Below are 72,089 nucleotides of genomic sequence, written 5' to 3' on the forward strand. Positions count from 1 at the left end.
GGGTCATTCTTACCCGCCGGTATGTTACATTATTGTGTGATTTTTGTCAGTTGCTTATCCATGTATATTTAATTTATTTCTTATTACAGATATGCCTGTGACATCAGGGTGATACGCCTCCTACGGGAACGTGGTCTGGGGAATGGCCCTGTCCGACTGATTGGCCAATTGAAAGAGAACCACAGTGAAGAGTGGCTGAAAAGGGTTGCGCGGTATACCAGCGAGTGTGCTTCTTTTACCAGCAAAAGTTGTCTGATGCCACCAACATTTGAAGAGCCTCCCCAACCTGTGGCAATTCCCAGCTATAAGTGGCTTTCAGTGGTGTACAGCCAAGACATCCTGTTCAGGCTGGAGGATATCAAGGCTAGTATCACCTCCACTTATGGATCCATCTTAAAACTGGATTCCACCAGAAAGGTACATCTTTAATTATTATTGTATTGAGGTTATGCAAATTCTATTTATATTTAAATCTAAATAGAAATGGAACCTCAAATGAATGAACAACTTAAACAATAACATAATATGGAATGTCAAATTGAGGGACAATTCAAAGATTAAAACAAGAATAACATTGCAGAGATAACCACTAAATTTTGTTTATGACATTACACGCATAAGCTCTATATTAATGCAATAGAACCATTGAAGGTGTTGCTACTATTGGTTTAATATATATGTTTGTTTTAGATCACCAAAAAGCTCTCAGGACCGGCAAAAGGCACTGCACAGTGGCTGACATCCGTTGGTAACGAGATGGGTCAAGTGCTCATCAGTGTCTTGACTGCTGGTGAGGGACCAGGTTTGGATCTTATGGCAGCTGGCTTGGTAGACAGGTATGTTACCTGTAATACATTTTCACTTACATGTAATTTAACTTGTCCTTAGTTTAGAATTTGCTATTTACAATTTGCATTTGTAATTTACTGTTGTTTGATGATGAAATTCTTTAATTATTTTTGATAATTATTTCTCGCAGGTATATAGCTGCAGGTGTAGACCCTCCTGTTGCTCTCTATGTGGACTGTGGCTGCTGCAAGGATGTGGGTGAGACCAAGCTGAAGGCCAGATTTGCTGGATGGCCTAACTTGATTGTTCGCCTCGACATCTGGCACTATATGCGACGCCTGGCTGTGGGATGCACCACTGATGCACACCAGCTCTATCCCACTTTCATGGCTCGCATATCAGCATGTATTTTTGAGTGGGATGCTGCTGATGTCAACAATTTGAGAGAGGCAAAAAGAGCACAGCTAAAAGAGCAAGGCCTGATGGCTCTGACGGAGAAGCAGCTAGATCGGCACATAAAAAAAGAAGAGTTAGAGCTGCACTGCAGGAGGACGACTCGTGGAGAAGACCAAACCATCCGGCTGTTGGATCAGCTCATCAGTGAGCTCATCAGTGACAAGGGTAAGGATGCCCTTGGTGTTCCTCTTCTGGACCCCATCAGAATGCAGCACATCTGGCGTGTTCAGAAGAGACATGTTAAGTGCATTCAGGACCCACCTGGTGTGGCGCTGTACACACAGACTGGCACCATCACCAAGGGAGGAGTGCAACTGCAGACACTGCGCTGTGCCAGAGGTTCTACATCTTTGGAGTCATTCCACTGTCACTTAAACCGGTTCATTCAAGGTACGTGCAACTCAATAATGTTTATGTTTAACAGAAATACTTGACCTTATTCCTTTTGCCGTTTTTTTGTATTTACTTTAGGAAACAGTGCAAACTCGCTCAACTTCCAGATCTACCTAGTAGATGGGCTACATCGCTGGAACCACAACAGGGCAGCAGCTGCTCTGGAGGCAGAGACCTCGGGCCTGCGCACATACTCGGGCGAGCTGGTTCACAGCGTTAATAAAGATTATGAGAAGGTTTTTGGCAGGAAGCTGATTCCTTCTTTTATACCACCCGCGAAGTACACAGGTATTCATATTTAATATTGTATGTTTATGCTCATAGTTCTTTCTCTGTTTCTATGTAGTTTTTTTTTTTTTCAATATTGGTTTTGCATTTTCAGGTGAACTGATTGGAGTGCAGTACCTGTTGAGGCAGAACAATGAACCTCTACAGTGTATGGCACCAGACTCCGAAGAGGCAAATACATTGCTGGAGCAGTTGGAAGAGCCAGTAGAGACTGATGAGGGCTTTGAAGAACTTGAACATATTGAGGTTACTCTTGCGGATTTACTTTTGGACACATCTGATATGATCTCAGTGCTACCTGCTTCTTGTGCTCCTGAGCTTTCTGGTCAGTCCGCTCCTCCTGTCCAGTCCACTCACCTGCTGGGGGTCCCATCTGCACCCGCTCCTCCTGTCCAGTCCACTCACCTACTGGGGGTCCAACACGCGTCTGCTCCTCCTGTCCAGTCCACTCACCTGCTGGGGGTCCAACATGCGTCTGCTCCTCCTGCCCAGTCCACTCACCTGCTGGGGGTCCAACATGCGTCTGCTCCTCCTGTCCAGTCCACTCACCTGCTGGGGGTCCAACATGCGTCTGCTCCTCCTGTCCAGTCCACTCACCTGCTGGGGGTCCAACATGCGTCTGCTCCTCCTGTCCAGTCCACTCACCTGCTGGGGGTCCAACATGCATCTGCTCCTCCTGTCCAGTCCACTCACCTGCTGGGGGTCCAACATGCGTCTGCTCCTCCTGTCCAGTCCACTCACCTGCTGGGGGTCCAACATGCATCTGCTCCTCCTGTCCAGTCCACTCACCTGCTGGGGGTCCAACATGCGTCTGCTCCTCCTGTCCAGTCCACTCACCTGCTGGGGGTCAAACATGCATCTGCTCCTCCTGTCCAGTCCACTCACCTGCTGGGGGTCCAACATGCGTCTGCTCCTCCTGTCCAGTCCACTCACCTGCTGGGGGTCCAACATGCGTCTGCTCCTCCTGTCCAGTCCACTCACCTGCTGGGGGTCCAACATGCGTCTGCTCCTCCTGTCCAGTCCACTCACCTGCTGGGGGTCCAACATGCGTCTGCTCCTCCTGTCCAGTCCACTCACCTGCTGGGGGTCCAACATCTATCTGCTCCTCCTGTCCAGTCCACTCACCTGCTGGGGGTCCAACATGCGTCTGCTCCTCCTGTCCAGTCCACTCACCTGCTGGGGGTCCAACATGCGTCTGCTCCTCCTGTCCAGTCCACTCACCTGCTGGGGGTCCCATCTGCACCCGCTCCTCCTGTCCAGTCCACTCACCTGCTGGGGGTCCAACATGCGTCTGCTCCTCCTGTCCAGTCCACTCACCTGCTGGGGGTCCCATCTGCACCCGCTCCTCCTGTCCAGTCCACTCACCTGCTGGGGGTCCTGTCTGCACCCGCTCCTCCTGTCCAGTCCACTCACCTGCTGGGGGTCCAACATGCGTCTGCTCCTCCTGTCCAGTCCGCTCACCTGCTGGGGGTCCAACATGCGTCTGCTCCTCCTGTCCAGTCCACTCACCTGCTGGGGGTCCCGTCTGGGTTACCTGGACAATCTACATCTTCAGAGCAAGTTGTAAGAGAAATACCAGTATGCTTTATATTTATTGATGTTTGACCTTCTTGAAATACTTCAAATCTAATGTAATACTTCCTCCTAGGCCGTGGATGAACAGAGTTTGGCAGGAATGGATCGTGTTGATGAGCTTGCGGAATACTTGGTGGAGCTAAGAAATGAAAAATGCCTCACTCTTACCAATCAGCAGGCCAGTACCATTGTGGGTCTTTGGCAGAACTTGGAGCAACACGATAAGGACCGGATTTCTTACGCTGCTCGACATCAGGAGAGACTGCTCACTGGTCGGTTTAGGTCTCCGAAAAAGAAGGCTGTATTTGCAGGAGTTGAAAGCACAAAAAGGTGTATACTTGGTTCTACTGGTTCAGCTGCTCAGTGGCCAAACTGCAGCCATCTTGTAGAAACAATATTTATCAGATTGTGCAACATTCATAATAGCCCCAAGAAAATTGGACACCAAACCCTTTCAAGATGGTCACTAATTCTAAATGATTATAAAAAGATTCGACAGCTCATTTTAATCAACGGCATTATTATGAAAGATACAACTCTGCAACTTGTTACTGTAAATCAGACCACGTTGATACAGTGGCATAACAAAAGATTCAAGGCACAAGAAGTTGCAATTCTGATGCAAGGGTTGGTACTGCCTGATGAACGCCCTGTTGCCAGTGAACCACTACTCCCAGTAAACACTAGGCCCACTCAAGTCACACCACACATGCATGAACACACTTACAACATGCCACCTGACACGGCTGGGTTGGCAAAAACCAAGCTAGTTGTCAAAGATAGAGCTGAGCTGAGAACCATACAGCCAAAACAACATACAGCTCAGCCAGGAGTTTTTTACATGCCACTAATAGTGCCACCAACCACCACAGCAAGTAGCATTCTGCTTCTGCCGCCACCCCAGACCACTGCACGCAGGAGAGTTTGCACACCACATTCTGAGAGCACAACTGGCCCTTGTCAAATGCAAGACACTCCACAAAAAGAAAAGCGTAAATACACTAGAACAGTCACATCCAACAGAATCCATCCAGCACTAAATGTGGAGAGCCACGCACCACAGACACTGGCCATAGCCAGTTCAAAGGCAGAATTTACTGCCCAAACAGGGAGACCCTAACCAAAGAGCAGTGGCTTAGAATGATGAGAAAATAGTACATCATTGTATTTTATGTTGTGAAGATTTTGTTTTTATTATAGTAAAATATTTAGTTGTTTTGCAAAACTAATACCGAAATAATTGCACTATTTTTTATTTGATTTTTTTATTTTTTATAAATTTTTTTTATTCAATTTGATTGTGATTAAATATTTTATTGATCTGTTTTATGTTTATTGTTTTGTTACTGGCTGATAGTGACAGTGATGTGATATAGCAGGCTTAGGTGGAGTGTTCGAAGTCAAATTACATAAAAGAAGAGATACATGCAGAATGCCCATACTGTTTATTTATATTTTAAATCAAGGTTACAGTAATAGGTGGTAGTTTACTATTAATCATTATTAGATACTCCTGCAATATATCAGTACACTAAATGTTCTTCCATTCTACCATTTGATAATACTGGGTCATCAATGCAGAGTGTTTATAAAGTTAGATCATTGGGAAGTCCCTAAAAATGTGGTTCAGTACCTCCTTTTGATCAAAAGAAGAAAAAATTTAAATGCAATGTGTTAATAATTAAATACATGGTTAATTGCCTGCAAGCTGAACTGCATCCCTTATATTGCACTAAATAAATCTTGAAATGAATAAAAAAGACATTAGACCCAGCAAGAAAACTCATGTTCTCATGTTCATGTTCAAAAATCTATGTGATTTTTCTCCTCCCCTCGCGCCCCTCCCCCTCAATTCTTCCCCATCTTATACAGACTATTGTTCCCCAGCTTTAGCTCAGTTGGGAGAGCGTTAGACTGAAGATCTAAAGGTCTAAAGTTCAAATCTCGGTGGGACCTGCTTTTGCCAGGAATGTGTGCAGTACCTCGTTCGAAAAAACTTTTTCGGCAGCACTGAGCCGCAAGAGCTCATCTAGGTAGTGCCCCTTGAAGGGGGGCGTTAAAAGGATGGACAGCACAGGAGAATGCAGGCATCGATCCCACTACCTCTCGCTTGCGCCTACTGCTTCCTACCGATTGAGCCAAAGTAAGCCAAAAGTAAGCTCACGTGAGCCAATCGTGTTTCTCTGCTGTGGCTTACTTTTGACCAATCGCGTTCTCTCCTGTGGCTTACTTTTGACCAATCGTGTTTCTCTCCTCTGGCTTACTTTTGACCAATCGCCTTTCTCTCCTGTGGCTTACTTTTGACCAATCGCGTTTCTCTCCTGGCTCTGCTCCTGTGGCTTACTTTTGACCAATCGGCGACCGCTATTATTATCGTCATCTTTGCAATCTTTGCAACAGGTAAGTCTATTCTTCACGACTGTATAATCGATCATTATTTATTCATAAACAGTGTTTGTTTTTAGACAGTTAAACATGCCAATAAAGCTAGCTAGCGTGTAATAGCACACGTTTTCTTCTGTACATGTGAACCTGCAACTTTACCATGATATACAGTAAAAAACATGTCACTACTGTCAAGGTAATTAGCCGACCACTAATTAAGCTATATCCTCCTTAAACCATTTTTTTTGTTGATGTTAATTTAGTATTTTTTTGTGTCATTCATTACATTATTTTGAGCACAAGAAGATTTTTACTAAAACCTTTAAAAAAAAAGTTTAATTCATATATGTTATACTATACTATGTTATACACCAGTATACATATTTATGTTATCTTTTTAAATACTATGTTATACATATTTAAAAAGACATGAATAGGCAAAAACAAGTGTTTTTTTGTTTCAACAAATGATTCAAAACTATGTTATAAAAGATATACCAAAACGATTTGATATACCATTTTAAATTTTAGATCTGTTTGATGATCATATTATTATGAATTGTCATAAACGCCTTTATGTTATATTTGGTGTTTCTTAGTAATCTCTGCCACAAAAGCTAAACAAAACAAAACGATTTAAGCATGGCATGATACCAGCAAGATTGTACCAAGAAGTGTTATTTATTTTCTTATTAATAAGTTCATCACACTATTTAAAATTTGTACACAAGCCAATTCAAAGTGATTCACAGTTGTATAAAAAACAATAATGCTTATGCTCATAATAATAATAATCATTAATTATTTTAATATTATAATAATTAATTACATAAAAAACAAATGCTGTAGTAAAATACTTTCAGTTGGAATATGACAGCTATGTAACGTTCTGTTTATGCCTGTGTCCTTTCAGATTATGTATGCATACCCGGTTTTACGAAGAACCTCTGAGGGTCGACTCCTTATGGGGCCAACTGAGGAGGCCAATAGGAGGAAGATCGTGTTGGCAGGGAGGGCCAGGTGTAAGGAGGAGGTCCTGGCTGAGGCCACTGCCTTTGTGAGGCAGAATGGAGGGAATCCTGGAGACCAGTTCCTGGTTCTGGCTCACTGCAAGATCCAGTTTGGGAAACACCAGGGTCAGAGGTTCCTGTGGCTGCTGGAGAACTCACTGGGGTATGCCTGCTATCTGGTCAGCAGCATTTTGGGGGAGGAGGAGAGGGACAACCTGCTGTCGGACAACAAACACCTGTTCCTCAGATACACCTCGCAGATCAGGGAGGTAGGCGAGGCTGTGGAGGTGTATCAGAAAAAACAGGCCATGCTGCAGGAGGCCCAGAGGACAGGAGACTCTGGATGTCTGATGGTGGAGTTTGGGGATTTTAAGGGTAGGTCAATGAAGAAGGTGTATGAGGACCCAAGCAAGGAGGCCCAGGCTCTCATCACCTACCTGAAGAAGGCAAAGGCCAGGCCTAACACCAATATGGCCCTTTTCAAAGCATACGTGCTGAAGAGGCAGGCTCCAGCCCACGTGCCCACCACCACTGTGCCCACTGCATCTGTCCTCACTGCTGCTATGCCCACTGCCACTGTGTCTGTTCCTCCTCCACCTACTGCCACTAAGAGCAGGCCACTGCTGGCGACCAATGTGAAGGCCCTGTTGGAGCGGGGGAAGCATTTATTTGCTTCACAGCTGGCACAAAAGATTTTGTCTCCAGCCAAACCCTGTAAGTGATTTGCAAGCTTTAAAATCATTACAGTATATATTATGCAGTATATATGTCTAACGAAAATAAGTGTTCAACAGCTGCAGGACCACGTGTACCTCCTGCGTCTGAGTCCGCAGCCCGGAGACAGCTCTTTACATGTGGTGAGACATGTAAAGACACCACAAAAAAAGAGGCCGCATTTCCTCTGTGCTGGTGTCTTTGCACTGGCTACCTTTTAATTGTAGATTTAATCAAAAAATTGCGCTTTGAGCCATGCAAGCTGAAATGTTTGCGGCCCGGCAGCAGCAGGGAGGACGTATGTTTCGGCTCGTTAAGTATCACTTAACGCATACAAGTGTGTTGGTGACATGTGCTTAGTGTTTTATTTTATTTTACAGACTCTGCTGCTACAGATTTTTTTGAGGAGGAAGATGACCTGGAGATGGCAACTGTAGCCTCGCAAGCTGAGGAACAACTTCCTCAAGGTATGTAAATCTTAAACAATATTTTACAAACAATTACAAATAAAACAAAACAGTATTTTTTAAATGACATATTATTTTATTTCACAACACAGAGGAATGGCACTTCTCAGGTGTCAATCTACATTCACTCTTTGAGTGAACATCCTCAAAGGAAAAAAGATAATTTAAAGGTGTATGTAAAAGGTTTTATTTCATTTTTTATCGTAATCACTGACTAAAGCTCATTCTTGTCATCTCACACTTCCCCCACTCCCCTTGGAATAAGTGGCTGTTGTAGTGTTTGGTCTGCTTCGCTTCACACTTGGCTGATCCCATCTTTTTTTCTTCTTGTATTTCTTCTAATGGTGTTTGGATGAAATCCAGGATGATTTTCACTGCTTCCTTCCATCTTTTCATCATCATGTCGTCTCTCTACTAAGCATACATGCTTTGCAGTAAACCTTGTAATCGCAGTAGCTGTCCAGCAGAGCTGAGAAAGTCATGCAGTGAAAGTCTAAAATAATAAGATAATTTTGTTGTGTTTTTTTACGCTCCAGCCACTGCAGGCTCGAGAGGCCCTGCTCCTGCCCCGGCTCGTGCTACTGCCCCTGCTCCTGCCCCTTATCCTGGTCCTCCAGCATTGTGGACCCTTGGCCAGGTGTCCCAGTCGCCTGCAGAGCTTCCTATCCACTGGAAAGAGCAACTCCCATCTTTCCAGCAGGACTGGATCAGGAAGACTCTGTTCAGGGCCAACATAAAAACAGGGAAGCCTGAGCTAACGCCACATCCCAACTTCTGGTGGTATCCTTGTGGCAAATAAGATAATCTGTCCCACAACATTGATTACTTTAACTTTCATTTTAGCGTGATTTTGGGTGGAGCGTGTCAATTAACAAACGGAAGGAAGTTGTATTTAAAGGGATTGTGAAGTACCTGAATTTGGAGCGTCATCCGTTTGTTTGCACATGAGGTTTGCCAGTATGAGTGATGATTTGGTGGAAAGACGGCGTGCGTGTCAATCAGCTGTTTCATGTGAAACGTAATATGTCTGGTGCGTGACTGAAGCAGTGCGCTTCCAGACCGACCGTCGTGAGCTGTTCTGAAGGCAACGCGGAAAACTGCTTGTCCAGCTATCTTGGTGTCTGATGACCCGCGATACTCATTGGTGCCTACAATATCTGCAAACTTTACCCCTGCACCGCCATTACACGCACTTCTATCCATGCACACACCCACTCGCATAGCTTTCATATTCGCACATTCTGTGTGCTTATTTAAAATGATTGTGCTGTTGATTTAATGTTGGTAATTTACCACGAATTTAATGAGATGTTTATCCAATGTTTTCTTTTTTTTTCTCTCTCTCTTTTTTTCCTTATGGACATTTCGTTTTTTTAATGAATGTTGACACGAATCTGCAAACGTGGATAGCGTGACGCGGTCGGTTCCCGGCACAGATCTCGACGACCAGAGAACGCTAGTATGAATTTCACTTCTGATTGTTTTTTTTTTCCTCCTTCTTTTTTTGTGGGGCCATTTCGTTTTTTTGAGTGATTTATGATTATGAACATGTGTGGAAAAATAAATATCCCTTGCGAACTGACCTTTTTTCTGGGATTATTATTATAATTTGTTGTGTAACAGGTGGTTACCTTTTCTGCTATCCTGTGTTAAGTTAATTGTTTGACAGGTTTAATCCTGTCTGGCGCCCGAACTTTTCTTTAAAGTAATTTATTTGTATTAGGGCGGCCAAACAGGGACTTGAAACCAAACACTTGGACACTTGAAACTTGAGCATTTGATTTTGAAAATCCCTGTGAACTATTGAACATTTGTTCACGAGTTCACATCTACATATAATTATTATGGTAAAGGTTATGCGTACTTGGCGTGCTGTCCGGGTGGAAGGCTCCGAGCTCGGAATTTCAGAAGCACTGAAATGATCGGAATGATCGGAATGATCGGAATGATCTTTCATTCGATTCCTCCATCCTCATTTTTGTCATTCATTACATTATTTTGAGCACAAGAAGATATTTTAAAAAGCAAATCAGTTATTTTTCCCTTTACTGTTTACCAGCCTCTCTTAGCGAAAGACCGTGGTTGATTACATGGTCAATGATAGTGGCACGAATTTAGCTTCATAGCAAGCTAATTAAGCTATATCCTCCTTAAACCAGACACAGACCTTTGTACAGAGAGTCAAGACAGTTCCAAGCCAGCAGAGGGCAGCACAACCGCAATGGTGCTCGTCCGAAGCACCAGAGCGGGCGCTCTGAAAGATTCTGGGACCGGCAACACCCATCCAACAACCCAAGGGGTGGAGCCACCTGGGAAGCCAGCCAGCCGGCGACCCAGAAATAGCCGATCCCCATTGTCCGGAGCATCAAGCCCAGAAAGCCGGCATCGGAACCCCTCTCAACGTGCCACTGGTAAGCCCAAGTCTGAGCCAACATCAGATCAAAACAGTGCAGCCACGTAAGAGAGGGCAGAGATCCTGAAGGTGCTGAAAGAGCTTCTTTACAGAAAACTCGCAAGAAAGACAAACCACACATCTTATGTCTAAGCATAAGAACTGAAACCAACGCCCGGTCTGACTACCAACTGACTGAGCCAAGCACCCCGAACACTGCTCGTCAGCCAAAGACCACAGAGCTAACTGTCACATCACAAGGTGACAGCATCACCCAAGCTCCACAGCTGACAGCTGCACACCCTGAATGAGACAGCACACTTCCTCATATCAGGTACCACTATCCCAAGGTACCAGAAAATGCTGTTTTGGCTACCTGCACCCGCAGACAGCCACACAAACCCGGTCCTAACCACCCATTGATCGTCACACCTGCCCCAATGACAACATTCCTGGGCAACCTGGTCGAAAAGGGGGTGGGCCGGTAACTCCTCCTGAACATCACGTTGGAAAAGGAAGTGAGCAGGGAACACACAGCATCACATCTTACGGTGATCTCATCTCACCTTTTCAAAAAGACTCCAATTTCAAGCTAAGAGACAAGATCGAACTCTTACACCTCAAACTTGTGAACTGAGCGTGCAGTCATACAGCCAAAATGACATCAGGCTTGAACAGTTAGCTCACATTCACCTGACAATTGATTCTATGAGTCTGATCCACCCAGTGCACACAAAAAAATTAACACTTACCCACTTCTAATTGGCAAAGACCTGCTAGATCGCTTTGAACCTTTACAGGACTTCAAACAACTGAAAGTTTGGGCTCAAGTGCGGGAACCCCTCCCCCTCCAGTCACACAGGCCAACCGAGCCAGACTGTCAGGTCACAGAGTTCACGGAAACTCTCACAGCCAGCCACGGGGACACCGTTCCAGCACCAGACCAAGATTCAAGTTCACCAATCTGCACATTTCAGCTCACCTAAGACTCTGATTCCTTCTGCCCCAAGGTCACAACTGACCTGCAGTTGAATGATGTAACCACTACTGACATTGTACTTGCACTATGGGCAGACAACTCAGCCATCAGTGTCGCACTATTCAATGCTCTCATTAAGACACACCAGACCTTCCTTCTGCCAGCAAGCGCACCCGTTTTCATTTAAACACGTACCCATCAACCATGGTTACGGCCAAAGGTGTCTGCGCTTTGAACCTGAACTGGAACCACCGGTGTCTGACCCATTACTTCCTGGTCCTTCCGGACCCGCCCCATGATGTCTACATTGGAGTAGACATCCTGACTCACCTCAAGGCTCATGTGGACATCATTAATGAGGTAGTGTGGGCCCCATTGACTTTACAGCCCCCTGTTGTTCCAACCAACACTGAGAACCTCCTGTCAGGTCAGACCATTCCTGAGGTTGGCACCCTAATCAACGAACAGGAAACTGTGATACCAGCTTACACCAAAGGGGTCGCCGTCCGGCTCAACATGCGTTGTGGTCAAACCCTAAACCACACGCTGGGCTTCTTTCAACCTTCACCCGAATGTGTTGAACTTGGACTCACGTTGGAAGCCACACCCCTTACTGAAGTGTCATCGCGTGTAGTCTACATCCTTTTCAACAACTGCTTGCCAATGGACAAAGACCAGGTATGCAGAACAGCACCAAGAGTGGAGCCGTACCCAGGATTTGAGTCTCAAGTTCAGCAAATTCTAAAAGACGCTTACGCAATTAAAAATGATGCAGATCTACAAAGACTCAGACAAGTCCTTTACAAGGTCAAAGCATCCTTTGCCAAAGACTCTTTAGATTGTGGTCTCACCGAACTCCACACTGTGCGCATCCCAACGCACCCTAATGCTCCTCCCACTTTTGTCAGGCAGTACAAGATCCCCATCGCTAAACACGAACCGGTGCGAGAGATCATCGGATCCAGGCTTGAAAAAGGTGTCATCCGTCCATGCAACAGCGCCCATTCTGCCCCCATCTGGCCCGTCCTCAAACCAAACGGCAAGTAGCGACCCACCATTGACTGCAGGAAACTGAATCAACAGGTGCCACTGTCCCGATGGCCCATCACCCAGCTGGAGCAAGAAATACCCAGAATCAGAGGAGCCACAATATTCTCAACACTTGATGTGGCCTCTGGATTCTGGACCATACCTGTGCATCCAGAAGACCAGCACAAGCTAGCATTCACGTTCGGCAACAGACAATTCACTTTCACCAGGTACCCGTTAGGCTATGCCACCTCACCTGCTGAGTTCAACATCTTCCTGAACAAAGCATGCCCAGATGCCAGAATGAGAGGTAACCTTATCTACGTTGATGATGCTCTCATGAAAAGCACAACAGTGGCTGACCACCTGAAAGAGATAGACTATGTTTTGAACCAATTATCCACTGCCGGCGCCAAGAACGCCCTCCACAGAGGACAGTGGTGTCGAACCAAAGTCAACTATGTGGCCCCACTCATCGGATCACAAGGCATCGAACCGCAGTCCAGCCGTATTCAAGCTGTTCAAAACATCAAGCCACCCACCAACATCTCAAGCTACAAGCTTTCTATGGGTGCGCAATTACTCACGGCAGTTCAGCGAAAGCAACTCAGACATTGCGAAACCTCTAACTGCCCTTCTGAAAAAAGACTGCCCATTTGTATGGACAGAAGTTAAAGAAAATGCCATCAATGAGCTAAAACGACACTTATGCACAGCTCCATGTCTGGCTTACTCTGACCCACAAAAAGAGTTCTATCTAGAAGCTGGGTTCTCCAACCACTGTCTCAGTGCTGGCCTGTACCAAAGGCATGATCAAGACAAAGGAGTCGTTACATATGCCAGCAGGACACTTCTCCCACCAGAGACTAAAATTCTCAGACTGTGAAAAAGCCCTGCTCTGCACTGTATGGGCCATCCAGAGATTCTCCAACTACATTGGAGCCCATTGGAGCCAGTGCATCCGAGATGGCGTGATCACCAATTCACGCATAGCCACATGGTTAATGGCCCTCCAGGGGCACAATGTTGAGGCACGTTATGTTCAAAATCACAAGTCTGCGCTAGTCCATGGCCTGGCGGCCTGCCAAAACTGCTCTGATAACACACCAGCTGCGACGGTGGATGTAGAAGAACCCCAACAACAACAACTGACCTGTCACAGGTACTTTAAAGAGAATGCGTGTCAAGGTATGCCCACAGCCTACATCGATGGATGTTCCTACCACCATGAGGGCACCCGTCAATCAGGTGCGGGCATGCTGTAGGTAAATTACATACCGTGCCAACCACAATACTTCAAGTTGGGCCCGCAGTCATCACAATATGCTGAGGTAGCAGCCATTCTCATAACGCTGCACACCGCGTTGACGCATAACATCAAAGAACTCCTTATGTGCACAGACTTTAACTATGCCTGACTCAGTTTCCCATACCAACTTCCAGGCTGGAAACAAAATGGCTGTAAGACTTCAAACCACAAGCCTGTCACATACCAACACCGGTTCCAGGCATGCGATGACATCACAAGAACAAACAACATGATTGTCTACTGGAAAAAGGTGAAATGACACTCAAGGCAACCGGGCCTTGACAAAGACTTGAATGACCAAACCCATACCCTCACCAAGCCTGGCGCACTTAACGACTAGCTGTGGTCACTTCAAACCCGACCACCCACCCTGAAGTTTGAAGTGATTACACACAGCATAAGAACTTTACAACCTAAACTGTCTACCTCACAGCAGTTTACGCTAGCTCCGCTGTTTACAAACACAAACATAACGAACATGCGGGCTTCTGACACAATAAAGACTTTGCTTCACCACCTCTCAGACCCCTCCAACCAACCTTTGACTGCCGTCTACACTCACTGACAACCAGTTACTCAGAACACGACATGACACCAAGCACATGCTGCGTGCACAGAGCTACATTGTATGTGTGCACCGTCTGAAACCACAACGCAAAGACGTGTAATGCAACGGCGCAAAGGGGGGATAAGGCCAATGTACATCCATGACGCATCATGCGCTGCAAACCACAGCACCAGAGCCACTGACAATACACTGAAGCAAGCGACATGCCAGCAGCAAGAAGTGGCAAAACATGGGCCAAGGCAAGCTAAACCTAGTTGCCACCCATGAAATAAAAAGACTGCCCTGTCCTACCAAAGACAACCCTCGCTGGCTTTTTCCTCCCCTTTCTTTCTCTCTCTCCCTGTTGTCTGTACCAGGTTGCTGCTGTGGTTCGCCATGCCGTGCTGTCAGCCATCCAGAGGACAGCTGCCACCGAGATAACAACTGAGACTCCTGATCACCGACTGCAGGACCTACACCCATCAAGCGCATGTTCGACTCATCCAGCCCCACAAGGCATACAGAGCACACTACCCCAGCACCGTAGCCCAATACGGCTGGGCAAGTGCCCGATGGACAGAGGACTCCCTCTCTCACGCCAAGGCCAAGGTCGAACACATGTCCAACCAACTTGGGAAAGTGACTGTTACACAATCAGGACTCCTAAGCACCAAATAACACTCCAAACGGTTCCTGGGAGCCGTAGCTGCCGCCAGAACTCTGTTCGACACTGGTATGCCAAGTGTCCACACAGCAAACATAGCCACTGCGAAACGGCATGTGGTTGAAATTCAGACTGAACTTTCACAGCTAAAAGAGCAACTCACCACGCAGAGTGCATCTTTGCAAACCATCGGCAAGACATTGATAGGAACGTGGTCATTCTCAACGCTCACAGCATCCTGCTGAATCAGACCATGAACTGCATGAAACCGCTGTTTACTGTCTTCCAGAATGACTTTGCCCAAACTCAGCTGGTTACAGCCCTGATAACAGACATGCTTGGGAGGTTAACTCCTCAAATGACAGCCCAGCCACGGGTAGAATCCCACCGTACTTGAAACCCTTAAGCCTTGTGCTAACTATGCTGGTTTCGGCCATCACCAGGCCAACTGATCCTCTACAAATACACCTGGCCTACTCTCTGGGTAGCGCCATCCTACTCTACGTCGATCACGAGCAGAGGGAATCAGAATCAGAATCAGAATCAGAAAGAGCTTTATTGCCAAGTGTGCTTGCACACACAAGGAATTTGTTTTGGTACTGAGGCTTCCAGTGGACATATACAAATACAACATGAAACATAATACTACAAATTATAAGAATAAAAAATAAAAATATAAATATATGAGAATAAAACTATCACAGTTGGGTTTAGTCGGAATAGACATTTTCAGATTTACAGATTATGAACCTATTTACAGTGTTTTGAATATTATAAATAAATAAATCTACATATAAGTATCACCTGAGTTGTGGGATATTGCACTAAACAGTGGGAGTATTGCACTTACAGGCATATGCCTTGGGAGGAGTGTTAATTGTTCAGGAGGGAAATGGCCTGTGGGAAGAAACTGTTCCTGTGCCGAGATGTTCTTGTGGCCAGTGATCTGAGTCTCCGTCTTGACGGTAACAGTTCAAACAGGTGGTGTCCAGGGTGAGTGGAGTCTGTGATGATTTTACCTGCTCTCTTCCTCACTCTGGAAGAGTACAGGTCCTGGAGGTTTGGCAGGGGGGCACCAATAATCCTCTCCGCAGTCCGGACTGTCCGTTGTAGTCTCCTGATGTCTGATTTGGTAGCTGAACCAAACCAGACAGTGATGGAAGCGCACAAGACAGACTCAATGACGGCTGAGTAGAACTGAATCAGCAGATCCTGTGGCAGGTTGAACTTCCTCAGCTGGCGAAGGAAGTACAGTCTCTGCTGGGCCTTTTTCACAGTGGAGTCAATGTGATTGTCCCACTTCAGGTCCTGAGAGATGATAGTGCCCAGGAACCTGAATGACTCCACTGCTTCCACAGTGCTGTTCATGATGGTGAGTGGGAGGAGTGCTGAGCTGTTCCTCCTGAAGTCCACGATCATCTCCACTGTTTTGAGCGTGTTCAGCTCAAGGTTGTTATAACTGCACCAGGCAGCCAGCTGTTCAACCTCCAGTCTGTAAGCAGACTCGTCACCGTTTCGGATGAGACCGATGACAGTGGTGTCGTCTGCAAATTTCAGGAGCTTGACAGTGGGGTCTTTAGAAGTGCAGTCATTAGTGTACAGGGAGAAGAGCAGTGGGGAGAGAACGCACCCTTGGGGAGCACCAGTGCTGATTGTGAGTGTCTTGGATGTGTGTTTCCCCAGTCTCACTCGCTGCTGCCGGTCCGTCAGGAAGCTGGTGATCCACTGACAGATCGAGGATGGTATGGAGAGCTGGGTCAGTTTGGCTGTGAGAAGACCAGGCATGATGGTATTGAAGGCCGAACTGAAGTCCACAAAGAGGATCCTTGCATAAGTCCCTGGTCTGTCGAGATGTTGCAGGATATAATGCAGTCCCATGTTGACTGCATCATCCACAGACCTGTTTGTTCTGTAAGCAAACTGAAAGGGATCCAGCAGGGGTCCAGTGATGTCCTTCAGGTGGGCCAGCACCAGTCTTTCAAATGACTTCATGACCACAGACGTGAGAGCGACAGGTCTGTAGTCATTAAGTCCAGTGATTTTGGGTTTTTTGGGGACAGGAATGATAGTGGAGCGTTTGAAGCAGCAGGGAACTTCACACTTCTCCAATGATCTGTTGAGGATCTGCGTGAAGACCGGGGCCAGTTGGTCAGCGCAGGCTTTTAAACAAGCAGATGAGATGCCGTCTGGGCCTGAGGCTTTCCTAGTCTTCTGTTTTTTGAAGACTCGGCTCACGTCCTCCACACAGACCTTAAGCTCAGGTTGGATGGCAGGAGGGGGGAGTGATAATTGGAGAACAGGAGGTGATGCTGAATGTGTGAAGTGCAGATCAGACCGGGTGTGTGGTGTGAATGAGGGCTTTTCAAACCGGCAGTAAAATGAATTTAAATCGTCAGCCAGGTGTTGATTGTCCACAGATTGAGGGGATGGTGACTTGTAGTTGGTAATGTTCCTGGAAGTGGATGTGCTCTTGAACCAATCCATCAGCGAGTCAAACCAAGTCTACAGACTTAAAGGCATTGCCAATGTCAGGTTTTTGAAAAGCAACACCCACATCAAGGCACGTATTCCAGATGTGGTGGCCTACCACGACAGCTGCACCTGGCCCCAAACCTGCACATGTGTAACTCACCAAATTCATTCACTATCTCTGCCCTAGCAAACCCTTCCTCAGAGACAACACTGAAGGAACCTGCGGGTTGCAACCCCTGGTCAGCGACACACGCTGCCCTGCCAAAGCTAAGCCTCGAGCAAAAGTCACAGAGACGCAAGCAGAGATTGTAGATGACAGGTGGCTCGTTAACACACCTGTGCGTACAGCTACTCTCACTTACCACCAGCATGACACAACCAGCCGTGTCAACATGCTCAACCACAGTACGTGGATTCAAGCCCCGAAAGGTGCCATATTCCATCTGAATGATCTGGCATTGTACCATCTTCCGAGCAAAGAGTACCAGACAGCACTGGAACTCCCATCCTTCAAGAACTACAACTTCACCTTAGATCCAGAACTGAGACTCTGGATCGAGGAAAGGGGGTCCCAATTCATTGACATTGCTCCGGTCAACACAGCCATCCAAGCACTGTCTCGACTGCCCGTTCTGAACACTTCATCTGCGGTCCTAGGCTGGACCTTAGCCGACATTGTGCTGTGCATCTCTACAGGTAATCAGCCACACTCTGACACTATGAGTGGCATTCATTCTGTACAGAAGACTCCACCAGATGCGACACAGCCGAGCTCACGAAAGCCGTGCCTGAAGGTCTCAGACGGAATCCCCGGAAAGGGGGTGCCAAGTCAGAGACCACGCCAAACCTCATCGAGCTGAATCCTCAGCTTTAAGATCCACCTGCCATCCTACCATCAGGTTCCACCTGCTACCCTACTACCATGGTCCACCTGCTACATGACCATCAGGATTCACCTGCCAGTCGGCCATTGTGATGATTGTCGTCCGATGATGTTCACACAGGGACTTCATCCGACGAAAAGGGGGAATATGTAGCGACTGACCGAATCCTGTTTTCCTTTCACTACTGAACAAATATGAACACATATATGTTTAATTACAATTTAAATACACACACACACACCACACATACCCGCACACAAATGTCCTTTGTGTGCAACTTAGGATAGGAATGTCCTTAATGTATATAACACAGAATTGTATCTAACCTTCCTGTATGCATGCATATCTAATTAGTTTTGTCTTATTCTATAGATGTAATTGGAGACTGGTCTGTAACTTCAAATCTTAAGTGTATTTCTAAAGAAAGATTACCTAACAGGATCATCTTCTGTAACTCTCCCTCTTGCTAGGTCATAAAACTTTATGACCCCCAAAAGGAATTCCAAGGGAATCACAGCTCCCACTTGAATTCTGAAGAAGAAAGACTAATAGACTCTGCAATCTTATATTTTCTATAAGTATAACCACTTAAGAAATGTATAAACATGAATTTGATCTTTCCTAGGTCATGGTAGCCGGTATTATGGCTTTATAGTCGTGTGAGTGAACATTAAATGTGTGTAATTCTGCATATGAATGTAACTTTATGTTTCTTCTACTCGTTCCGGCCATTCTTGGTACCTGTTTGACTGTCTTGTTTTGACTAAACCAGTCATACACAGGATATTACAGTAAAATGTATTGTTCTGTGTGTACAATCTTTCTGGCTAGAAATGACAAAATTTTATAGGATCATCAATTATCCTGACAAGACAAAGAAGAACTTTTCCCGCTCGAGATGCTCTAAGATGATTGGGTCACATACGCGAAGCAGGCGTGAACCCCTCCTCTCTATAAGAAACTGACACAGGAGTTTCTCAAGAGAGTACTTTCCCTGTGAGAGGTTTCCGGTCCCATGGCTCTTTAGGGAGCTTTACACCGCGTTTCTTTTCTTTTCCTTTCTTTACTAAGTTTTATTTTCATTTTCGCCTCTCCCTCCCGAGGGAGATGAACTCTGAACTATTTCCTTGGTAACTTCACGTTCGGTGAACCTTTAAAACTTCCCGCGAGTCTGCTCGCCCCGGAAGACAAGAGAGAACAAGCCTATAGCACCGAAGGACAAAAACGCATACGACTCTGCGTTCCTCAGCAACACAAAGAGAACCATATACGCAAGTATAGGTTATTGATTTGATTTGATTGATGTGATTTCTTGTTGCCTCTCTAAGGGTTATTGTCTGTGATTTTTGCCATGCTGCGATCACCCCGGTGATCTCTCTCATCCTGACCGTTAGTTTCACTTTCTCATCCTCTATCTCTCTCTCTCTCTATATATATATATATATATATACTTCACTCTCTCTCTCTCTCACTCAATCTCTCTATCTCACTCCCGTTGTTATTCGTTTGTCTCGTTAGTTTTACTGTTTATTGTACATACATGTATCCCGGGTTTAAATGTAGAATTCTGTATCCGTAGTTTCTTTTTATTAAAACCATTATATTCTTGATTGCTAGTTGTCTAAAGTGCTCATTTTTACAGAGTCAATGAAGTGTTCGACCCTTTAGCTACAAAGCTTTACAATTCGTTGCTATTTCAGTAACCTAAATTTTATAATAACAAGAAGGTGATTTTTCCTGGCCAGAAAATAGCTTTTTTGGAATTATAAGAAAGAGATAATTTTTGTTGAAAATTGATGTTAATATTACGGCCGTTTGCTGGACAAACAGATTGTTCGATAACTAAATTAATTCCATTTAAGGTTATCTCATATAATCAATCTGTAATAAGACCATTGATATATTAATGACGAACCATAACCCATTATGGTGATCATTCATATATACAATCGATCTATTTTCAGCTTCGATAATTTAACTGTAATGTGCAATATATTAATCATTCTTGATTAATTATTAAATTCTTTATATATAATTTGAGCTAATTTAATGTAAGACTCATTGTCGCTACATCTGTGTTGTGAAATAAAATAATATGTCATTTAAAAAAGACTGTTTTGTTTTATTTGTAATTGTTTGTAAAATATTGTTTAAGATTTACATACCTTGAGGAAGTTGTTCCTCAGCTTGCGAGGCTACAGTTGCCATCTCCAGGTCATCTTCCTCCTCAAAAAAATCCGTAGCAGCAGAGTCTGTAAAATAACATAAAACACTAAGCACATGTCACCAACACACTTGTATGCGTTAAGTGATACTCACCACATGTAAAGAGCTGTCTCCGGGCTGCGGACTCAGACGCAGGTGGTACACGTGGTCCTGCAGCTGTTGAACACTTAATTTCGATTGGACATATATACTGCATAATATATACTGTAATGATTTTAAAGCTTGCAAATCACTTACAGGGTTTGGCTGGAGCCAAAATCTTTTGTGCCAGCTGTGAAGCAGATAAATGCTTCCCCCACGCCAACAGGGCCTTCACATTGGTCGCCAGCAGTGGCCTGTTCTTAGTGGCAGTAGGTGGAGGAGGAACAGACACAGTGGCAGTGGGCACAGCAGCAGTGAGGACAGATGCAGTGGGCACAGTGGCGGTGGGCACGTGGGCTGGAGCCTGCCTCTTCAGCACGTATGCTTTGAAAAGGGCCATATTGGTGTTAGGCCCGGCCTTTGCCTTCTTCAGGTAGGTGATGAGAGCCTGGGCCTCCTTGCTTGGGTCCTCATACACCTCCTTTATTGACCCACCCTTAAAATCCCCAAACTCCACCATCAGACATCCAGAGTCTCCTGTCCTCTGGGCCTCCTGCAGCATGGCCTGTTTTTTTCTGATACACCTCTACAGCCTCGCCTACCTCCCTGATCTGCGAGGTGTATCTGAGGAACAGGTGTTTGTTGTCCGATAGCGGGTTGTCCCTCTCCTCCTCCCCCAAAATGCTGCTGACCAGATAGCAGGCATACCACAGTGAGTTCTTCAGCAGCCACAGGAACCTCTGACCCTGGTGTTTCCCAAACTGGATCTTGCAGTGAGCCAGAACCAGGAACTGGTCTCCAGGATTCCCTCCATTCTGCCTCACAAAGGCAGTGGCCTCAGCCAGGACCTCCTCTTTACACCTTGCCCTCCCTGCCAACACGATCTTCCTCCTATTGGCCTCCTCAGTTGGCCCCATTAGGAGTCGACCCTCAGAGGTTCTTCGTAAAACCGGGTATGCATACATAATCTGAAAGGACACAGGCATAAACAGAACGTTACATAGCTGTCATATTCCAACTGAAAGTATTTTACTACAGCATTTGTTTTTTTATGTAATTAATTATTATAATATTATAATAATTAATGATTATTATTATTATGAGCATAAGCATTATTGTTTTTTATACAACTGTGAATCACTTTGAATTGCCTTGTGTACAAATTGTAAATAGTGTGATGAACTAATTAATAAGAAAATAAATAACACTTCTTGGTACAATCTTGCTGGTATCATGCCATGCTTAAATCGTTTTGTTTTGTTTAGCTTTTGTGGCAGAGATTACTAAGAAACACCAAATATAACATAAAGGCGTTTATGAAAATTCATAATAATATGATCATCAAACAGATCTAAAACTTAAAATGGTATATCAAATCGTTTTGGTATATCTTTTATAACATAGTTGAGAATCATTTGTTGAAACAAAAAACACTTGTTTTTGCCTATTCATGTCTTTTTAAATATGTATAACATAGTATTTAAAAAGATAACATAAATATGTATACTGGTGTATAACATAGTATAGTATAACATATATGAATTAAACTTTTTTTTTTAAAGGTTTTGGTAAAAATCTTCTTGTGCTCAAAATAATGTAATGAATGACACAAAGAAATACTAAATTAACAACAACAAAAAAATGGTTTAAGGAGGATATAGCTTAATTAGCGGTCGGCTAATTATCTTGACAGTAGTGACATGTTTTTTACTGTATATCATGGTAAAGTTGCAGGTTCACATGTACAGAAGAAAACGTGTGCTATTACACGCTAGCTAGCTTTATTGGCATGTTTAATTGTCTAAAAACAAACACTGTTTATGAATAAATAATGATCGATTATACAGTCGTGAAGAATAGACTTAACTGTTGCAAAGAATTCAAAGATGACGATAATAACAGCGGTCGCCGATTGGTCAAAAGTAAGCCACAGGAGCAGAGCCAGGAGAGAAACGCGATTGGTCAAAAGTAAGCCACAGGAGAGAAAGGCGATTGGTCAAAAGTAAGCCACAGGAGAGAAACACGATTGGTCAAAAGTAAGCCACAGGAGAGAACGCGATTGGTCAAAAGTAAGCCACAGCAGAGAAACACAATTGGCTCACGTGGGCTTACTTTGGGCTTACTTGGGCTCAATCGGTAGGAAGCAGTAGGCGCAAGCGAGAGGTAGTGGGATCGATGCCTGCATTCTCCAGTGCTGTCCATCCTTTTTACGCCCCACTTCAAGGGGCACTACCTAGATGAGCTCTTGCGGCTCAGTGCTGCCGAAAAAGTTTTTTCGAACGAGGTACTGCACACATTCCTGGCAAAAACAGGTCCTACCGAGATTTGAACTCGGATTGCTGGATTCAGAGCCCAGAGTGCTAACCATTACACCATGGAACCTTGGCGTGTGTCAACTTTCCCCATGAGCAGCAGAGATTTAAGTCATTGAGTCCAGAAGCACGATAGCAAGGATTTAAGTCATTGAGTCCAGAAGCACGATAGCAAGGAGCAAATGAAGCCTTTGCTTTTTAAGCCCATGTTTCCCCAATTCCGACTCGGTTTGAGAGTGCCAATTTCACCGCCACGTCAGCAGTTGCGCATCACCTCTGTTTTTTCCCTCCCTTCCGCAAATAACCTAAAAAGGTTCCACAGAGATTTGAACTCAGATTGCTGGATTCAAAGCCCAGAGTGCTAACCATTACACCATGGAACCAACACACTCTGCTAGCTGGCTGTCTGAGAGGCAGATAGCGATGAGGCTAGGTGGAATCAGGTAGACTAAAAGAGGCGGACGTGGTTCCTCTGCCGAAACCCGGGATTGAACCAGGGACCTTTAGAACTTCAGTCTAACGCTCTCCCAACTGAGCTATTTTGGCCAGATACTTGTATGGTTTAGCCAGCAGCCATGTCTGGGAGCCCGCCCGTCATTTTCGAGAAGAGCAGAGCGAAGGTCCCAGAGAGAAAATCAAGGCCCGTACGGGGATCGAACCCGGGACCTTGGCGTTATTAGCACGACGCTCTAACCAACTGAGCTAACCGGCCTCTCTCTGGCTCATTTTATCCCCAATTTCTCAGAAATATCCTGGTTGCCCTAATCAGGCTGAAGAGATTAAAAGCAAAGCCTAATAATGGGCTCGTCCGGGATTTGAACCCGGGACCTCTCGCACCCTAAGCGAGAATCATACCCCTATACCAATGAGCCGAAACATACATCCTCCCTGCTGCTGCCGGGCCACAAACATTTCAGCTTGCATGGCTTAAAGCGCATTTTTTGATTAAATCTACAATTAAAAGGTAGCCAGTGCAAAGTTTCCAGCACAGAGGAAATGCGGCCTCTTTTTTTGTGGTCATTGGAAATCACGCTGCAGCACCTGCACACGAATAATGAGAAGCTTACTTACAGGAGCCTGGTCTGCAACACTGGACCCAGTTGATGTTGCAGGAGCAGAGGCAGCACTTGGCTGGACAGAAGGCTGTGGAGGAGACTGCAGAGGAGGCTGGGCAGGGTGCAGAGAAGGAGACTGCAGAGGAGGCTGGGCAGGGCGCAGAGGAGGAGCACATGTCACCAACACACTTGTATGCGTTAAGTGATACTCACCACATGTAAAGAGCTGTCTCCGGGCTGCGGACTCAGACGCAGGATGTACACGTGGTCCTGCAGCTGTTAAACACATATTTTCGTTAGACATATATGATGCATAATATATACTGTAATGATTTTAAAGCTTGCAAATCACTTACAGGGTTTGGCTGGAGACAAAATCTTTTGTGCCAGCTGTGAAGCAAATAAATGCTTCCCCCGCGCCAACAGGACCTTCACATTGGTCGCCAGCAGTGGCCTGTTCTTAGTGGCAGTAGGTGGAGGAGGAACAGACACAGTGGCAGTGGGCACAGCAGCAGTGAGGACAGATGCAGTGGGCACAGTGGTGGTGGGCACGTGGGCTGGAGCCTGCCTCTTCAGCACGTATGCTTTGAAAAGGGCCATATTGGTGTTAGGCCTGGCCTTTGCCTTCTTCAGGTAGGTGATGAGAGCCTGGGCCTCCTTGCTTGGGTCCTCATACACCTCCTTCATTGACCTACCCTTAAAATCCCCAAACTCCACCATCAGACATCCAGAGTCTCCTGTCCTCTGGGCCTCCTGCAGCATGGCCTGTTTTATATGATACACCTCCACAGCTTTACCTACCTCCCTGATCTGCGAGGTGTATCTGAGGAACAGGTGTTTGCTGTCCGACAGCGGGTTGTCCCTCTCCTCCTCCCCCAAAATGCTGCTGACCAGATAGCAGGCATACCCCAGTGAGTTCTCCAGCAGCCACAGGAACCTCTGACCCTGGTGTTTCCCAAACTGGATCTTGCAGTGAGCCAGAACCAGGAACTTGTCTCCAGGATTCCCTCCATTCTGCCTCACAAAGGCAGTGGCCTCAGCCAAGACCTCCTCCTTACACCTGGCCCTCCCTGCCAACACGATCTCCCTCCTATTGGCCTCCTCAGTTGGCCCCATAAGGAGTCGACCCTCAGAGGTTCTTCGTAAAACCGGGTATGCATACATAATCTGAAAGGACACAGTCATAAACAGAACGTTACATAGCTGTCATATTCCAACTGAAAGTATTTTACTACAGCATTTCTTTTTTATGTAATTAATTATTATAATATAATAATTAATGATTATTATTATTATGAGCAGAAGCATTAATGTTTTTATACAACTGTGAATCACTTTGAATTGCCTTGTGTACAAATTGTAAATAGTGTGATGAACTTATTAATAAGAAAATAAATAACACTTCTTGGTACAATCTTGCTGGTATCATGCCATGCTTAAATCGTTTTGTTTTGTTTAGCTTTTGTGGCAGAGATTACTAAGAAACAGCAAATATAACATAAAGGCGTTTATGACAATTCATAATAATATGATCATCAAACAGATCTAAAACTTAAAATGGTATATCAAATCGTTTTGGTATATCTTTTATATCATAGTTGAGAATCATTTGTTGAAACAAAAAAACACTTGTTTTTGCCTATTCATGTCTTTTTAAATATGTATAACATAGTATTTAAAAAGATAAAATAAATATGTATACTGGTGTATAACATAGTATAGTATAACATATATGAATTAAACTTTTTTTTAAAGGTTTTAGTAAACATCTTGTGCTCAAAATAATGTAATGAATGACACAAAAAAATACTAAATTAACAACAACAAAAAAATGGTTTAAGGAGGATATAGCTTAATTAGCGGTCGGCTAATTATCTTGACAGTAGTGGCATGTTTTTTACTGTATATCATGGTAAGGTTGCAGGTTCACATGTACAGAAGAAAACGTGTGCTATTACACGCTAGCTAGCTTTATTGGCATGTTTAATTGTCTAAAAACAAACACTGTTTATGAATAAATAATGATCGATTATACAGTCGTGAAGAATAGACTTACCTGTTGCAAAGATGACGATAATTACTACTGATGACGACTACTTCCTGCTCAGCTACTGTTCGGACGCTCTCGCTTACTGCTCCGCGCTTTGCTCTATCGCTTTTATATTTCTATATTTTATCTCCTTTTATCACCTAATTTTAACTTCAGCAAATCAGCACAGTGCTCAAACGCTTGGATTACTACAAAAAAAAGCAGAATTATTGTATTCGACCAGCCTCCCACTGAAAGCTTACATTCCGGGGAAGAGAAAACACAACTGCCTACATTCATAAGGATAAGAAAATGCCTCCTCTGGAGTCTACTTGCTGCTCCAACTGCCACAGACTTTTACAAAGGATTGCAATTCTTGAAACAAAGTTAATTGCGGGACCACCAAACCAGACAGAACACACAACAGAGCTTCGTCATGGACGTCCTCAGCATACAGCCGGTGAGTCCCATGAATCTAGTGCTTCTCGACAGGCCATACTGAGTGCAGAGAAACAAGCCGATCGTTTTACTAATCGATGGCACAAACAGGGTGCGAGACCCAAAGGCACTCGAGACATCAGATTGTCACGAGCATCACATATTACTGCAGTAGCATCCTCTACCCCAGATACGGCTCTGACAAGGACTGCAAACACTGGTCTCCTACCACCGCCTATACATCTTGAGAACAGATTTGAAGTATTAATGAATGAGGAATCCCCAAATTTGATGAATGTGATCGCACACAGACAGAATCAGCCAGTAGCTAACACTGATGCTAACTGGGGCTCAAGGTCGAGCAGACAGCGGCACTCAGCTCACAGTGCAGCCGAGCCCAGGACTCTGATAGTGGGCGACTCCGTAATCAGAAACATTAATAGCAGGGATACAACAACGTGCTGCCTTCCACAAGCAACAACTTCTGATGTAAACAGGGAACTTCAGAACATTCTGATGAAACATAAGACTGCAAATCGACTCATCATTCATGTGGGGAAGAATGATATTCATAAAGAGCAGTCGGAACTTCTTAAAAAGGATTTCAATGAACTTTTTGAAACACTTAAAAGACTGAAAGTTCAAACATTCATCAGTGGACCACTCCCAGCAAGAGGAACAAACAGGTTTTCACGGTTGCTTGGGCTTAATACATGGCTACAAAAAACCTGCAATATAAAAGGAGTGAACTTTATTGACAACTTCAATCTTTTCTGGAGTCAGAGGCAACTGTTTCAACAGGATGGCCACCACCCAAACAAACTTGGTTCAAGAGTGCTAAAGGACAATATCTACTTCTCCCTCCGTCATCCTTCTGCAATGTGTGCCAATCCACTCAACCTGAATGGCACACAAACACCTGGATACAGTATGAATGACCACAGGATTTCACTTCAGCACCTGAATGGACATGCGGTTGACACATCACAAAAGGACAGTGATAACACCACTCAGCCACAACAACCTCTGCTCACGGACACAATCTCAGCTGAGCCCTGCCCACAGAGCTCACCACAGACAGACTGTGACATACCAGCACTGCTCCAAGATACAGCACCCATAGACGACTTTCTGGAAAACATCCAGGGAAACCAGGACAGCATATTACAGCCTCCAATAACACCAGAGCAAAAATCCCTCTCACCGGAAACATTATCACTCTCTCCAGCATCTCCACTTCTGTGCTTCTCAGAGAAAATGGAACAACTGGTGCATGCTGGAACTAGACTATCCCACTCTTTTGCTGCGAGCCCCCAGATACCAACCAAAAAACGCCAGGCCCCACAACCACCAAAGCCTGCGGGCCCAGCTCGCCCTCCCCCTCCTCCTGTGAGAGCTCTTCGGACTCTGCCACAGCGCCAGGGCCCACACCCTCCTCCAGCGGCTCGAGGTGAACCAAAAACAACTGATACCAGCTCTCAGTGATATGTGTCGGGGTCCCCGCTATGATAACAATAACTTTCTCAAATGTTTACAGAACAAGCGGGAACCCAGTGTGCCTGTATCTTTTTCTATTGCTGTTCGATTACATGATAGAAAGTCTAAGGCCTTCAAAAGCCGTACAGCAAACCCATCTAATCTGGTGCCTATTACACGACATACCAAGATTGCTGTGGGGACAAAAAGTAAGACTGTTAAGTTAGCACTTTTAAACATCCGCTCACTTAAAAATAAATCACTTTTAGTCAACGACTTAATAACCACATACAACCTGGATTTTATGTTGCTAAATGAAACTTGGCTAGAAGAGAGTTGCAGTGCAACAGTCCTCAATGAAACAGCCCCTCCTAACTTTACTTTTATGAGTGTCTGCAGAGCTGTCAGAAGAGGCGGAGGTTTAGCTGCTCTTTATAAAGATGTCAATCAATGTAAGCAAATATCATTTGGGAATTACCCGTCTTTCGAGTATCTGGGTATTGTGTTAAAAGGTGCTCGACGCATTTTACTTATCATTGTTTACAGGCCTCCAAAATACTCTCCAGCTTTTGCTGAGAACTTAACAGAACTGTTATCAACAATTTCCTCAGAGTTTGACTGCTTTGCCATTGCTGGAGATTTTAACATTCACATAGATAATGCAGAAAACAATATGGCAAAAGAAATCAAAACTGTTTTAAAAACTTTTGATCTGACTCAGCATGTACATGGACCCACACATAATTGTGGACACATTCTAGATTTACTTATCAGTAAGGGTCTAAACATTTAATAAATTGTTATTAAGGATGTAGCACTGTCTGATCATTTTTGTATTTTCTTTGATATATTGATCTCTCCTGCCATTGAAGCTAGATCTGTGCCTGTCAAGAAGAGATGCTTAAATGAGAACACTAGTGTACTATTTATGAAGGCTATATCTTTAACACCAAGCATATCTGCTGACTCTGTTGATTTTCTCCTTGATTCTTTTAACTCAAAAGTAAAGAGTGTAATTGATGATATTGCTCCTCTGAAAGTCAGGAAGAAGAGTGGCAGACAAAAAGCACCTTGGAGAAACTCAACAGCAGTGCAAAATATGAAAAGACAATGCAGAAAAGCAGAGCGCATGTGGCGGAAGACAAAACTTGTAGTCCATTATAACATCTACAAAGACAGCATCCATGCTTTCAATAAGGAACTAAGCAAAGCTAGACAGACTTTTTTCTCGAATATTATAAACAGCAATATAAACAACACGCGCACTCTTTTTGCTACTGTAGAGAGACTGACAACCCCCCCAAGCCAGATTCCCAGTGAAATGCTCTCAGTGAGAAAGTGCAGTGAGTTTACTTCTTTCTTCTCTGAGAAAATCAATAATATCAGAAAGGTGATCAGCTCATCCTTGAGTTGCGCTGGGGTCAGGCAGATCAGACAACAGCACGAGAAAGTAGCCACTATGTCTGATTTCGAAGAAATTGATGGCAAAATTTTGGAAGAAACCGTACAGCAACTAAAAACATCAACCTGCGCCCTTGACGCACTTCCCACATCTTTTTTCAAAAATGTGTTACACAGCTTAGAAGCAGATCTCCTGGAAGTGGTAAATGCCTCACTTCTCTCTGGGAGTTTTCCGACCTCCCTGAAAACTGCTGTCGTCAAGCCCCTCCTGAAAAAGAGCAATCTGGATAAGACCATATTAAACAACTACAGACCGATATCAAATCTTCCTTTCATAGGCAAGATCATTGAAAAAGTTGTCTTCAATCAGCTGAACAAATTCTTAAGCTCGAATGGATACTTTGACCATTTTCAATCTGGTTTCCGACCGCACCACAGTACAGAGACCGCGCTCATAAAGATAATAAATGATATTCGCTTAAATACTGATACAGGCAAATTATCAGTGCTGGTACTACTCGACCTCAGTGCTGCATTTGACACTGTCGATCACAAAATACTTCTTGACAGGCTGGAAAACTGGGTCGGGCTTTCTGGGATAGTCCTAAAATGGTTCAGGTCATACTTAGGAGGCAGAGGTTATTATGTGAGTATAGGAGACCATAAGTCTGAGTGGACATCCATGACATGCAGAGTCCCTCAAGGCTCAATTCTTGCGCCACTCCTATTCAACCTGTACATGCTCCCAATGAGCCAAATAATGAGAAAGAACCAAATCGCTTACCATAGCTATGCAGACGACACACAGCTCTACTTATCCCTATCGCCTAACGATTACAGCCCCATTGACCTCTTTGCCAATGCATTGATGAAGTAAACAATTGGATGTGCCAAAACTTTCTTCAGTTAAACAAAGACAAAACTGAAGTCATTGCGTTTGGAAACAAAGATGAAGTTCTCAAGGTGAACGCATACCTTCAGTCTAGGGGTCAAACAACTAAAAATCAAGTCAGGAATCTGGGTGTGTCTCTAGAGTCAGACCTTAGTTTCAGTAGTCATGTCAAAGCAATAACTAAATCAGCATATTATCACCTGAAAAATATTGCAAGAATTAGATGCTTTGTTTCCAGTCAAGACTTAGAAAAACTTGTGCATGCTTTCATCACCAGTAGGGTGGATTATTGTAATGGACTTCTCACTGGCCTTCCCAAAAAGACCATAAGACAGTTGCAGCTCATACAGAACGCTGCTGCTAGGATTCTGAGCAGAACCAGAAAATATGAACACATCACACCAGTCCTCAGGTCTTTACACTGGCTGCCAGTTACATTTAGGATTGATTTTAAAGTATTATTACTGGTATATAAATCATTCAATGGCCTAGGACCTCAATACATTGCAGATATGCTCAGTGAATATAAACCCAACAGATCACTCAGATCATTAGGATCACATCGGCTAGAAATACCAAGGGTTCACTCTAAGCATGGCGAGTCTGCTTTTAGCTACTATGCCAGCCGCAGCTGGAACCAGCTTCCAGAAGAGATCAGATGTGCTCCTACAGTAGTCACATTCAAATCCAGACTCAAAACACATCTGTTTAACTGTGCATTTACTGAATGAGCACTGTGCCACTGTTCGTCCGACTGTTTCCACTGTATTTTATTTTATGTTTTAATTATTCTGATTTCATTTGATTATTTCTGTATTTTATCTTTTATTCCAAACTGTTTTAATTATTCTGATTTCTTTTGATTATTTTAATTTCTTCTATGTAAAGCACTTTGAATTACCATTGTGTACGAAATGTGCTATATAAATAAACTTGCCTTGCCTTGCCTAATAATAGCGGTCGCCGATTGGTCAAATGTAAGCCACAGGAGCAGAGCCAGGAGAGAAACGCGATTGGTCAAAAGTAAGCCACAGGAGAGAAAGGCGATTGGTCAAAAGTAAGCCACAGGAGAGAAACACGATTGGTCAAAAGTAAGCCACAGGAGAGAACGCGATTGGTCAAAAGTAAGCCACAGCAGAGAAACACGATTGGCTCACGTGGGCTTATTTTGGGCTTACTTTGGCTCAATCGGTAGGAAGCAGTAGGCGCAAGCGAGAGGTAGTGGGATCGATGCCTGCATTCTCCAGTGCTGTCCATCCTTTTTTACGCCCCCCTTCAAGGGGCACTACCTAGATGAGCTCTTGCGGCTCAGTGCTGCCAAAAAAGTTTTTTCGAACGAGGTACTGCACACATTCCTGGCAAAAGCATGTCCCACCGAGATTTGAACTCAGATCGCTGGATTCAGAGCCCAGAGTGCTAACCATTACACCATGGAACCTTGGCGTGTGTCAACTTTTCCCATGAGCAGCAGAGATTTAAGTCATTGAGTCCAGAAGCACGATAGCAAGGATTTAAGTCATTGAGTCCAGAAGCACGATAGCAAGGAGCAAATGAAGCCTTTGCTTTTTAAGCCCATGTTTCCCCAATTCCGACTCGGTTTGAGAGTGCCAATTTCACCGCCACGTCAGCAGTTGCGCATCACCTCTGTTTTTTCCCTCCCTTCCGCAAAGAACCTAAAAAGGTTCCACCGAGATTTGAACTCGGATCGCTGGATTCAAAGCGCAATTTTTTGATTAAATCTACAATTAAAAGGTAGCCAGTGCAAAGTTGCCAGCACAGAGGAAATGCGGCCTGTTTTTTTGTGGTCATTGGAAATCACGCTGCAGCACCTGCACACGTGCTAGGGATCGCGCCTCGTCTTTGTCTTTGAGAGCGATGGACATAGGGTGACCAGATTTCTCGGAGTGGAATACGGGACAGATACAGAACGCATGCGTATAGAGGGAATGCACGTGACGTCACCGTTGGCCGGAGTGACTGCAGTTACGCCCACAAGTGGCAAAAAGACTGAGCGGCAGCATTGGTTTTCAGTGTGAATGCTGCGGAAAAACACACAAAACGCGTCTAAAACGGGAAAGAGACTGACTGTACAACTAGATTTGACAAGAAATATGAGGAATATTTTTACAGACTACCTAAAGCTACAGAACAGAGAAGCAAATAGATCGCTGCAATTCATAGAAACAACTGGACTCCAGGCAGCGAAAGGTGGATTTGCAGTTATCCTTTTTGTGTCAATATGCTGAATTTAGTGGTAAAATCATTCTCTATATATTGTATTGTTATATATTGCAGTGACAACTCATCAATCAAATATTTACCACTGTATATTCTGTATAATTTGACATTTTTAAATAAACACTGACAAAAAACTATACAAGTTTTAAGTCTCTAGACGATATGATGATATATATAACATTGCTAAGTGATCACCTGGATTTAGACCTGCCTATTTTGTATTTATATAAAGCATTCACAGGCAAATTTGCTGTAGGTATTTCCCTGGTGTCGAAATCAGGCACATATAAATGTCAGGAAACACGATTCCTGGCTGCATGTTAATATCTATGGATCACTGGATCTTTAGTAAGTTGTAAGGAACACTATATTGAGTCCAACCCTTAGTTTAAACTGATAATCGTTTGTTTTACTTGCGTTTTCGCAGTTTCCCCTATTAAATCCAGTCACGCAGCTGCTCTTCTGCCACTCAGTCCGGCTGAGGGGGCGTGTTCCGGCGGGAAAGTGACGTTAATGCATTCCCTCTATTAATGCGTCTTACATGCGCTTCATTAGGCACACTAGCACACACACACAAGGTCTCTCCCTCTCTGTCATGCGCGCGCTACACGGTTTGAACGTAACATATATTCACTTAGCCTTTCGGAAACGAAACCTATTATATATAAAAAAATATATATATATATATATATATATATATATATTAACGATGAAATAAGGGTCAAAACATGATTTTTTCAGAATAAGTCGGGACTCTAAAATTAGAGTGGAAATACGGGGCTGTCCCGGGAAAAACGGGACGTCTGGTCACCGTAGATGGACACCTTCTCTCCATCATCAAGGGGAATTAGCTCAAATGGTAGAGCGCTTGCTTAGCATGCAAGAGGTAGCGGGATCGATGCCTGCATTCTCCAGTGCTGTCCATCCTTTTTACGCCCCCCTTCAAGGGGCACTACCTAGATGAGCTCTTGCAGCTCTGTGCTGCCGAAAAAGTTTTTTCGAACGAGGTACTGCACACATTCCTGGCAAAAGCAGGTTCCACCGAGATTTGAACTCGGATCGCTGGTTTCAAAGCCCAGAGTGCTAACCATTACACCATGGAATGAACACACCCTGCTAGCTGGCTGTCTGAGAGGCAGATAGCGATGAGGCTAGGTGGACTCAGGTAGATAGGAGCTGGCGTTTGGTCAATGGACCGCCTCGACTAAGAGAGGCGGACGTGGTTCCCCTGCCGAAAGCAGGGATGGAACCAGGTACCTTTAGATTTTCACTCTAACGCTCTCCCAACTGAGCTATTTCGTCCAGGTACTTGTGCAGTTTAGCCAGCAGGCATGTCTGGGAGACCGCCAGTCATTTTCGAGAAGAGCAAAGTGAAGGTCCCAGAGAGAAAATGAGTTGCCCGTACGGGGATCAAAACCTTGACCATGGCGCTATTAGCACCACGCTCTAACCAACTGAGCTAACCGGCCTCTCTCTGGCTCATTTTATCCCCAATTTCTCAGAAATATCCTGGTTGCCCAAATAAGGCTGAAGAGATTAAAGCAAAGCCTGAAAATGGGCTCGTCCGGGACCTCTCGCACCCTAAGCGAGAATCATACCCCTAGACCAACGAGCCGAAACATACATCATCCCTGCTGCTGCCGGGCCGAAAACATTTCAGCTTGCATGGCTTAAAGCGCAATATTTTAATTAAATCTACAATTAAAAGGTAGCCAGTGCAAAGTTTCCAGCACAGAGGAAATGCGGCCTCTTTTTTGTGGTCATTGGAAATCACGCTGCAGGACCTGCACACGAATAATGAGAAGCTTACTTACAGGAGCCTGGTCTGCAACACTGGACCCAGTTGATGTTGCAGGAGCAGAGGCAGCAGTTGGCTGGACAGAAGGCTGTGGAGGAGACTGCAGAGGAGGCTGAGCAGGGCGCAGAGGAGGAGACTGCAGAGGAGGCTGGGCAGGGCGCAGAGGAGGAGACTGCAGAGGAGGATGGGCAGGGTGCAGAGGAGGAGACTGCAGAGGAGGCTGGGCAGGGCGCAGAGGAGGAGACTGCAGAGGAGGCTGGGCAGGGCGCTGCAGTCCTGTGGGTGGCTGTAGTGAGGATGGTCCTGGTGCAGAGGGACAGGGGTTGAAGGCCTTGCTGGAAAGATGGGAGTTGCTCTTTCCAGTGGACAGGAAGCTCTGCAGGCGACTGGTACACCTGGCCAGGGGTCCACAATGCTGGAGGAGCAGGATAAGGGGCAGGAGCAGGGGCAGTAGCACGAGCCGGGGCAGGAGCAGGGCCTCTCGAGCCTGCAGTGGCTGGAGAAAAAAGAAAAAACGTACCCACTTACAGGGTTTGGCTGGAGACAAAATCTTTTGTGCCAGCTGTGAAGCAAATAAATGCTTCCCCCGCGCCAACAGGGCCTTCACATTGGTCGCCAGCAGTGGCCTGTTCTTAGTGGCAGTAGGTGGAGGAGGAACAGACACAGTGGCAGTGGGCAGAGCAGCAGTGAGGACAGATGCAGTGGGCACAGTGGTGGTGGGCACGTGGGCAGGAGCCTGCCTCTTCAGCACGTATGCTTTGAAAAGGGCCATATTGGTGTTAGGTCTGGCCTTTGCCTTCTTCAGGTAGGTGATGAGAGCCTGGGCCTCCTTGCTTGGGTCCTCATACACCTCCTTCATTGACCTACCCTTAAAATCCCCAAACTCCACCATCAGACATCCAGAGTCTCCTGTCCTCTGGGCCTCCTGCAGCATGACCTGTTTTTTTCTGATACACCTCTACAGCCTCGCCTACCTCCCTGATCTGCGAGGTGTATCTGAGGAACAGGTGTTTGTTGTCCGACAGCGGGTTGTCCCTCTCCTCCTCCCCCAAAATGCTGCTGACCAGATAGCAGGCATACCCCAGTGAGTTCTCCAGCAGCCACAGGAACCTCTGACCCTGGTGTTTCCCAAACTGGATCTTGCAGTGAGCCAGAACCAGGAACTGGTCTCCAGGATTCCCTCCATTCTGCCTCAAAAAGGCAGTGGCCTCAGCCAGGACCTCCTCCTTACACCTGGCCCTCCCTGCCAACACGATCTTCCTCCTATTGTTCTCCTCAGTTGGCCCCATAAGGAGTCGACCCTCAGAGGTTCTTCGTAAAACCGGGTATGCATACATAATCTGAAAGGACACAGGCATAAACAGAATGTTACATAGCTGTCATATTCCAACTGAAAGTATTTTACTACAGCATTTGTTTTTTATGTAATTAATTATTATAATATTATAATAATTAATGATTATTATTATTATTATTATGAGCATAAGCATTATTGTTTTTTATACAACTGTGAATCACTTTGAATTGCCTTGTGTACAAATTGTAAATAGTGTGATGAACTTATTAATAAGAAAATAAATAACACTTCTTGGTACAATCTTGCTGGTATCATGCCATGCTTAAATCGTTTTGTTTTGTTTAGCTTTTGTGGCAGAGATTACTAAGAAACACCAAATATAACATAAAGGCGTTTATGAAAATTCATAATAATATGATCATCAAACAGATCTAAAACTTAAAATGGTATATCAAATCGTTTTGGTATATCTTTTATAACATAGTTGAGAATCATTTGTTGAAACAAAAAAACACTTGTTTTTGCCTATTCATGTCTTTTTAAATATGTATAACATAGTATTTAAAAAGATAACATAAATATGTATACTGGTGTATAACATAGTATAGTATAACATATATGAATTAAACTTTTTTTTTAAAGGTTTTGGTAAAAATCTTCTTGTGGTCAAAATAATGTAATGAATGACACAAAAAAATACTAAATTAACAACAACAAAAAAATGGTTTAAGGAGGATATAGCTTAATTAGCGGTCGGCTAATTATCTTGACAGTAGTGGCATGTTTTTTACTGTATATCATGGTAAAGTTGCAGGTTCTCATGTACAGAAGAAAACGTGTGCTATTACACGCTAGCTAGCTTCATTGGCATGTTTAATTGTCTAAAAACAAACACTGTTTATGAATAAATAATGACCGATTATACTGTCGTGAAGAATAGACTTACCTGTTGCAAAGATTGCAAAGATGACGATAATAATAGCGGTCGCCGATTGGTCAAAAGTAAGCCACAGGAGCAGAGCCAGGAGAGAAACGCGATTGGTCAAAAGTAAGCCACAGGAGAGAAAGGCGATTGGTCAAAAGTAAGCCACAGGAGAGAAACACGATTGGTCAAAAGTAAGCCACAGGAGAGAACGTGATTGGTCAAAAGTAAGCCACAGCAGAGAAAACACGATTGGCTCACGTGGGCTTACTTTGGGCTTACTTTGGCTCAATCGGTAGGAAGCAGTAGGTGCAAGCGAGAGGTAGTGGGATCGATGCCTGCATTCTCCAGTGCTGTCTATCCTTTTTACGCCCCCCTTCAAGGGGCACTACCTACATGAGCTCTTGTGGCTCAGTGCTGCCGAAAAAGTTTTTCCGAACGAGGTACTGCACACATTCCTGGCAAAAGCAGGTCCCACCGAGATTTGAACTCGGATCGCTGGATTCAGAGCCCAGAGTGCTAACCATTACACCATGGAACCTTGGCGTGTGTCAACTTTTCCCATGAGCAGCAGAGATTTAAGTCATTGAGTCCAGAAGCACGATAGCAAGGATTTAAGTCATTGAGTCCAGAAGCACGATAGCAAGGAGCAAATGAAGCCTTTGCTTTTTAAGCCCATGTTTCCCCAATTCCGACTCGGTTTGAGAGTGCCAATTTCATGGCCACGTCAGCAGTTGCGCATCACCTCTGTTTTTTCCCTCCCTTCCGCAAAGAACCTAAAAAGGTTTCAACGAGATTTGAACTCGGATCGCTGGATTCAAGGCGCAATTTTTTGATTAAATCTACAATTAAAAGGTAGCCAGTGCAAAGTTGCCAGCACAGAGGAAATGCCGCCTGTTTTTTTGTGGTCATTGGAAATCACGCTGCAGCACCTGCACACGTGCTAGGGATCGTCTTTGTCTTTGAGAGCGATGGACACCTTCTCTCCATCATCGAGGGGAATTAGCTCAAATGGTAGAGCGCTTGCTTAGCATTAGAAGGGGCCCAATCTTTGCGCCCCCGCACACAAGCCAAAAAGACGCGAAAAACGAGAATTTGCCCACAAATTTCCCCTGCAACATTATTAGGGCTATATTCCTGTGCGTTATGAAGGAGTTTTAGTCACATTTGAAACAAGTCACCCTCCGCGGGCTGGATTCGAACCCGTGTTCTGCGTGTGATCAACTGCGCCTGCGTCTTCATTTATCTATGACATCATTATATTGATTTATATTTTTTTGTGTGTATTATTATTATTTTTAAATATTGCACATTACATGTTGTTGATTATTTAATAAAATGAATAAAAATGGAGGGATATGATTTGATTGACATGATTTATCAGATTTGTTTTAAGACACTTCAAATGTTTTATTAAATGTTTTTTTTTGTGTATATTATTTTAAAAAAATGCATATTACATGTTGTTTATGATTGAATAAAATGAATAAAAATGTTTCTTCAAATATGTGTGTTATATATATAATAATACAAATATTCTGTAACATATGTGTACCTCCGCTTCAGTGAGGTAAGGAGCCTCACGAAGACCAACTAGGTAACCAGCCATATCCTGGACCTTGTCCCACCCAGCAATGCCATCGGGCCCAATGACTGCTCCCTAGTAAATTCAGATTAATGTTAATATATGTGGAATAAAACGAGATTGAAATTAAATAAAGCCCTTAAAGTGCTTTACCTGAGCCTCGTCGGAGAAACTGCTTCCAGTGTCAGATGGCTGTGACAACACTGAAGGGGTAGGGGCAAATTGGTGTCGTTCTCTAGTTGATGTGGATGGCTCAGCCAGTGACACGTCAGCCATTGATACATCAGCCAGTGATGCTGGGGACTGAGGCTGAGGCAAAGATGAGGGGCTGTTTGCGAGATCATGGCAGGGGTCATTCTCGTACAGCACTGGAACTGTGATGTCCTCCGTGATCTCTTCCTCAAACCCCTCATCTTGCAGGTCTTGGTCATCAATTTCCTCCACCAGCCTGTCTTCATCCTCTGGGTTCTGGAGCACTGGAGTCAGTGTTTTGCCAGTCTGGCTGTAAAGGTACTCTATTCCTAGCAATTCACCTACGAGAATAAAAGGGGAAAAAATGTCTTAATATTTTGTCTAGTACATTTAAGGCTAAATTGATACTTAGTAGAGTATTACAAAATAACAAATTAATGAATGTCTTGCCTGTATATGCTCCAGGAGGGCGATAGCGCTCATCCCAGGGCTTCCCAAAGACTGTCTGGCTAAGCTGGTCCACAACCTCTCTCATGGCACTGCCATATGACCGGATGGAGGACGCTCCTTTTATGGCATCTTCCATCCGGTCATCATTCCAACGCATCAAGCCCTCAAGGAGATAGGCTTGAAAATGCGCATCACTGGCACTGGTTCCTAAAAGTAAAAAAAAAAAAAAAAAAAGGGTTTTATATGTCACATATGTACAATATATTTACTACACATGAGGTGCTATGAAGTAGCTGGTTACATGTAATAGAGTTATGTAATTACATAAAAAAATTATTGTCATTATAACCAGAGTTATTAGTGATTTGTGAGGCAAGACAGCTTTGTCAATGCTTTTATGACATCAGAAAAGAACTGTAAAAGTGTGACATTTATTAATGTGACATTAATTTAACGTAATGGAAGCAGTTACAGTGCTTATATTTTTTTACAGAAAAATTACTAATCCATATGTATGTAATACCTGGAATAAAACGGTTCAGGTGGAGGTGGAATGACTCCAAGGAGGTAGAGCCTCGAGCACACCTGTAGCAGCACAGCTCCACACCGCCTTTCTTCAGTGTCCCCTTCTTTATGTAGAGCGGAAAGTGCTCTGGGTCTTGGATACACTGTACATGCTTCCGCTGTTCTTTCCATATCTGCTGGATCCGTTCATGGTTCAGAAGTGGAACTCCCAGAGTATCCTTCCCGTCCGCACTGTCAAACTGATCAATCAGTGACCCAATCAATATGGTGGTCTCCTCCTCCCCCCTGGTCCTCCTCCGGCAGTGCAGTGCCAACTCCCTCCGGTTAATGCGAGCACTGACCGCCTTTTCTGAGATGTAGCCAGTCTTCTTTGCTGCCAGCTCACCCTCCTTTGCACGGCGAAGAGCAGCCACATCCTCTGAATCCCACTGGAATATGGACATGGATAGACGTGCCATGAAGATCCCATAGAGCGGATGAGCCTCTGTCGTGACACCTGCAGCAAATCGCCGCATGAAATGCCAGATGTCCAGGCGCACTTCAAGCTCATCCCACTCCGAAAACATGGCCTTCACCTGAGACTGGCCGTGCTGACTGCAGCAATCTCTGTCCACGTACATCACCTTTGGGGATGCCTCTCCTGCCTCTCGGTAGCGTTTCATTAGGCCAGCTGCCATGGGGTCCAGTGCATGTCCCTCGGCGGCTGTTAGGACAGAGACAAGGACTTGGCCGTGTTCGTTACCAACATTTGTGCACCAGGCAGCTGTTCCTGAAGCAGCACCGGCAAGTTTTTTTGTGACCTATTGAAGAAAAAAAAGATTTAAAAAATAAAATAAAATAAAAACTCATAACTGTTCATTATGTACACACACACATATCCATATCTGGACAATTTCTGGATATAAACAGGGCTGTGATACCTTTTTTGTGGAGTCCATCTTGAGAACACAGCCAAATACAGATGTTATTTTGGCCTTGACCTCGTCCAGTCGCCCCAGAACATCCCTGGCGTACACAGCTAACAGCCACTTAGGTTTAGGAAGGGCAGGTAAAAGGGGAGGCTCAGCAAACACAGGAGGCTGCACAAGGGAGGACCTTGTGAATGGTTCACAGGCAGTCAGGTACTGCAGGACACGCTGTGTCCATGCCTCACTGTGTTGTTCCATCAGCTTCTTGTAGAGCTGAGTCACACTGTTGCCCAGTGTCCTCTCCCTCATCATCCTCACCACCCGGTTGTCACATGAGTATCTAAAGAAACAACAGTATAATCATGCAAATGCTTTGGTTGGAAAAAATAACACAAATAAAAGCGCCTAATAATGAATGATTGTCATTATGAATTACCTGTATGTCAGCAAAGCTGGAAACTGACTGCGGTGGCCCATATCCAGCTGTCCTAAGATGTCCTCGTTCCAAGCTGGATACTTCTTTTTGCAGCGTTTGCACTCCAGATACTCAGTGGCAAGGTCATACCACCCATCAATGTCCAAGACCTTGCGCACGGTACGGTAAAGTCCTGCCGCTGTAAGTCTGTGCTTACCACAGTCTGGGCGAACGCAGACAAGAGGAAACAACCACATCTTTAGCGGCATCCATAAGAAAATGGGCCGACAGAAGAAGAGGTCAGGTGAGGCGGGTGGCTGGGTGTTTATTAAAGGGGGCTGAGGAGGATACCACCAAAGCTTCAGCTGGGACACTATTTCTGGCTTTCCGGTTCGCATGTTGGCCTTAAACAGTGTGTTCCGGATCCACTCATGCTGGAAAGGTGGAAGATGATCTTTCCAGTGACTAGGAAGCTCAGCTGGTGGCTGATGATGAGGAAGAGCTGGTGTCTGTGCTGTTTCCGCTGATGGAGACGGACCGGCACAGGCCTCTGAGTGAACAGTAACATAAATAATATAAGGATGACTGTTATTTGATAGTAATATGCCATAAATGCAGTCCACAAACAGCCGGCGAAGCAGTAATTTTAAACAAGTATTAATAATAATTATGATTATATTTAGGAATAACAGTGAAGAAAATGGTATTAGTGTCAAGAAGCAAAGAACACAGTGTACACTTTATTGATGTAAGGAATATGGGATCAATATAGCTCTTTGAGAATGAGGATTAGATGGAATAAAAGAAAGGAAAATGAGTCGTGATGAATTCAGTAAAAAAAAGTATGATGCCCACAGACATGAAGCATGCACACAGACACAATAAGGAAAAACTGTTCCTCTAATTATTAGAACAATGAATCTCCACCATCCTGTCTGCTCAGGTTGAGTGAGTGAGAAGAGCAAGCGGTGTGAAAAAGTTATCCAGTGATTGTTTAGCAACAGGTAAGTTCGGAAACGCAAATAAATACACTGACACCTTTGGACATCCTTAAGGTTTGGAAGAAGTGCACTCAAAGAATGCCTCCCGCTTGAGGCATGATGTCACATAATTCTGTATTGTAAACAAAAAATATTTAAAAATGTTTATTTATTTTCAAAAATAATGATTCTCAGTGGGTTTCCACAAAACATTCTTATAATATTTGCATTTGTATCATATGCCACACCTGTATTTAGCTGTGCTTCACATTGTGATGCAGCAAATACCAGCTCCTCATCATCATCTTCAGCAGTGGGAATGGAAGTGCCTGGAGCACAAATGTTAAAACTATTACTGTGATCAATACATGGAGACAAACATATGTAAGATGTTGCTTACTTACCAGTAGCGAAAAGCTGCTTTCGGACCAAATGTTTGGCTGGGGGTTCTGCTGCCGGAGGAGGTAAAGTGGACTTCAGTAATGGATCTGGAAACAACAAGTGGACAAGTTTGCCATGACGATAAATGAATACATGTAGAACTGCTGTAGGGAAAATTCTATATTTACACTCCTACTCACAGGGTTTAACTGGTGACATTAGTTTTTTTGCCAGCTGTGAAGGTGACAAATGTTTGCCACGCGCCAACAGTGCTTTCACAGTGGCGGTCAGCTGTAAACCAGTTTGGATGGCTGTAGGTGGACGTGCAGAGGCACTAGAGGTTGCAGGTGGACGTGCAGAGGTACTGGAGGCTGCAGGTGGACGTGCAGGCTGATGTACACTGGTGCCCATATCAGAAGCCCGTCTTTTCAGGACATACGCCTTGAAAATGGCCATGTTAGTGTTGGGCCTGGCATCTGCCTTAACCAAGTACCTGATGAGGGATTCGGCCTCATTGCTCTGGTCTTCATAAACATCCTTCATGGACCGGCCCTGAAAGTCACCAAACTCCACCATCAAGCAGCCCTGGTCTCCAGTTGCCCGGGCTTCTGCTTGCATTTCCTGCTTCCTCTTATACTTCTCTACTTCTTCTGCCATCTCTCTAATATGAGAAGTGTACTGTAGGAACAGTTGTTTATTTTCTGACAGGGGGGTTGTCTGCGCTTTCTCACTGGAAATGCTGAGCACCAAATACACTGCGTACCCCAGAGAGTTTTCCAGGAGCCATCTAAATCTCTGACCCTGGTACTTCCCAAACTGAAGTTTGCAGTGAGCCAGTACTAAAAACTGGTCACTGGGATCTCCACCGTTTGTGCAGACAAAAGTACTTGCCTCTGCCAGCACCTCCTCCTTCGATTTGGCCCTTCCAGACACCACATTTTGAAGTTGCTTCGCCTCCGCCGATGGCGCCATGAGGAGACGGTTTGATGTTGCTGACTGGCGACGAAAAACGGGGTATGCGTACATTTTCTGAAATGAAAATCAGAAAGAGACTATTACCTCTGTCAATCTAAAAGATACCTGTATGTTAAGTGTGTTACAATAATTTAGCAAACTACACAGCAGGACTTAAATCATGTTTATCAGGCATTTTGGGTGACAATATGGAAAGAAATGATATGAAATATTAGATATTATTATGAAAATCTTGGCAATTACTACTAACTCCCATTATTACACTTCTTTTTTCATTACATGTTGCCCCAAGAATACATTAATATGCAAATTAGATACATGGATGCATTGTATAAAATGGGAAAACCCGCTTATGGCCATTTTACACACATATTGCATAAAGCAAAATGGAAGTCTATATCAAATCATTCTGTTATCTTTTATAACATAGTTGGGAATCATCTTCATACAAAGTTTGGTATATAAAATCCTGAAACCTAAACAATTTCAGGATATAAAACACTGATATAATTAAGCTATATCCTCCTGAGACCAAAAAAAGTTTAGTTAATTTAGTATTATGTGTGTCATTACATTGTTTAGAGCATAAGAAAGTTTTTTGCAAAAACGTTTTTTTTTTTTAAATAATGTTCATATAGGTTATACTATGTCTTCTGTAGAGGACACTAGGACTCATTTTTTATTATTATTTTATTTAAAGACATGAATAGGCAAAAACAATGTTTTTTTTTTAGATCACGTCTTTTTAAATAAAATAATAATAAAAAATGAGTCCTAGTAGTGTCCTATACAGAAGACATAGTATAACCTATATGAACATTATAAAAAAAAAAAAAAGTTTTTGCAAAAAACTTTCTTATGCTCTAAACAATGTAATGACACACAAAATTCTAAATTTTAGCAAACGAGCCCCATTCAGCGTGAGTCTCTCCCTGCACACATTTACACCTCTCCAGACTGGTTATGGCTCTGAATATGCATTTCTTTTGTCTGCATTATAGCTACTAACGACTGGCTATTCACAGGCTATTCATAGGGTTTCAAACCCTAATTTATTTTATCAAAGTTCTCACTAAATATTTGAAACTGGTATCAAATATACTGAAACATTTCAGTAAGCATTCCTATTTAGAAAAAAATCATAAATCAATAACTGCTGGTGGCAGGTGCACCTGGGCTAGCTAGCATGTTAGCTTAGCACACCATCAATACACGACCATTTATGAGATTAAAACCATGTTTGTGCTCCAAACTTACTTTATAACGCAAGTCGAGTGTTTTAAATAATCTTATGTGATCTAATTTGGCTTCAGATAAAAAAAATCCGACAGAAATTTTATTATTTATAGTGTTCTGCACGATGATGAAATCTATATCGATTAGCATTACATTATAAATATAATCTACTATTATGAAATACCTGACATGGCTTGAAGAACACAGGTAACTCAAATATCATTACAATCATGTTTATTGTCTTCAAAACATCTTTATCTGCATGTTACAGCGATCTCTGTCAGCTACTTTCTGTATCGAGGTGACGTCTGGAATGTCACATGACTATGGGTCTTCTTCGTGATCCATATATGGACTGTTATTGTGCATATAGCGCCCTCAGGCTATTGGTATGAATTGAAAACACAGCACATCTCAGTAAGAAGCGATCATAATGATTACATCGACGCATTTGGGTATAAATTCAATAAATATTATTCCTGTCTATAGAAATATGATGTCGATCAATGAGAATATATCAACATTTCTCCAAGTCTGCACATTTTTGAGCTAAAGCCCTGAGGGACTTTGTTTTGTGAATCGCTGTCATGACGACAGCACGGAGTGTTTTTTATGAATGGACCAGCTGACGCTCATAATTCATATTAAAGGTATCGACTCATTTTTTCATTTCATAACTCCTGACACAAATTAAGACATAACTGTCACTATAAGTTTCTCAGAATACAATAGTGGTCAAATACTGAATCTTGAGTCTTATATCTTGTTAATGATGTATAGTTTGTCATGGTATAACATTAAGTCTGATAGTAAATTTGAACTAAATAAAAAAAAAACGCTTCAGTGCGCCGACGCTCTGGCAACGGTTAACAGGTTAAGGAGGATATAGCTTAATTAGCGGTCGGCTAATTATCTTGACAGTAGTGGCATGTTTTTTACTGTATATCATGGTAAAGTTGCAGGTTCTCATGTACAGAAGAAAACGTGTGCTATTACACGCTAGCTAGCTTCATTGGCATGTTTAATTGTCTAAAAACAAACACTGTTTATGAATAAATAATGACCGATTATACTGTCGTGAAGAATAGACTTACCTGTTGCAAAGATTGCAAAGATGACGATAATAATAGCGGTCGCCGATTGGTCAAAAGTAAGCCACAGGAGCAGAGCCAGGAGAGAAACGCGATTGGTCAAAAGTAAGCCACAGGAGAGAAAGGCGATTGGTCAAAAGTAAGCCACAGGAGAGAAACACGATTGGTCAAAAGTAAGCCACAGGAGAGAACGTGATTGGTCAAAAGTAAGCCACAGCAGAGAAAACACGATTGGCTCACGTGGGCTTACTTTGGGCTTACTTTGGCTCAATCGGTAGGAAGCAGTAGGTGCAAGCGAGAGGTAGTGGGATCGATGCCTGCATTCTCCAGTGCTGTCTATCCTTTTTACGCCCCCCTTCAAGGGGCACTACCTAGATGAGCTCTTGTGGCTCAGTGCTGCCGAAAAAGTTTTTTCGAACGAGGTACTGCACACATTCCTGGCAAAAGCAGGTCCCACCGAGATTTGAACTCGGATCGCTGGATTCAGAGCCCAGAGTGCTAACCATTACACCATGGAACCTTGGCGTGTGTCAACTTTTCCCATGAGCAGCAGAGATTTAAGTCATTGAGTCCAGAAGCACGATAGCAAGGATTTAAGTCATTGAGTCCAGAAGCACGATAGCAAGGAGCAAATGAAGCCTTTGCTTTTTAAGCCCATGTTTCCCCAATTCCGACTCGGTTTGAGAGTGCCAATTTCACCGCCACGTCAGCAGTTGCGCATCACCTCTGTTTTTTCCCTCCCTTCCGCAAAGAACCTAAAAAGGTTTCACCGAGATTTGAACTCGGATCGCTGGATTCAAGGCGCAATTTTTTGATTAAATCTACAATTAAAAGGTAGCCAGTGCAAAGTTGCCAGCACAGAGGAAATGCCGCCTGTTTTTTTGTGGTCATTGGAAATCACGCTGCAGCACCTGCACACGTGCTAGGGATCGTCTTTGTCTTTGAGAGCGATGGACACCTTCTCTCCATCATCGAGGGGAATTAGCTCAAATGGTAGAGCGCTTGCTTAGCATTAGAAGGGGCCCAATCTTTGCGCCCCCGCACACAAGCCAAAAAGACGCGAAAAACGAGAATTTGCCCACAAATTTCCCCTGCAACATTATTAGGGCTATATTCCTGTGCGTTATGAAGGAGTTTTAGTCACATTTGAAACAAGTCACCCTCCGCGGGCTGGATTCGAACCCGTGTTCTGCGTGTGATCAACTGCGCCTGCGTCTTCATTTATCTATGACATCATTATATTGATTTATATTTTTTTGTGTGTATTATTATTATTTTTAAATATTGCACATTACATGTTGTTGATTATTTAATAAAATGAATAAAAATGGAGGGATATGATTTGATTGACATGATTTATCAGATTTGTTTTAAGACACTTCAAATGTTTTATTAAATGTTTTTTTTTGTGTATATTATTTAAAAAAAATGCATATTACATGTTGTTTATGATTGAATAAAATGAATAAAAATTTTTCTTCAAATATGTGTGTTATATATATAATAATACAAATATTCTGTAATATATGTGTACCTCCGGTTCAGTGAGGTAAGGAGCCTCACGAAGACCAACTAGGTAACCAGCCATATCCTGGACCTTGTCCCACCCAGCAATGCCATCGGGCCCAATGACTGCTCCCTAGTAAATTCAGATTAATGTTAATATATGTGGAATAAAACGAGATTGAAATTAAATAAAGCCCTTAAAGTGCTTTACCTGAGCCTCGTCGGAGAAACTGCTTCCAGTGTCAGATGGCTGTGACAACACTGAAGGGGTAGGGGCAAATTGGTGTCCTTCTCTAGTTGATGTGGATGGCTCAGCCAGTGACACGTCAGCCATTGATACATCAGCCAGTGATGCTGGGGACTGAGGCTGAGGCAAAGATGAGGGGCTGTTTGCGAGATCATGGCAGGGGTCATTCTCGTACAGCACTGGAACTGTGATGTCCTCCGTGATCTCTTCCTCAAACCCCTCATCTTGCAGGTCTTGGTCATCAATTTCCTCCACCAGCCTGTCTTCATCCTCTGGGTTCTGGAGCACTGGAGTCAGTGTTTTGCCAGTCTGGCTGTAAAGGTACTCTATTCCTAGCAATTCACCTACGAGAATAAAAGGGGAAAAAATGTCTTAATATTTTGTCTAGTACATTTAAGGCTAAATTGATACTTAGTAGAGTATTACAAAATAACAAATTAATGAATGTCTTGCCTGTATATGCTCCAGGAGGGCGATAGCGCTCATCCCAGGGCTTCCCAAAGACTGTCTGGCTAAGCTGGTCCACAACCTCTCTCATGGCACTGCCATATGACAGGATGGAGGACGCTCCTTTTATGGCATCTTCCATCCGGTCATCATTCCAACGCATCAAGCCCTCAAGGAGATAGGCTTGAAAATGCGCATCACTGGCACTGGTTCCTAAAAGTAAAAAATAAATTAAAAAAAAGGGTTTTATATGTCACATATGTACAATATATTTACTACACATGAGGTGCTATGAAGTAGCTGGTTACATGTAATAGAGTTATGTAATTACATAAAAAAATGATTGTCATTATAACCAGAGTTATTAGTGATTTGTGAGGCAAGACAGCTTTGTCAATGCTTTTATGACATCAGAAAAGAACTGTAAAAGTGTGACATTTATTAATGTGACATTAATTTAACGTAATGGAAGCAGTTACAGTGCTTATATTTTTTTACAGAAAAATTACTAATCCATATGTATGTAATACCTGGAATAAAACGGTTCAGGTGGAGGTGGAATGACTCCAAGGAGGTAGAGCCTCGAGCACACCTGTAGCAGCACAGCTCCACACCGCCTTTCTTCAGTGTCCCCTTCTTTATGTAGAGCGGAAAGTGCTCTGGGTCTTGGATACACTGTACATGCTTCCGCTGTTCTTTCCATATCTGCTGGATCCGTTCATGGTTCAGAAGTGGAACTCCCAGAGTATCCTTCCCGTCCGCACTGTCAAACTGATCAATCAGTGACCCAATCAATATGGTGGTCTCCTCCTCCCCCCTGGTCCTCCTCCGGCAGTGCAGTGCCAACTCCCTCCGGTTAATGCGAGCACTGACCGCCTTTTCTGAGATGTAGCCAGTCTTCTTTGCTGCCAGCTCACCCTCCTTTGCACGGCGAAGAGCAGCCACATCCTCTGAATCCCACTGGAATATGGACATGGATAGACGTGCCATGAAGATCCCATAGAGCGGATGAGCCTCTGTCGTGACACCTGCAGCAAATCGCCGCATGAAATGCCAGATGTCCAGGCGCACTTCAAGCTCATCCCACTCCGAAAACATGGCCTTCACCTGAGACTGGCCGTGCTGACTGCAGCAATCTCTGTCCACGTACATCACCTTTGGGGATGCCTCTCCTGCCTCTCGGTAGCGTTTCATTAGGCCAGCTGCCATGGGGTCCAGTGCATGTCCCTCGGCGGCTGTTAGGACAGAGACAAGGACTTGGCCGTGTTCGTTACCAACATTTGTGCACCAGGCAGCTGTTCCTGAAGCAGCACCGGCAAGTTTTTTTGTGACCTATTGAAGAAAAAAAAGATTTAAAAAATAAAATAAAATAAAAACTCATAACTGTTCATTATGCACACACACACATATCCATATCTGGACAATTTCTGGATATAAACAGGGCTGTGATACCTTTTTTGTGGAGTCCATCTTGAGAACACAGCCAAATACAGATGTTATTTTGGCCTTGACCTCGTCCAGTCGCCCCAGAACATCCCTGGCGTACACAGCTAACAGCCACTTAGGTTTAGGAAGGGCAGGTAAAAGGGGAGGCTCAGCAAACACAGGAGGCTGCACAAGGGAGGACCTTGTGAATGGTTCACAGGCAGTCAGGTACTGCAGGACACGCTGTGTCCATGCCTCACTGTGTTGTTCCATCAGCTTCTTGTAGAGCTGAGTCACACTGTTGCCCAGTGTCCTCTCCCTCATCATCCTCACCACCCGGTTGTCACATGAGTATCTAAAGAAACAACAGTATAATCATGCAAATGCTTTGGTTGGAAAAAATAACACAAATAAAAGCGCCTAATAATGAATGATTGTCATTATGAATTACCTGTATGTCAGCAAAGCTGGAAACTGACTGCGGTGGCCCATATCCAGCTGTCCTAAGATGTCCTCGTTCCAAGCTGGATACTTCTTTTTGCAGCGTTTGCACTCCAGATACTCAGTGGCAAGGTCATACCACCCATCAATGTCCAAGACCTTGCGCACGGTACGGTAAAGTCCTGCCGCTGTAAGTCTGTGCTTACCACAGTCTGGGCGAACGCAGACAAGAGGAAACAACCACATCTTTAGCGGCATCCATAAGAAAATGGGCCGACAGAAGAAGAGGTCAGGTGAGGCGGGTGGCTGGGTGTTTATTAAAGGGGGCTGAGGAGGATACCACCAAAGCTTCAGCTGGGACACTATTTCTGGCTTTCCGGTTCGCATGTTGGCCTTAAACAGTGTGTTCCGGATCCACTCATGCTGGAAAGGTGGAAGATGATCTTTCCAGTGACTAGGAAGCTCAGCTGGTGGCTGATGATGAGGAAGAGCTGGTGTCTGTGCTGTTTCCGCTGATGGAGACGGACCGGCACAGGCCTCTGAGTGAACAGTAACATAAATAATATAAGGATGACTGTTATTTGATAGTAATATGCCATAAATGCAGTCCACAAACAGCCGGCGAAGCAGTAATTTTAAACAAGTATTAATAATAATTATGATTATATTTAGGAATAACAGTGAAGAAAATGGTATTAGTGTCAAGAAGCAAAGAACACAGTGTACACTTTATTGATGTAAGGAATATGGGATCAATATAGCTCTTTGAGAATGAGGATTAGATGGAATAAAAGAAAGGAAAATGAGTCGTGATGAATTCAGTAAAAAAAAGTATGATGCCCACAGACATGAAGCATGCACACAGACACAATAAGGAAAAACTGTTCCTCTAATTATTAGAACAATGAATCTCCACCATCCTGTCTGCTCAGGTTGAGTGAGTGAGAAGAGCAAGCGGTGTGAAAAAGTTATCCAGTGATTGTTTAGCAACAGGTAAGTTCGGAAACGCAAATAAATACACTGACACCTTTGGACATCCTTAAGGTTTGGAAGAAGTGCACTCAAAGAATGCCTCCCGCTTGAGGCATGATGTCACATAATTCTGTATTGTAAACAAAAAATATTTAAAAATGTTTATTTATTTTCAAAAATAATGATTCTCAGTGGGTTTCCACAAAACATTCTTATAATATTTGCATGTGTGTCATATGCCACACCTGTATTTAGCTGTGCTTCACATTGTGATGCAGCAAATACCAGCTCCTCATCATCATCTTCAGCAGTGGGAATGGAAGTGCCTGGAGCACAAATGTTAAAACTATTACTGTGATCAATACATGGAGACAAACATATGTAAGATGTTGCTTACTTACCAGTAGCGAAAAGCTGCTTTCGGACCAAATGTTTGGCTGGGGGTTCTGCTGCCGGAGGAGGTAAAGTGGACTTCAGTAATGGATCTGGAAACAACAAGTGGACAAGTTTGCCATGACGATAAATGAATACATGTAGAACTGCTGTAGGGAAAATTCTATATTTACACTCCTACTCACAGGGTTTAACTGGTGACATTAGTTTTTTTGCCAGCTGTGAAGGTGACAAATGTTTGCCACGCGCCAACAGTGCTTTCACAGTGGCGGTCAGCTGTAAACCAGTTTGGATGGCTGTAGGTGGACGTGCAGAGGCACTAGAGGTTGCAGGTGGACGTGCAGAGGTACTGGAGGCTGCAGGTGGACGTGCAGGCTGATGTACACTGGTGCCCATATCAGAAGCCCGTCTTTCAGGACATACGCCTTGAAAATGGCCATGTTAGTGTTGGGCCTGGCATCTGCCTTAACCAAGTACCTGATGAGGGATTCGACCTCATTGCTCTGGTCTTCATAAACATCCTTCATGGACCAGCCCTGAAAGTCACCAAACTCCACCATCAAGCAGCCCTGGTCTCCAGTTGCCCGGGCTTCTGCTTGCATTTCCTGTTTCCTCTTATACTTCTCTACTTCTTCTGCCATCTCTCTAATATGAGAAGTGTACTGTAAACAGTTGTTTATTTTCTGACAGGGGGGTTGTCTGCGCTTTCTCACTGGAAATGCTGAGCACCAAATACACTGCGTACCCCAGAGAGTTTTGCAGGAGCCATCTAAATCTCTGATCCTGGTACTTCCCAAACTGAAGTTTGCAGTGAGCCAGTACTAAAAACTGGTCACTGGGATCTCCACCGTTTGTGCAGACAAAAGTACTTGCCTCTGCCAGCACCTCCTCCTTCGATTTGGCCCTTCCAGACACCACATTTTGAAGTTGCTTCGCCTCCGCCGATGGCGCCATGAGGAGACGGTTTGATGTTGCTGACTGGCGACGAAAAACGGGGTATGCGTACTTTTTCTGAAATGAAAATCAGAAAGAGACTATTACCTCTGTCAATCTAAAAGATACCTGTATGTTAAGTGTGTTACAATAATTTAGCAAACTACACAGCAGGACTTAAATCATGTTTATCAGGCATTTTGGGTGACAATATGGAAAGAAATTACATGAAATATTAGATATTATTATGAAAATCTTGGCAATTACTACTAACTCCCATTATTACACTTCTTTTTTCATTACATGTTGCCCCAAGAATACATTAATATGCAAATTAGATACATAGATACATTGTATAAAATGGAAAAACCCGCTTATGGCCATTTTACACACATATTGCATAAAGCAAAATGGAAGTCTACATCAAATCATTCTGTTATCTTTTATAACATAGTTGGGAATCATCTTCATACAAAGTTTGGTATATAAAATCCTGAAACCTAAACAATTTCAGGATATAAAACACTGATATAATTAAGCTATATCCTCCTGAGACCAAAAAAAGTTTAGTTAATTTAGTATTATGTGTGTCATTACATTGTTTAGAGCATAAGAAAGTTTTTTGCAAAAACGTTTTTTTTTTTAAATAATGTTCATATAGGTTATACTATGTCTTCTGTAGAGGACACTAGGACTCATTTTTTATTATTATTTTATTTAAAGACATGAATAGGCAAAAACAATGTTTTTTTTTAGATCACATCTTTTTAAATAAAATAATAATAAAAAATGAGTCCTAGTAGTGTCCTATACAGAAGACATAGTATAACCTATATGAACATTATAAAAATAAAAATAAAACGTTTTTGCAAAAAACTTTCTTATGCTCTAAACAATGTAATGACACACAAAATACTAAATTATTAACTAAGCTTTTTTTGGTCTCAGGAGGATATAGCTTAATTAGCGGCCCGGCTTATTAACTTAACAGTAGCTACATGTTTTCTTTTCTGTATTTTATCATGGGAAAAGTTACAGGTTCACAGGTACTGAAGTAAACCTGTAATATGCACGCTAGCTAGCTATATTGGCATGTCTAATTTTCCAAAAATACACAATGTATATGAATAAATATTAAACGATTATACAGTAATGAAGAATAGCCTTACCTGTTGCAAAGATGACAATAATAGGAGCCGCTGATTGGTCAAAAGTACGTCACAGAAGAGAAACACGATTGGTCAAAAGTAAGCCATGGGAGAGAAACGCGATTGGTCAAAAGTAAGCCACAGGAGAGAAACGCGATTGGTCAAAAGTAAGCCACAGGAGAGAAACGCGATTGGTCAAAAGTAAGCCACAGCAGAGAAACGCGATTGGCTCACGTGGGCTTACTTTGGGCTTACTTTAGCTCAATCGGTAGGAAGCAGCAAGCGCAATTGAGAGGTAGCGGGATCGATGCCTGCATTCTCCAGTGCTGTCCATCCTTTTTACGCCCCCCTTCAAGGGGCACTACCTAGATGAGCTCTTGCGGCTCAGTGCTGCCGAAAATGTTTTCTCGAACGAGGTACTGCACACATTCCTGGCAAATGCAGATCCCACCGAGATTTGAACTCGGATCACTGGATTCAAAGCCCAGAGTGCTAACCATTACACCATGGAACCAACACATTCTGCTAGCTGGCTGTCTGAGATGCAGATAGCGATGAGGCTAGGTGGAATCAGGTAGACTAAAAGAGGCAGAGGTTGTTCCTCTGCCGAAACCCGGGATTGAACCAGGGACCTTTAGATCTTCAGTCTAATGCTCTCCCAACTGAGCTAAAGCTGGGGAACAATAGTCTGTATATCAATAAGAATTGAGGGGGAGGGGCGCGAGGGGAGGAGAAAAATCACAGAGATTTTTGAACATGAACATGAGAACATGAGTTTTCTTGCTGGGTCTAATGTCTTTTTTATTCATTTCAAGATTTATTTAGTGCAATATAAGGGATGCAGTTCAGCTTGCAGGCAATTAACAATGTATTTAATTATTAACACATTGCATTTAAATTTTTTCTTCTTTTGATCAAAAGGAGGTACTGAACCACATTTTTAGGGACTTCCCAATGATCTAACTTTATAAACACTCTGCATTGATGACCCAGTATTATCAAATGGTAGAATGGAAGAACATTTAGTGTACTGATATATTGCAGGAGTATGTAATAATGATTAATAGTAAACTACCACCTATTACTGTAACCTTGATTTAAAAAATAAATAAACAGTATGGGCATTCTGCATGTATCTCTTCTTTTATGTAATTTGACTTCGAACACTCCACCTAAGCCTGCTATATCACATCACTGTCTCTATCAGCCATTAACAAAACAATAAACATAAAACAGATCAATAAAATATTTAAAAAATGTTTTTTATTCTTTTCACGTCGAAATATAAAACATATAATGTACAATTTATAATATACATACAAATATACAACATTCAACAAAATATGTACAAACAAATCACGTTTGGTATAGTATTTAAAATAAATCACTATTTACAAGTAAAAAGAAAACAAACAAACAGAACTGAACTATATACAACCCATTAACCTAGAACAAATACAACAGTTTGTGTATATGTTGTGGGCAGCACAATGAATCACAATCAAATTGAATAAATTTTTTTTATAAAAAATAAAAAAATCAAATAAAAAATAGTGCAATTATTTCGGTATTAGTTTTGCAAAACAACTAAATATTTTACTATAATAAAAACAAAATCTTCACAACATAAAATACAATGATGTACTATTTTCTCATCATTCTAAGCCACTGCTCTTTGGTTAGGGTCTCCCTGTTTGGGCAGTAAATTCTGCCTTTGAACTGGCTATGGCCAGTGTATGTGGTGCGTGGCTCTCCACATTTAGTGCATCTGTTGGATGTGACTGTTCTAGTGTATTTACGCTTTTCTTTTTGTGGAGTGTCTTGCATTTGACAAGGGCCAGTTGTGCTCTCAGAATGTGGTGTGCAAACTCTACTGGGTGCAGTGGTCTGGGGTGGCGGCAGAAGCAGAATGCTACTTGCTGTGGTGGTTGGTGGCACTATTAGTGGCATGTAAAAAACTACTGGCCGAGCTGTATGTTGTTTTGGCTGTATGGTTCTCAGCTCAGCTCTATCTTTGACAACTAGCTTGGTTTTTGCCAACCCAGCCGTGTCAGGTGGCATGTTGTAAGTGTGTTCATGCATGTGTGGTGTGACTTGAGTGGGCCTAGTGTTTACTGGGAGTAGTGGTTCACTGGCAATAGGGCGTTCATCAGGCAGTACCAACCCTTGCATCAGAATTGCAACTTCTTGTGCCTTGAATCTTTTGTTATGCCACTGTATCAACGTGGTCTGATTTACAGTAACAAGTTGCAGAGTTGTATCTTTCATAATAATGCCGTTGATTAAAATGAGCTGTCGAATCTTTTTATAATCATTTAGAATTAGTGACCATCTTGAAAGGGTTTGGTGTCCAATTTTCTTGGGGCTATTATGAATGTTGCACAATCTGATAAATATTGTTTCTACAAGACGGCTGCAGTTTGGCCACTGAGCAGCTGAACTAGTAGAACCAAGTATACACCTTTTTGTGCTTTCAACTCCTGCAAATACAGCCTTCTTTTTCGGAGACCTAAACCGACCAGTGAGCAGTCTCTCCTGATGTCGAGCAGTGTAAGAAATCCGGTCCTTATCGTGTTGCTCCAAGTTCTGCCAAAGACCCACAATGGTACTGGCCTGCTGATTGGTAAGAGTGAGGCCTTTTTCATTTCTTAGCTCCACCAAGTATTCCGCAAGCTCATCAACACGATCCATTCCTGCCAAACTCTGTTCATCCACGGCCTAGGAGGAAGTATTACATTAGATTTGAAGTATTTCAAGAAGGTCAAACATCAATAAATATAAAGCATACTGGTATTTCTCTTACAACTTGCTCTGAAGATGTAGATTGTCCAGGTAACCCAGACGGGACCCCGAGCAGGTGAGTGGACTGGACAGGAGGAGCAGACGCATGTTGGACCCCCAGCAGGTGAGCGAACTGGACAGGAGGAGCAGACGCATGTTGGACCCCCAGCAGGTGAGTGGACTGGACAGGAGGAGCGGGTGCAGACGGGACCCCCAGCAGGTGAGTGGACTGGACAGGAGGAGCGGGTGCAGATGGGACCCCCAGCAGGTGAGTGGACTGGACAGGAGGAGCAGACGCATGTTGGACCCCCAGCAGGTGAGTGGACTGGACAGGAGGAGCGGGTGCAGATGGGACCCCCAGCAGGTGAGTGGACTGGACAGGAGGAGCAGACGCATGTTGGACCCCCAGCAGGTGAGTGGACTGGACAGGAGGAGCACACGCATGTTGGACCCCCAGCAGGTGAGTGGACTGGGAAGGAGGAGCAGACGCATGTTGGACCCCCAGCAGGTGAGTGGACTGGACAGGAGGAGCAGACGCATGTTGGACCCCCAGCAGGTGAGTGGACTGGACAGGAGGAGCAGACGCATGTTGGACCCCCAGCAGGTGAGTGGACTGGGCAGGAGGAGCAGACGCATGTTGGACCCCCAGCAGGTGAGTGGACTGGACAGGAGGAGCAGACGCATTTTGGACCCCCAGTAGGTGAGTGGACTGGACAGGAGGAGCGGGTGCAGATGGGACCCCCAGCAGGTGAGTGGACTGGACAGGAGGAGCGGACTGACCAGAAAGCTCAGGAGCACAAGAAGCAGGTAGCACTGAGATCATATCAGATGTGTCCAAAAGTTAATCCGCAAGAGTGACCTCAATATGTTCAAGTTCTTCAAAGCCCTCATCAGTCTCTACTGGCTCTTCCAACTGCTCCAGCAATGTATTTGCCTCCTCGGAGTCTGGCGCCATACACTGTAGAGGTTCATTGTTCTGCCTCAACAGATACTGCACTCCAATCTGTTCACCTGAAAATGCAAAACCAATATTAAAAAAAAAAAAAAACTACATAGAAACAGAGAAAGAACTATGAGCATAAACATACAATATTAAATATGAATACCTGTGTACTTCGCGGGTGGTGTAAAAGAAGGAATCAGCTTCCTGTCAAAAACCTTCTCATAATCTTTATTAACGCTGTGAACCAGCTCGCCCGAGTATATGCGCAGGCCCGAGGTCTCTGCCTCCAGAGCAGCTGCTGCCCTGTTGTGGTTCCAGCGATGTAGCCCATCTAGTAGGTAGATCTGGAAGTTGAGCAAGCTTGCACTGTTTCCTAAAGTAAATACAAAAAAACGGCAAAAGGAATAAGGTCAAGTATTTCTGTTAAACATAAACATTATTGAGTTGCACGTACCTGGAATGAACCGGTTTAAATGACAGTGGAATGACTCCAAAGATGTAGGACCTCTGGCACAGCGCAGTGTCTGCAGTTGCACTCCTCCCTTGGTGATGGTGCCAGTCTGTGTGTACAGCGCCACACCATCAGTGGTGCATCCCACAGCCAGGCGTCGCATATAGTGCCAGATGTCGAGGCGAACAATCAAGTTAGGCCATCCAGCAAATCTGGCCTTCAGCTTGGTCTCACCCACATCCTTGCAGCAGCCACAGTCCACATAGAGAGCAACAGGAGGGTCTACACCGGCAGCTTTATACCTGCGAGAAATAATTATCAAAAATAATTAAAGAATTTCATCATCAAACAACAGTAAATTACAAATGCAAATTGTAAATAGCAAATTCTAAACTAAGGACAAGTTAAATTACATGTAAGTGAAAATGTATTACAGGTAACATCAGAATCAGAATCAGAATCAGAAAGAGCTTTATTGCCAAGTGTGCTTGCACACACAAGGAATTTGTTTTGGTACTGAGGCTTCCAGTGGACATATACAAATACAACATGAAACATAATACTACAAATTATAAGAATAAAAAATAAAAATATAAATATATGAGAATAAAACTATCACAGTTGGGTTTTGTCAGAATAGACATTTTCAGATTTACAGATTATGAACCTATTTACAGTGTCTTGAATATTATAAATAAATAAATCTACATATAAGTATCACCTGAGTTGTGGGATATTGCACTAAACAGTGGGAGTATTGCACTTACAGGCATATGCCTTGGGAGGAGTGTTAACTGTTCAGGAGGGAAATGGCCTGTGGGAAGAAACTGTTCCTGTGCCGAGATGTTCTTGTGGCCAGTGATCTGAGTCTCCGTCTTGACGGTAACAGTTCAAACAGGTGGTGTCCAGGGTGAGTGGAGTCTGTGATGATTTTACCTGCTCTCTTCCTCACTCTGGAAGAGTACAGGTCCTGGAGGTTTGGCAGGGGGGCACCAATAATCCTCTCCGCAGTCCGGACTGTCCGTTGTAGTCTGCTGATGTCTGATTTGGTAGCTGAACCAAACCAGACAGTGATGGAAGCGCACAAGACAGACTCAATGACGGCTGAGTAGAACTGAATCAGCAGATCTTGGGGCAGGTTGAACTTCCTCAGCTGGCGAAGGAAGTACAGTCTCTGCTGGGCCTTTTTCACAGTGGAGTCAATGTGATTGTCCCACTTCAGGTCCTGAGAGATGATAGTGCCCAGGAACCTGAATGACTCCACTGCTTCCACAGTGCTGTTCATGATGGTGAGTGGGGGGAGTGCTGAGCTGTTCCTCCTGAAGTCCACGATCATCTCCACTGTTTTGAGCGTGTTCAGCTCAAGGTTGTTATAACTGCACCAGGCAGCCAGCTGTTCAACCTCCAGTCTGTAACCAGACTCGTCACCGTTTCGGATGAGACCGATGACAGTGGTGTCGTCTGCAAATTTCAGGAGCTTGACAGTGGGGTCTTTAGAAGTGCAGTCATTAGTGTACAGGGAGAAGAGCAGTGGGGAGAGGACGCACCCTTGGGGAGCACCAGTGCTGATTGTGAGTGTCTTGGATGTGTGTTTCCCCAGTCTCACTCGCTGCTGCCGGTCCGTCAGGAAGCTGGTGATCCACTGACAGATCGAGGATGGTATGGAGAGCTGGGTCAGTTTGGCTGTGAGAAGACCAGGCATGATGGTATTGAAGGCCGAACTGAAGTCCACAAAGAGGATCCTTGCATAAGTCCCAGGTCTGTCGAGATGTTGCAGGATATAATGCAGTCCCATGTTGACTGCATCATCCACAGACCTGTTTGCTCTGTAAGCAAACTGAAAGGGATCCAGCAGGGGTCCAGTGATGTCCTTCAGGTGGGCCAGCACCAGTCTTTCGAACGACTTCATGACCACAGACGTGAGAGCGACAGGTCTGTAGTCATTAAGTCCAGTGATTTTGGGTTTTTTGGGGACAGGAATGATAGTGGAGCGTTTGAAGCAGCAGGGAACTTCACACTGCTCCAATGATCTGTTGAAGATCTGCGTGAAGACCGGGGCCAGTTGGTCAGCGCAGGCTTTTAAACAAGCAGATGAGATGCCGTCTGGGCCTGAGGCTTTCCTAGTCTTCTGTTTTTTGAAGACTCGGCTCACGTCCTCCACACAGACCTTAAGCTCAGGTTGGATGGCAGGAGGGGGGAGTGATAATTGGAGTACAGGAGGTGATGCTGAATGTGTGAAGTGCAGATCATACCGGGTGTGTGGTGTGAATGAGGGCTTTTCAAACCGACAGTAAAATGAATTTAAATCGTCAGTCAGGTGTTGATTGTCCACAGATCGAGGGGATGGTGACTTGTAGTTGGTAATGTTCCTCAGGCCATTCCAGACTGATGATGGGTCGTTGGATGAAAACTGGTTTTTCAGTTTATCAGAGTAGTTCCTTTTAGCAACTCTGATCTCCTTTGTCAATCTGTTTCTGGCCTGGTTATACAAGATTTTATCCCCACTTCTGTAAGCATCCTCTTTGGCATGACGAAGGTGTTTGAGTTTCCCAGTAAACCATGGTTTATCATTAGTGAATGATAAGAATGTCCTGGTAGGAATGCATGTATCCTCACAGAAACTTATATATGATGTTACAGTATCTGTGAGCTCATCCAGATCATTGGTAGCAGCTTCAAAAACAGTCCAATCAGTGCAATCAAAGCAGGCCTGTAGATTCTGCTCTGCTTCATTAGTCCATCTTTTTACAGTCCGTATTCCAGGTTTAGCTGATTTCAGTTTCTGCCTGTAGGTCGGTATGAGATGAACCAAACAGTGATCAGAGAGCCCCAAAGCTGCCCGTGGGACGGAGTGATATGCATTTCTTATTGTGGTGTAACAGTGGTCCAGTATATTACTGTCTCTGGTGGGACATGTAACGTGCTGTCTGTATTTTGGTAGTTCACGGGAAAGATTTGCTTTGTTAAAATCCCCAAGAATGATTAAAAGAGAGTCTGGGTACCTTTGTTCCGTTTCAGATATTTGTTCAGCCAGCTGTTGAAGCGCCGCGCTCACGCACGCGTCTGGAGGGATGTAAACATTCACGAGAATGAAAGAGGAAAATTCCCGAGGCGAGTAGAAGGGTTTACAGTTTATGAAATGTGCCTCTAAATTAGGAGAGCACATCTTCTTCAGTGTTGTTACATCTGAACACCAACTTTCGTTAATGTAGAAACACAATCCACCACCTCTCGTTTTCCCCGTTAGCTCCGCGATGCGATCCGCTCGGAACAGCTGGAAGCCCGGCAGATGTATTGCGTTGTCCGGTATGGCTTCACTCAGCCAGGTTTCAGTGAAGCACAAAGCAGCAGAGTTTAAAAAATCCTTGTTAGTGTGGGTGAGGAGAAGAAGTTCATCCGTTTTGTTAGGAAGGGATCGGAGATTCGCGAGATGAATGCTGGGGAGTGCAGTGCGCAGGCCGCGCTCGCGGAGTTTAACCAGCGCGCCGGCTCGCTTCCCGCGTTTGCGTCTGAACGCGCGTTTGAACAACAACGCTGCACCTCCGACGAGAATGTCCAGCAAAACGTCCGAATAATCAAAAACTGTAGAAAAGGTTTCTGGTGTGTGTTTCCTAATGTCCAGTAGTTCGTCTTTGGTGAAACTGATAGGAAAAGAATGACTAAACGCAGAACAAACGAACAAAAACAACACAATAGCTGGAGAGCTCCACACCGAGGCAGCCGTCCGCGGCGCCATCTTGGATACAAGATGTCTACCAACATACCTGTCTACCAAGCCAGCTGCCATAAGATCCAAACCTGGTCCCTCACCAGCAGTCAAGACACTGATGAGCACTTGACCCATCTCGTTACCAACGGATGTCAGCCACTGTGCAGTGCCTTTTGCCGGTCCTGAGAGCTTTTTGGTGATCTAAAACAAACATATATATTAAACCAATAGTAGCAACACCTTCAATGGTTCTATTGCATTAATATAGAGCTTATGCGTGTAATGTCATAAACAAAATTTTGTGGTTATCTCTGCAATGTTATTCTTGTTTTAATCTTTGAATTGTCCCCTCAATTTGACATTCCATCTTATGTTATTGTTTAAGTTGTTCATTCATTTGAGGTTCCATTTCTATTTAGATTTAAATATAAATAGAATTTGCATAACCTCAATACAATAATAATTAAAGATGTACCTTTCTGGTGGAATCCAGTTTTAAGATGGATCCATAAGTGGAGGTGATACTAGCCTTGATATCCTCCAGCCTGAACAGGATGTCTTGGCTGTACACCACTGAAAGCCACTTATAGCTGGGAATTGCCACAGGTTGGGGAGGCTCTTCAAATGTTGGTGGCATCAGACAACTTTTGCTGGTAAAAGAAGCACACTCGCTGGTATACCGCGCAACCCTTTTCACCCTTACGCAACAAAAATATATTTCTCAATATATTATGTGACAATATATTTCATGTGTCTCCATATATTGTGAAATTTACATAGTAATATATCATATGATATATTATAAAATGATATATTATATATATGCAATAATATATTGCAATATACGGGACAATACTGCAATTATTGCCGTTTTCATATATTGAATAAATACATATTATTATACTATTTAATATATTGTTATGTATATTGAAATATGTCCCATATTATATGAAATTATATATTGGAAGAGGCATTGTATATATGTGAAAATATATATGTAAAATTATATGAGCTAATATACCTCAATGTACAAGATAATATAATCAGATTTATATGCAAACATATGTCTTAAATATGTTGAAAAATATATTGATTTATATTACATAATATATTATATATATTTATCATATTATATATTGTATACATGGTAAATATGAAATAATCTAATGTACAATGTCTGCCATATATTTTAAAATTTAATAGATTGAATAAGACATCAATATAGTTCACATTAACTGAATTGTTTATTTCAAAAGCAGCATCTGAAGGGACAGTGACCTGAGAACAAACAGAATGAAAGGCATGTCATCTGAAGCTTATGTACACATAATGTACATAATGTGCTCGGCACACGGCAAGCTGGTTTGCTGGTAGGGATGTGCCATATATGCCATTTCATAATTAGTTCAAGGCTATAAAATCTTTGTTTTTGTTTTTTTTAAACATGTTATATCTTTATGTGATCCAATAGATGGCAACAACTATAAATTAACAAAAATACTTAAAAGAATAAAACATTTCCTAAAGGACAACTGTTCTTCATTGTAATAAAATAAAACAGTCTTCAGTGCAACAAAAACAGAACAATCCCTCAGTGGAAGAAACAGGACAACAATCCTTTAGTGCGGTGTTATGGATCCCACATGATAACTTATCAAGATCCACTCTGATTGGCCAGCCCTTCAGTTGTCCATGGACTTTTTCTTCTCCTGGTGTCTTAACTCACAGATCCTTTTGTTTATGGCCGTTCGTATGTCTGGAATCTTTGCCCCTGGGTGTTGCTGAACAACTGCATCTGTAAAAGAAAAGAAAATAAGAAAGACATCCATAATGTTAGCCTCTGATTGTTGCAAAAGATGAAGTGGATCCTAATACTGGTAATATTTTTCTTATATGCCTAGTCCTCGCTCTTCAGTGGGTTACCTGTAAATAGTTCAGTCTGAATCAGAATTGGCTTATCAAGGAACCAAGGAAGGAGTTAGGAAGGTTCTCCAAGGGGCTTTTAGAGCGAGGAGGTTATACTACTGTATCTACTTTGTTTTCCAGGACGTATTGTGGTCAGTGAAAGCAACTGTACTGCTGTAGCCAATCGTTTGCCTATGGGAGGTGAATTGGTGCTGGGATTTTAAAGTTGCTAGAGGGGATCTATTTTAATGCAAAAAATGTTCGATGTATTCTGACTAGATAGAGAAATCACTTTATATCTAAAAGAATATCAAAGCTGTTAAAGCTTTTTATTTGTCCATCTGTTTCGCTATTAGTTGTGTACATTTCAGTCCTAAAGGTGTTTGTTACCCTTTACTAGGTATGTAACGATTCACTCGCAACCGGTTGAAAATCAATAAAAATGTGTGACGATTCAAGTCGGTTGAAATGTTAAACGAATCGCGATACACGTTTTAGGGGCGTTTACTGTAGCCTACTGTGAAGTTGTGAACCTCGCTTTACAGGCACAATAGCAGCCAGCACACACTGGCGCAAAGCTAGCGAGTGTTTTCACTTCATTCGTGGAACTTGAGCTTGTGTGAGCCAAGCTCAACTTCCATAGGAATGAACTGAAAACGCTCGGTTTGCTCCGCTCAACCCGCGCCGGTGTGTGCCATAGACTGGTGTGCACGCGCCGTCAAACACATGGCGACGGCAGATGTTGACTCATTCAAATCGGAGGTGTGGCGGCATTTTGACTTTCCGTAGACTAATAATAATCACCACCATGAGAAACACAAGTCACCTCCGTTTTCATGTAAAAGGCATTAATACGACAAGTGCGAGAGCCACGGAGATCACATGGTACATCAGTTTTTTTATTTGACAAATATATTTTAAAATTAAAAAGAAATGTGCAGAATTTTGTCTGAGAAATAATAAAAGGGACACTTTTTCATTTATAATTTCTTAAAATAATCACTTGTTAAAAAAATCGTGAATCGTTTCGCATCGTGAGTTTAGTGAATCGTTACATCCCTACCTTTACAATTTACAATAACTTAGCAAAATATATTAATCCATTAAAAATAAATTCTTATTGTCTTACTGAGTAAAGCTGTAAGCTTCTTGGGGTCCAGAGGTTGGCGTCTCTCTGCAGATGGATCGACCTTGTTGACCCCTCCCGTCAGGTTGGACTTCAGTAAGACATCAATGCTGAACAGGCCCAGCAGGAGGGTGCGGGCCATTCCTTTCGCTGTAGGTTGTGCTTTTGCAGTCTCCCAACAATGGGCAGACACTCTGGTGGAGTCATCATTCCCTAGTGGCACCTAATTAATTGTAAGAAGGAAAGACAAACCAGAATAAAAACAAAGAAAAACACCAGTGACAGAATAATTTATGTTTTTAATTGACCATTAAAAAAATGCACTTACTGATGTTGGTTTGGGAGATGTGGGTTGAGGAGGTGATGATAGAGCAACACTGGCCTCATATTCACTTTCACCTCCATTGCTTGAGCTCTCTGTGATCTTGTCCGAAATGAGGGTCCTCACAGCTGCTAAGAGTGATGGAATTTCTGGAAAATATGGCCCACCGAATTTATCACAACAGGACTCCAAACAAGTTGTAAATACATAACATGTAAAAAAACAAAATACACCTCCACTCATTTTTTGGTGTCTCAAAGTGAAGCAAAATGTGTTGGTGAGGGGTTCTGAAAGCATTACATGGTTTCTGCCAGACCAATTTTGCCTCAGTGTCGCTACAGTGTTTAGCCCTAGGCTAAATTTTTCCTATAGGAAAAATCTATACTACATCAGTAGATATCCCCTAAAAATGTAGACACAGATACATCTCTAACAATAACACCAAAAATAAGGAGACAGTGATTTATTCAATCTAAACGAATCACTATTTTAATCTAAAAGAGATAGTTGCCTTTAACTGCCATTTTGCGCAGCCTGGTGTTCTCCTTATGTAAAGCCTTGACTTGGGTCTCAAGATCTTTACTGGCTGCAGAAGATCCTACACTCTGCTGGTCATGCAGTCTTTCATTTTCCTCCCTGAGGGCCCTGATCTCCTCCTCAAGTGCCTCTAAAGCAGTCCCCACTGGGCTGTGGTTAGGTTCTTCTTGGGGAAGAACGTCTAATTCAGACTGTCTTGCAGCTATGAGTCTGTAGTTTTTCTGTTGGGTAAAAATGATCAAATCAATTATGTATGAAAAAATGCACACAAAAGTTAGGAAAATGAAACCAAAAACTGATTAAAATGAATCATTAAGTTTAATAGGTTCCATGGCTAGACTCTGTTTAAATTCATAGCTGTAGTACTATAGTTCCTTTTTTTCTTTTAAGTTGCCAGGAACGTTCTTGTACAACCCAGCAGCGCTACCATATACAGACACACAAACACCTATGGGCAATTTATGGTCACCAATTAACCTAACATGCATGCAACCTTTGGCCTGTGGGATGAAGCCAGAGTACCCAGAGAGAATAGCAAACTCCACACAGAAAGGCCCCAGCCAGCCAGCGGGTTTGAACCCAGAACGCTCTTGCTGTGAGGCGACAGTGCTAACCACTGTCAGAAATGTACAAATATATACAGACAGAAATGTAAAAATATATGATCAAAATAACCGTCATGAAAAGAACCCTATTACCTTTTTTGCAACTTGTTCTCCAGTTTCCTCCTGTGTGTCAAGGTAAAGTTTGTTGGGTACCCTCGTTCTCTTCTTGCTTTTTGGTAGGTCCTCTTGCAAGAGTTTCCGTTCAGCAGTCTTAAGTGTAGACTCCTTTTCTGTTAGTAAGAAATAGTAGCAAGACAGAATTTAATGCCTGAAACAAAATGTGGCTTACGTTACATCAAATAAAGTATTTTACTGTCAATTTTTGTGCTGTTTTTACAGTTTTTTGTACCTGCTTTAATTATAAGTTTACTCTGTTCATTTTAACACGTTAAATTTTGCTGCCATGTAACTTAACTTACAGCCGCTAAACTGATTTTCACTGTACAATGTTATTGGCTGACTATGTTGACAGTAAAGTATTCTTATTAACCCAAATCTTAGCTGACAATCTTCGATTTAGGACTTTTAAAGTAAGTGTTTAATTAATGTTCACTCCTAAATAAAAATTCATACTCATGTGACTAATGGGCCTTAGCTAGCTTAAAGTTCAAATGAAGCGGGACTCACGTGACGGCCGTTAACTAGCTCGTCACTGTCCCGAAAATAATAGCCTACAGCGAACATTACTTGGCCAATAATGCAAAAACCTTAACAGGGTAATTGCTATCAATAATGTTGCATGACTAACCAAGTAAAAAAAAAATATAAAAAGCACGGTAAGTTACTTGCCTGCCAACTGCAAAATGTGTGCTGTTTCAACCGGCCACCCATTCGTAGGCCTCTTGCCACCGATGCTGCGGCACTCGATTAGATACTCCTTTTTAGAGTTTTCAGGATCGAAGTCTACGATCCAATTTACGGGGACTATACTGAGAGCATCTTTATCCTTCCCCTTTGACCAGCTCACTAGCGCAAACTTCATCTTTTTTTGTTTTTTTCACCTCTCACCGCTGAGGCACTTACGCACAGGCCGGCACGATAGGTTATGCGCATGCGCAATATGTTCACGCGGTGCAAAGGTGCGCAAGTGTGGGATCGTGCATTGTCGTAAAAAACAGGATTATCATCTGCGCATGCGGATAACGGATGCAACGTGCAATCAGCAAAGTAGTACCCGATGTCTATGGTGGTACCGACATTGATCGAGGGTTCCTTTCCAGAAGAAGAGGCATGGACGGAAGGAGAAGAAAATACACTGCCCCTGGTTCAGAATATGATATTCCATCAAGAACAAGGAGATACTGGAAAAGGAGGTTTGTGTTTTACTCCAGCCTAGTATACGTTATTAAACAGTTGTTCTGTATTTACTGTTGTAGTTTCGTGGTTTGTGTGGGTTTTTACAAGCGTGCGGCTTAGCTAAACGTAGCTAGCATGTAGCACACTGGCTCGCAAATAGGGTTGTGCCGATGGACGATATCATCGTTGATATCACCCGATGACAGGAGAGGTGAACTAGGCCTAATCTGCATAGCCTGGAGACCCAGCCAAGCAATAAATTATTTCTGTTTCTCATAATAGTTTTTTATTTTTATTTTATATAATCAACATTTACATAGGTAGGTACTAGATGTGTTGGGTAATGTATCATGTAAAATTGTATTTATATTCAGCTATAATGAACAAAATCACTTGAAAAAAGATTCGTTCATTTTGCTGAACGAGATTTAAAGATCCGAGTCAGTAAAATGATCAGAACCTGATTGTGCTGTAGTGACTGACACCCTGAAGAGCCAATAGCAGTGGCGCATTCAGATCGCGCCGGCGCCGCTGTCAGTGTGAGCAGGGGAGAGAGAGTAGATGAGAGCAGATCTGATGAAACAGCAGGCAGCAGCACGGAGCATTTCTCCAAAGCATTTCTTCTCTTAACAAAAACTGTGATTGAGTGCACTTGGAAGTTCGAGTTATTTGAAGTTAGTAGCGTTATTTGGAGTGTTGTCGTAGGAGAGAGAGAAGTAAAGTGGAAGTCAGAGGAAGCGCCGTGAATAATCTTCCTTAAGTGACTATTTGATAATCTCGCTTTGGTAAGTAAAATTTCAGATATTATTCTAATGTCATTTGGGAAACATGTCAAAGTCTCTGAAACGATTCAGTACAAGCTGAGTTTGAGTATGCCGCGAAATAAAATAATAGTTTTTAAGTAAAACGTTACCACACCCTAATAGACAGTCTCTGACAATAGATATTATTTCAAATAAAGACATTTTTTTCATTCTTATCGCAGGAAACTGACTGAGTCCATCAACATGCATCAGTCAAACCAGGAAACGGTGAGTCATGAACATGACCTTTTGTGTGTATTTTGTAGACATTAGACAGAATGCTGCACTAAATGACCAAATTCTATAACCAGTTAATTGAAATGTAATCCTTCTTGATTGCTATCTGTTAAGAAAATTAAGCAAATAAGTAGTCCTGGGTCAGACCAAATGATGAGTGGGATAATTGGAAGGACCTCCATTTAAGGCATTTGGTGGAAAAATCTTATCTTGCCCTCCACTTTTCATGGGGTCAGCATTGGACACTTTTGCCCTCCCTTTTTTAAGAGAGTTCCTTGGAGTACATTTTTTGCTGGGATTTATTAAATATTGATATGAAATATAGCCTAATTATAATGCATATCAAACATACACCAGCAGAATATATATATATATATATATATATATATATATATATATATATATATATATATATATATATATATATATATATATATATATATATTCTGCTGGTGTATGTTTATATATATATATATATATATATATATAATGAAGAGGTCTTTTCCAAAACACTATATTTCCATTTTCAAAAATATTCCAAAATGATGTTGTTGTTTTTTGTGCTTATCAGTAAATATCAGTAAAAGCAAAGTTTGGTTGTCTGAATTGGATAAGGACAAATCAGATAACATTAACCCAATTGCAATTGCTATTCTTACACAGCAGAACCTGAACCAGGATTCCTCTGACCACGACTCTGACAGTGGCTCAGAAGAAGCACATGATGGTGGTGGGATTACTGTAAGTAATCTACTAATATCTACTACTACTACTTATCTACTGTTCTCTGTGTTTGACTATTTCACCGAAAGCCCTTTCTCTAAGACTTCTCTATTCTTACACAACAGAACCTGAACCAGGATTCCTCTGACCACGACTCTGACAGTGGCTCAGAAGAAGCACATGACGGTGGTGGGATTACTGTAAGTAATCTACTAATATCTACTACTACTACTTATCTACTGTTCTCTGTGTTTGACTATTTCACCGAAAGCCCTTTCTCTAAGACTTCTCTATTCTTACACAACAGAACCTGAACCAGGATTCCTCTGACCACAACTCTGACAGTGGCTCAGAAGACGCACATGACGGTGGTGGAATTACTGTAAGTAATCTACTAATATCTACTACTACTACTACTTATCTACTGTTCTCTGTGTTTGACTATTTCACTGAAAGCCCTTTCTCTAAGACTTCTCTATTCTTACACAACAGAACCTGAACCAGGATTCCTCTGACCACGACTCTGACAGTGGCTCAGAAGAAGCACATGACGGTGGTGGGATTACTGTAAGTAATCTACTAATATCTACTACTACTTATCTACTGCTCTCTGTGTTTGACTATTTCACCGAAAGCCCTTTCTCTAAGACTTCTCTATTCTTACACAACAGAACCTGAACCAGGATTCCTCTGACCACGACTCTGACAGTGGCTCAGAAGAAGCACATGACGGTGGTGGAATTACTGTAAGTAATCTACTAATATCTACTACTACTACTTATCTACTGTTCTCTGTGTTTGACTATTTCACCGAAAGCCCTTTCTCTAAGACTTCTCTATTCTTACACAACAGAACCTGAACCAGGATTCCTCTGACCACAACTCTGACAGTGGCTCAGAAGACGCACATGACGGTGGTGGAATTACTGTAAGTAATCTACTAATATCTACTACTACTACTACTTATCTACTGTTCTCTGTGTTTGACTATTTCACTGAAAGCCCTTCCTCTGAGATTTCTTTATTCTTACACAACAGAACCTGGATCAGGATTCCTCTGATAACAGATCTGAAAATGCACATGATGTTGATGACATTACAGTAAGTAATTTTAACAGTGCAATGATCTCACATCTGATTTTCGTGTCTTCAAACTTGAACTATTTTGCTTTCCTAGCCCTTTTTAAAATTAACCTAAGCCTTATTTTTACCCTCTATACAACAATGCCATGTCTTTAATATTTTTGTCAAGTTTTAATTTTGTGCAAAATTCCGAGTGTTTATGCTTGTCAACTATGCCTTGGACTTACTGTATTTTCCCATTACAGAGCCTGCATGCAGACCCTGAATCCAATGAACTACCACCAAATTTGAGCCAAACAACATGGTCATCAATCTTCAGTTTTGAGGACAGTGTTGATTTTGGTGTGTTTGAACCACTATGGCAGTCTTTTACTGACTCTGAATCCATTGGCAGTGGAGAAGAATTTCCCATGGAAGACAGCACTGAGAAGTCAGTAAATGAAGAATCACATTTGGGAGAAGCCATTAATGAAAGGTTTCCTCCAGTAAATGATGAGCCACTTTACACAGGCTCACAACTAACCAAAGCTCAGAGTTTTTTACTTATCCTTTCATATGCTTTGAGACACTCACTTACTGGTGTGGCCCTGTCTGATCTTTTAGATTTGATAAATATCCACTGTCCAGAAAATGTTCTAACTTCAAAGCATCTGTTCTTAAAAGAGCTTAAACCAATACAAGGTCACCTAGAATGTCACATATACTGTCCCAACTGTGAATATTACATCGGCGACCAAGTCACTGAAGGGCAGTGTTCTGTATGTAACTCTACATGGGATAGAAACAGCTCACTGAAGAAGGGAAATTTCTTCCTATACTTACCCATCCAAACACAACTGGAACATCTTCTTCAAAGAGAAGATATTGCATCTTGTCTTAAGTCAGGAAATGGCACATGTAATTCAGACGATTATGATGACATATGTTGTGGTAAAATGTATCATAATCTGAACAAAGATGGCGGCCCACTAGATAGTCCTCATGCAATCTCCTTAACATTAAATTGTGATGGAGTTCCAGTATTCAAATCATCCCAGTATGGAATTTGGCCATTACAAGGGATGGTAAACGAGCTTCCTTATCATGTCCGTAAAGATAATGTTTTACTTTTTGGCCTATGGTTTGGTACTAAAAAGCCAAATGTTAATACATTTTTAAAACCATTCACAAAAGAGTGTCAGTCATTGTCAACTGTTGGGTTCAAGTTACACAGCAACAACATTGTGAATCATTGTAGAGTGATAGCAGCTGTTATTATGTGTGATTCAGTTGCCAGGCCCATTCTGCAAAACATGACCCAATTTAATGGTAATTATGGGTGCAGCCTCTGCCTACATCCTGGTGAACAAGTTCCAAAGGGAAATGGAACTGTTAGGGTTTATCCATACAAAGAAGTTCCAAAAAGGGATCATGCTTCAACCCTAAATGATGCAAGGGAGGCTGTGCGTACCACACAATCTGTGAGGGGCATTAAAGGGCCCACATGTCTTGTCAACATCCCACACTTTGACCTCATATCTGGAATGCCTCCTGACCATATGCATAATGTACATCTTGGAGTTGTTCGGCAAATGACAAGCATGTGGCTGGATAGTGAACACCATGAGGAGCCATTCTATATTGGTAATCGTGTTCCTGAGCTCGACAAACAACTCTTGAGAATTAAACCACCTTGCAATATCACAAGAGTGCCCCGCTCTTTTCAGCAAAGGAAGTTTTGGAAAGCCAGTGAATGGCAGAACTGGTTACTTTTTTATAGCATCTTTGTGCTAAAGGGAATACTACCCCATGCATTTTACCAGCACTGGTTAATCCTTGTCACCTTCATGTTCTTGCTATGTAAGGACACTGTCACATCAGAGGGGTTAAAAAGATGTGAAAAACTAGTTGTTGAGTTTGTCAAACAGTTTGAAACACTGTATGGAAAGGAAAATGTGTCATTTAACGTACATTTATGTCTTCATTTGCCGGACTCTGTGAGAAATTGGGGACCTTTGTGGGCACATTCAGGATATATTTTTGAGTCTTTTAATGGGGAGATACTGAAGATGTTTCATGGCACCCAGTGTGTTCCCTTACAAATAATGAAACAATTCACATATAGACAAGTGTTGCCTCTTTTGAAAAACAATGCACTGAGAAATGCTGTGCCAAGATGTATACAGCTGTATAACAACTTGACTGGTGAAAAAAAGCTGAAACAGTTTGAAAGAGTAGCAGATCAAGTTGTGACCCTTGGTTTACACTATGTACGAAAACTTACTAACGAAGAGATACTGGCTATGAGAGAGAAAATTTCAGTCACCACGGATACAATTGTGAAAATATTCAGTAGAACTTTCGTCAAAGGAGAACTGTATTACTCAGAGCAGTTCACTAGAGTAATGAAAAGGAACAGCTTCACTGTTTTGTTGGATAATGGACACATAATCACTGTGTATTATTACATTGTGGTAGAGCGACTTGATGACAGAAAATGTTTTGCTGTTGGAAGACAGTATGACAAATCACACAGTTCAGTGCTGAATTTAGAAAATGTAGTTGGCTTGAAAAGAGTGTTACAGGGAAGGAAAAGGGTTTTTGATGTGATGCAATTCAACAGGAAATGTATGTTAGTTGATCTGCCACATTATGCCAACCTTTATGCATGTATACCTCCACGTTGCAGTGTGGAGGACTGAAATGTCATGTTGATGATGAAATGTCATGTGGAGGAATAAAATGTTGAGGATGAAATGTCATGTGGGGGAATAAAAAGTGGATTAAAAAATGTAATTGCTGCTGTTTAATTTATAATACT

The 72,089-nt window shown here is 43.0% G+C and overlaps 6 non-coding genes across 6 annotated transcripts; all 6 read right to left on the bottom strand.

The window, feature by feature from the left end:
* Positions 1–23,445: 23,445 nt before the first annotated feature.
* trnaf-gaa (transfer RNA phenylalanine (anticodon GAA)) lies at positions 23,446–23,518 on the bottom strand. Its single transcript has one exon. It is a non-coding gene; the product is annotated as a tRNA-Phe (tRNA).
* Positions 23,519–23,610: 92 nt separating this feature from the next.
* Positions 23,611–23,684, bottom strand: trnai-aau (transfer RNA isoleucine (anticodon AAU)). The gene has a single exon. It is a non-coding gene; the product is annotated as a tRNA-Ile (tRNA).
* An 88-nt stretch (positions 23,685–23,772) lies between these two features.
* trnap-agg (transfer RNA proline (anticodon AGG)) lies at positions 23,773–23,844 on the bottom strand. The gene has a single exon. It is a non-coding gene; the product is annotated as a tRNA-Pro (tRNA).
* Positions 23,845–36,987: 13,143 nt separating this feature from the next.
* trnaq-cug (transfer RNA glutamine (anticodon CUG)) lies at positions 36,988–37,059 on the bottom strand. The gene has a single exon. It is a non-coding gene; the product is annotated as a tRNA-Gln (tRNA).
* Positions 37,060–45,704: 8,645 nt separating this feature from the next.
* Positions 45,705–45,776, bottom strand: trnaq-cug (transfer RNA glutamine (anticodon CUG)). The gene has a single exon. It is a non-coding gene; the product is annotated as a tRNA-Gln (tRNA).
* A 7,434-nt stretch (positions 45,777–53,210) lies between these two features.
* trnaq-uug (transfer RNA glutamine (anticodon UUG)) lies at positions 53,211–53,282 on the bottom strand. Its single transcript has one exon. It is a non-coding gene; the product is annotated as a tRNA-Gln (tRNA).
* Between the last annotated feature and the right edge of the window lie 18,807 nt (positions 53,283–72,089).

The sequence above is a fragment of the Siphateles boraxobius genome, unplaced genomic scaffold (assembly GCF_051911475.1).
Source record: "Siphateles boraxobius isolate OS27281-9 unplaced genomic scaffold, OSU_SipBor_1 19, whole genome shotgun sequence".
In the NCBI taxonomy this organism is placed as follows: Eukaryota; Metazoa; Chordata; class Actinopteri; order Cypriniformes; family Leuciscidae; genus Siphateles; species Siphateles boraxobius.